Source organism: Vanellus vanellus, assembly GCF_965231255.1.
Source record: "Vanellus vanellus genome assembly, chromosome: 1".
Classification (NCBI taxonomy): domain Eukaryota; kingdom Metazoa; phylum Chordata; class Aves; order Charadriiformes; family Charadriidae; genus Vanellus; species Vanellus vanellus.
Genome location: NC_138905.1, coordinates 117,064,392 through 117,134,692, shown reverse-complemented (window position 1 = coordinate 117,134,692; position 70,301 = coordinate 117,064,392). Strand labels below are relative to the sequence as shown.

Here is a 70,301-nt window from a genome sequence, read left to right as displayed (position 1 = left end):
CCGCCCGGGGAGCCAGGGCTCCGCCGGGGCTGAAAGCCAAAACCAAAGCCGAAGCCTCAGCGCCACCCGCCGCCAGTTCTGAGGAGAAGCAGGAACCAGGCCCGCGCCTCCCCGCGCGCCTCCCCGGCTGCCTCACGGCGCCTGCGCGGCTCCTCCCTCCCGTCGTCCCCGGCGGTGGCTGGCAGGAGCGTAGGCAAGATGGCGCTGCACGTCCCCAAGGCCCCGGGCTTCGCCCAGATGCTCAAGGAGGGGGCGAAGGTGAGAATCCTGCGGGGCGGGGGTCCTCGCGCTCCCCGCCACGGCCGCCGAGGGGACCAGAGCCGGGGGGGGGGCTTCCCCCCCCCCCGGCTCTGGTCCCCTCGGCGGCCGTGGCGGGGAGCGGGGAGGGCGGCGCCTGGCGCACGCGGCCTTCGAGAAAGCTCCGTCGGGGCCGCTATCCCCGCTCGCTGCCCGGGGGGGCGCCGCCGCGGCTTCTCGCCGTCTCGGTGGGTCGCCGTTGCTTGGGCGGGGTGGTGCAGTACCCCGGGCCGTGCCGGGCCATGGCGGGCGGCGAGGCGGGCTCGGGCCTTGGCTGTGGAAGGGGCTGGCCCCGGGGGGCGTTTGGTTTGGGGAACCTTTGTAGGCGGTGGTCGGCAAAATTAGACCGGGCTTTATAGATGGAGCTGTTCAGGAGCGTCCCACTTGTGATGTACGTGTCTGGACTTTTTTTTTTTTTTTTTTTTTTTTTTTTTTCCTGCGGCTGTGCCCGTAAGAAAAGTACCTTCGCCAGTATGGCCGAGTAACGTAGTATTTTCCATATATTCCCTTTCTGTAAATCCATTTCTGTTGTATTTAACGTTAACGTAGCGTAGATTTTGATAGTAGTCAAGGACTGGCTGATAAAGTAGAAGCTTTCTTTGAAAAGGGGGACAGAAAGCAAGTAGTTTGGGGTTGTTTTTTTTTTTTATTGAAGAGGAAAATAAAAGATGAAAAAAATCTGTTTACTAGTACTTAATAGAAAGGAAAGTGAGGTTCGCAACTCGGGAAGCCCTCTGTTTTTCTTTACAGAATCTTCGTTGGAGACAAAGGTACGGCATATGTGGAGAGCAGGCAGACGAAATGGCTTAGATGCTGGTTCTCTAATAGAAAATTCAAGGCCAGAATAGCAAGAGCTGCCTTTTACAAAACAAGGAGGTGGCTGGCATTCTGCGATGTTTAGTTTGTATTTAGAGAGTACCTTTCTCCCTTCTATTACAGACCGCAGAGTACGTTCTACCCTGCTCTTTTTTAAGGCCCTTTATGGGGATCCCTCCTTTTCCTTAAGGCTTCCAAACTGAAGCCAGGCTGATTGGCTTCTCAAACACAAGTATTTTGTGAATCATTCTGCTTCTGAATTTACAAACCACGTATGTTTGAATGTAGAACTATGATTTTTTTTTTTTTTTTTTTTGTGGAATAAAGAAGTGTAAGTAGAGAGGCATGTACAAAAATGGATGCATACAAAACCCTTGCCCCTCTGCAATCTGGTATTGGTTATTTTGTGTTTCCCTTTGGCACGCAATGGACTTTTGTGGAAGACTTAAGAGATGCAAACTGTATTGAAAATTGAGTCACTGTTCAAATTTTCCGTTCAGAAACTTACTGTGCCTGCTGAACTGCCTAGTTGAGAAGGCGTACAGAGTAGTTCTTTTTTCACTGTCTTTGGGTAAGGTTTAGTTTCCATTTAAACTTTTAAGTGAAATACTAAATGTAAACTAATCCAAAACTTTCATGGGCTCAGGAGATTATTGCTGCTTTAATGAGAAATAACTAGTTCATCCCCTTCTTTTTTTGTTAGAAAGCCTAGTTCTGAGGAGAATGTTTTTCTTTTTAGCATTATTCAGGACTAGAAGAAGCTGTCTATAGGAACATCCAAGCATGCAAAGAACTTGCTCAAACCACCCGTACAGCTTATGGACCAAATGGTAAGTACATTATTAAAGTGTTTTTGAGCAAAATGTTATGTTTGAAGGCTCAACCTGTCTTGAGAAGGAAACAACTGTTTGTTTTCTGAGAAAACACATTGGGCTTGTTCTAGAACTCATAAGTACAGTCTTTATGGCTGTACAGATCAGACTTTGTTTGATTAGCTCTTAAGTTGTGCCCAATGTACCTGCCTTTGCCAGGTTTTTTAGTTGGTTATTGTGTCCTCTTTGCTGTCTTACTGCTACTGTATGGATGACCTACAAAAATTAAAGGAAAGTCAGTAATTTGGTAGATGGTCATAATGAACATAGTATATCTCCGACCAGGCATACCAGAAAGAAGGGTGTTCTTCAGTATCAATTAAGTGATGTACTAATATTTCTGAAGAGAGAACTGCTTGTTCAGAAATTATTGATTTCTCCTTAATGTAACACACTCCTGAGTGTTATTTCACAGAAATCTTAAGGTTCTTAAATTATCAATGGGGCTAATGTTTTAATGTGTGAGATATACCTGAGAGTTATGAAACAGTTATCTATGTACAAAATGATGTTTGTCTAAAGGATGGTTTATTTTTTTTCCCCATTAGGAATGAACAAAATGGTTATCAATCATCTGGAGAAGCTTTTTGTTACAAATGATGCTGCTACTATCTTAAGAGAGCTGGAGGTAAGTTTTCTTGCTTCAGAAGATGTGAGTCGTGAACTGGTGTTTCTGTTCATGGGCTGCTGTGGTTCTGAATGTTAATAAGGAAATTAATGTTATTGTGCCAGATGATAGACATACGACATTTTGTAAATCATTTACATTTTTCACTGGATTTGAGTAAAGTCAATGGGCTGTATCCACACTGAGGAATAGGACTCTCTTGTAAAGCAGCACTAAGTGGTTGCAGAAGATGCTTAATAATTGCCTACTTTTTTTTTTTTTCCTACAAAACCAGTGTAGGTTTAGAAGAGTGTATATCTAGACAATACAGTGTTTATCTAGACAATACAGTGTTCGGAAAACTCTGAATTAAATAGCTGTTATGTTAATCTCCCAGTGTTGGTGGTTGCCATGTTCTTTTGTCTGTCTGCTTAGGATAGACTAATTAGATTCAAGAAGCTGAGGATATAGCAGCATGCTCCTGTGAATACAGTATAAGTGTGGAAAGACTGACCTGTCCTAACTTTTTCTCTTACTATCAAATTCATATTTGTATTACAACACAAATAATATTTTACTGAATTCTGCACTTACTGATAGAAATAGTATAAATGTTAAGTATTTTGTTACTTAATGCATTGTGGTTCAGTGTGAGTAGAATAACTGTGGAAGTTTCAGTTCTGTTTTTAAAAAGTAATCTGCAGGCTAGTTACTTAACCTAATGAGTCTTGCATGTTGCATGAGATAAAATGACAACTGCTGCAATTATATTCAAGGGTACAGCATTTCTTAGAAACAAAGAGAAAGCAGTACAGTCTTCAAGCAGAAGAAGCACTAGAATTAAACTGTGATTTAGATATCTACTTTGCATGTTACACATTTGAATTCAACTTGAAGATTTAAACTTAAGGCTGCTTTCCTCTTGCAGAGCTTGATTGTGAAGTGACTGCATCCTGTAAAAATAGCACGGAACCAATGTCAAGAATGTCTAATTCATGTTGTAGGGGGAATGTTCAGTTGTCTGAATTTTTTTAATCTATGTTTGTACTTTGGGATATTAGGGAAGTTAGCCAGTTAAGATAATCTGTGCTGCTTTCTTTTCGTGTTTTGTGCATTCTTAGTATCTTTAGATATAATTTGAAATAAGAGACCTTATACTGGATGCACAGACAATCCTGGAGCTGTAGTAGAGGTGGGATGTTAGTAACTTTACTAAGATGTGTCACTTCTTGTAAAGGTCCAGCATCCTGCTGCAAAAATGCTTGTGATGGCTTCCCATATGCAAGAGCAAGAAGTTGGAGATGGAACAAACTTTGTCCTTGTTTTTGCTGGAGTTCTTCTAGAGTTAGCAGAAGACCTTTTGAGGATGGGGTTATCAGTCTCAGAGGCAAGTTACATTGTTATTACAATTCACATGGCTTGAATTTAGATTGCTGTAGGTCGATATACTTAGGTCATAATATTGTGAATCATCTGCTTCCTTCTGAACTGATTTTTGATAAGATGTATGAAGAACAGTATTATGTTTTGCTGCTTGTGATTGCTCACTTCCCTTGTGAGCTTTTTGCACTTGTTAATGTTTTACAGCCCTTTGAAAAGGAGATATATGCAGTATGAATGCATAGTGAAGTGGTGTAGTGAATATTTATCATTTGCTGCACAGGTGATTGAAGGATATGAAAAGGCTTGCAAGAAAGCCCTAGAAATTCTTCCGGACTTGGTGTGCTGTTCTGCAAAGAACCTTCGAGATGTTGAAGAGGTGGCATCTTTGTTGCACACTTCAGTGATGAGCAAACAATATGGCAATGAACAATTTTTGGCAAAGCTTATTGCTCAGGCCTGTGGTAAGTGGACAAGAACAGATTTGTGCATGCCTCTAAAAAACCGAGCAAGTTTGCTTATGATCATTAGTAATGCCTTCAAGTAAGATAAAAGATATTGTTAGTTTATTAAACTTAATTGAACGGAATGCTTTAGCTTCTGAAATGACTGTAACCTTCTTTCTCATGTTGAACTCTTCATTGGCATTGTGGCTCAGAGAAGGTCTTGTGTTTTCTGCTAAAACTTTATAGAAATAGCTTTTTAGACTTTTTAAAGCAGAAACCCATCTTTCTTCCTCCTTTTTTTTATTGTTAGGAAGACGTATTACACTTCAGGTAAGCTGTTACTAGTCTCAGCCACAGAACAACGGAAGCAAGACTGTAGATGTGTTGAGTTGTTGTTTTCTCCCTTTGGATTTCTAAGAAAAAACTTTCATGTCTAGTGTAGGTGTTTTCTCAAAATATTCTCAGTCAGACTTCGCTTTTGAATGTATATGTGTAAATGGATATTCAGACTTAATTTAACTGAGCAGCCTGAATAGATGTTGCTTTCTGATTACTACATAGTAAAAACAAAATTTCCGTTTCTTTTGATGTAGGTTATTAGCAGGTTATAATTGCCTTAAATTTAGGCAGGCATCTCAAAACACTGAATTTTAGTACTTCAGAAAAACTCCAGGCGTCATTTATGGTGTTATTGTTCTGCTTTACTCATTAAGCAATACAAATTAATTCTTTTTTTTTTTTTTTTTTTCTCCCCCCTTCCCCAACAGTTTCTATTCTTCCTGATTCTGGTCATTTCAACGTTGATAATATCAGAGTGTGCAAAATTGTGGTAAGTTGTAAGTAGCTAGCTTTACTGTATTATTAAGGTAAACAGTTTAATGAAAGCTAATTTTTAGATCTTTGAATATTGAAAGTGCCTTTTCTATTCTAATCTCTATTGTGTTGTAGTATACATTGTAAGTTTTGGAAATTGGTCTTTACATTCCTTGTTTCCTGCCCAGTAGCAGGTTTCAGAAACAAAAATTGTTAATATTGAAAGTTTACACTAAATCAGATACATAACAAGTTGAGTACACAGGCCTTAACCTGGACCACCAACTAATCCTAATGGGAACCTATAAGACAATGTTTGATGTTGCTGAATCAGCTTAAGTCTTATTTCTTTGTGCTGCAATGAAAACTTAGGTTGCTACATTCAAATCAATGTAAGGAATGCTTTTCATAAAGGGTAGTGCAGCTTTCTGACGATAAATGATCAATAATATGATTTTCCCCTGTTCCATTTCTTTCCTTTCAGGGTGCTGGTATCTCTGCTTCCTCGGTACTGCATGGCATGGTTTTTAAAAAAGAAACTGAAGGAGATGTTACTTCTGTCAAAGATGCAAAAATAGCTGTGTATTCCTGCCCTTTTGATGGTATGATAACTGAAACTAAGGTATGTAGAAGCTCAAAATAAGTCAAATACCTATTTATGCCCATGTGCTCTTATTTTTAGACAACTATAAATATTTTTGACACTTGGTGATTAAGATATTTTTGTTAATATTGCGTTCATTAGTTTAAAAGAGTTCATAGAAAACGTCTGAATCTAAGTTTGTTTTACAGGGTTCTTGGGGTTCAGGAGTTAGTTTTGGTTTTGTTGGGTTATTTGAGCCAAACTACGTGCTAGAATGTTTGAACGTCAAGGTTGTCTAGAAATGCTAGAATTGCCCTTTTTTGACTTGTTTTGCCGCATTGCTTGAGATGGGTGGCAGTATTATAAAGTAGGATGACTTGATTTTTATGCAGTGGTTGAGAGACAAAATGGTTTGTCAAAAACTTTCAGACATGGAGTTAACACTGAATTGATAACAGTATATGTGTCTTACTAGGGCACCGTACTTATAAAGAATGCTGAAGAACTGATGAATTTCAGTAAGGGAGAAGAAAATCTAATGGATTTGCAAGTCAAAGCTATTGCCGATAGTGGTGCAAATGTAGTAGTAACAGGTGGAAAAGTGGCAGACATGGCACTTCATTATGCCAACAAATACAATCTTATGTTAGTCAGGTAAGTGCTAGAAGAGCATAAAAACATTTGATCTACCAGGTTTATGAAATGTACTTGCTGTATTGTCTCTTCCATCTCAAACAAATTAGAAACAAAATATTGCAGACTATTTGGTTTTCTAGTGGATCAAAACCTGAGCTGCAGTTTGGTGGTGTAACTTGTATATGTGGTACTGTTGCTCTGATTGAAGTGCCTTTATAGCACAACTGAAATCAAGAATATAAAAATTAGTGGATCTTGTAAAGAGGGATGTGGCCTCAAAGGCATGTAAGACTTTACCATAATGGTTCCTCCTGGTCACAGTCCTCATCTGATGCTTCAGCAATGATGAGATCTGTGCATCACTAATGTATTCATGAATGGAAGAACTAATTCTTAATACTTTTCCGTGGGCCTTAAATATTTTTATCTATAAATAAAGCATATTTGTACATCCTTGAAATACATTCTGCACAACACAAAGTCAAATTACTAGTAGCACCTCTCACATCTCACACAAATAAGTAGTCCTTTGTTGAAAGCTTTAACTTTATTGGTGGTGTACAAAAAGTTTGAACTTCTGGAAATGGAGCATGATACTGTGATCTCTTACATAACAAAGGACTTATAGAGGTGTTCTAAAGCCCAAGTCATGTGTTATGCACTAGAAGATGAAGTTTGGCGATTTCCGTGTATTTGAACTATTGTTTTTAAATTCCTAGAAAATAGTCTTTGCATAGAATCCCTGGAAAAAGACAAATTATAACTCAAAAAAATAGAGGAGTGGATTTTATAACTTGATGCAGTAAATTTTGATAGATGTTATTAGTTTACAAAATGCTGACAAGGGAATACTTAGTTGTATGTGTTAACGCTTGCTCTGGAAACTTGTTATTAGAAAGACTGGTTTTGTTTTTAAAGGTTGAACTCAAAGTGGGATCTGAGAAGACTGTGCAAAACCGTTGGTGCAACAGCCCTACCCAGACTGGTATGAACTTTTCAAATGAGGAGCAGAAGGGAGAGTACTGATGAGCAGGTTCACCTCTTAACTCTTGGTTTTCTTTCCAGACTCCCCCTACTCTTGAAGAAATGGGCCACTGTGACAGTGTATATTTATCAGAGGTTGGGGATACGCAAGTGGTTGTGTTTAAGCATGGTATGTATGTTCTGTAGAACTAATGCCACTGTTTTAGAAGTACGATGTTTGTGTGTATTTTACATCTAACGAGCTTAATTCAGTAATGCACATGTCTGTCTTGAACAGAAAAGGAGGATGGTGCCATTTCTACTATACTCATTCGTGGATCTACAGACAATCTGATGGATGACATAGAGAGAGCAGTGGATGATGGTGTAAATACTTTCAAAGTACTCACAAGGGTAAGTAACTGGAACACTGCAGTTATCAAAACTGAGCTATGGATCAGTTTGAGGTAAGACTTGTTCTTGCTTAGTGCTCATTTGCTACAAAAGCTGTAGCAGATATTTATTCACGTTACCAGCTTAGGACCCTTCTTGAGATGTAGAGAAGGCTGAGTAGTATTGAGGTCTAGAGGGCTGTGTAGACAAGGTTGCTACCAATATCCTGGTGAATACAGTGTACATAAAAGATGGTGCTTGGCATGTACTGCACTCAGTTTTCCAGTAGTGAGTTTGTTCTTGAAGATAGATTTAGTTCTACCACTTTCTAATGGCATTCAGCTCTTTCTTGACTGTTTCCTTAAAGGTTTTGTACTGTTTCTTGGAAACCAGGCACAGAAGAAAAGGTAGATAGCTGTGTTTTGTCACTGGGGATCAGGAGGAACTGACGGTTTGCAAACTAAATTTCTAGTTCATTGGCGACAAGGAATGCTTTCTCAATGTATGACAGATACAATTTATAGATGAAAGAACTGAGTTCTTTGGAGCTTTTTCTGAGCAGCTTTTGTGGACTTGAATATTGTTCTTTCCTTTTTTTTTTTCTTCTATTTTTTTTTCTTTAATACAAAAAAACCCAGACAGAACCAACTGCATTATTTCTTGATTTTTACAAAAGAAGGTATTTTGCTTCAAAGACATTTGGAATGAATAAACTGGTAAATTTCTCTTATAATTCATGTTTGTTCTGAAGAGGATTCTTAGTAAGTCTGTGTGGCATAAAGTTCTATTGCATTCTTGATAAGAGTATATGAATTCTAAAAAGTGAAAATTAATGTGATGCTTTAAGTAAAACTTCATGTTTTGGAATGGTCTGTTCACAGGATAAACGTCTTGTTCCTGGAGGTGGTGCAACAGAGATTGAATTAGCCAAGCAGATCACATCTTACGGAGAGGTACAGCAAACGGGCTTGCACACACATATATGTACTTCAATATATATATATGACTTATATAAATAGATACATATTATTTTATACCAAAATATATGTGTGTATTAATGCATATAAATCAATGAAAAATGTCGGGGAAAATACCTCCCTATCTTACATTTTTTGAAATGCTGACATGGGTTTCAACTTCACTTTAGACTTGTCCTGGGCTTGACCAATATGCCATCAAGAAGTTTGCTGAGGCATTTGAAGCTATTCCTCGAGCGCTGGCAGAAAACTCTGGAGTAAAGGCTAATGAGGTCATCTCCAAACTTTATGCTGTCCATCAAGAAGGGAACAAAAATGTTGGATTTGATATTGAGGTAAATAGTCTTTCACATTACTTCATGCTCTGCGGTATAGGGTTATATTCAAAAATACTTGTATCAGTATGAAGTATTTATAGATTAATTTAAATCATTGAAGCTCTGTGTTGCACAGTCTAGAAGAATAACTTAAAATTGTAATACAAAAGTGTTGGTTTTTTTTACATCAGCAAGCAGTTAAATTCAATTTAGTATTGTGGTCTCATGTAGGAGGTAAAGTCAGATACTGAACTAATGTGATGGAGAAGTCTTTAGTAATTACCTATTTTGTCTTCCTGCTAAAGGATCAGGAATGAAGGTGTTCTGAAGAGAGCAGATGCGATCAGAAAAGTGCTAACTTACTCTAAACCTGTAACTTTGAAAAGCCAGTAACTTGCTAGGTAGAAGCCTGAGAAAGTTTTCAATAATGGTTTTCCCCTTGTCTTGATAGGCTGAAGCTGCTGCTGTGAAGGATATGTTGGAAGCTGGTGTATTAGACACGTACCTTGGAAAATTCTGGGGTATCAAGCTAGCTACAAATGCAGCAGTAACTGTCCTAAGGGTAGATCAGGTAAGCTTACACATAATTTAGCGGGTGAACTGAAACCTTTAATTCAAGTGTGCAGAATGCTAATACAAAATATGTGAATCTTCTGGTAGTGCAAGGCATAACAATATGATACTTGGAAATGTGGTTATTTCTGAAAGCCAGGAAAGTAGTTCATTCAAGAGCTCATAATTTGGAATGTTGTAATGTTGCTGCTTCCATAGGAGCCCTATTAATGCTTTGGATTTTTTTAAGATATGACAGTTGATATTCATATCCAGAAAGTTATCCTAACTTTAGCAGGAACAAGATTTAACACAAAAAGCCTTCTCTCATGTACTGTTTTTACATGAAAGTCCAACTTCTAGGAAAAATGGAGGTTATAATCTTAATGATAAAAATCTTAACTTTATCAATTTAGTGGAACTTCAGCAAAAATGTATTTGCATGTAAAATTTCTGTAGATTATTATGGCAAAAACAGCAGGCGGTCCAAAAGCCCCTAAGCAACAAGGACATTGGGATAAGGATGACTGGAAAGATGAGCCTGAAAAATAGTATGCAGTAAGCTGTGTTTCTCTAGCAGAGAGGTACCTGTGTGTGAGTTCATGCATGAGCGTGTTGACAAGCACATGGCAGATGGGATCTTTCTTGAGGACACATAACACTGCTGTCTTATCTGTGCTGGTTGCCACATTTTGTATTTGTGCCTTCGCAACTGAATTTTACTGCTGAAACCAAATTTTCACTGAAGGGATGACAAGCGCTGTTTTAGTTTTACCTTAACTTGTCACTTTAGCAAGTGCAGAAAATGAGCCTTTAACATGGTAGGACTAGTGGACTTCATGCTTTTAAAGTGTGATGCTTAGACTCGGTATTTCAGAACAATAGCTCTGATAATTCTTCTGGCTTCTGTAGTGTGCATCCTGTATAACAGTCACTCGTTAGCCTATTTAAGCACTCATTTTGTGTAGACTAACTGGAGTCTTAATTTGCATGCAAAAATGAGGTAAAAGCCCTCTTTTTGTACATCAGGGCTCAGCTTCTGCCATTCTCAAGAAAAAAAAATAACTACTTTGTGAATATCTCAATTAGATGGATGATAATAGTCACTGGCTTAGGTTCAGAGTGGGTAAGCTGCATGAATTTAGTGAATGTTGACAGCATCATATGGCTGTACGAAAGAGCAGGGTAAGAGTCTGATTTTAACCTTATCTTTTTTTACTTCTCCGTTATCTTCAAGATCATTATGGCAAAACCAGCTGGTGGCCCTAAACCTCCATCAGGAAAGAAGGACTGGGATGAAGACCAAAATGATTGAATGATTTAACTGTACTGCTGAAGTGACACGATTATGCGAGTTGTTTTTTAATATTCCAGTTGGAGCCTGTCACGATGTTTTTGCTCTGTTGTCTTTAAGTTATGAACGGTGGTGTCCAATGGAGTGCAGAACTTCAAACACTTCAATAAACGTACTCACTGTTAAAACGTCAACTGTTGTTTTATTTGGACTTGGCATGATACGGTTGTTCCTAGTATGTGAATATGCAGGTGTTTTTGTGGCTATGGCAGTGTGTGGGGGTGGTGGGCTGGCCTTGGCAAAGAAAGCAGAAAAAGCTCAAGGGCTGCAATATAGATGGGGAGATCACCAATTACTGTCAGAGGCAAAACAGATTCAATGTGTGGAAAATTAAAATTTATTACCAATTAAGTTGAAGGGTGAGAATCAAGAACAAAAACTAAACTACGTTCCTGTTCACCTCCCCTTCTTTAGAGGCTCCGCTCTACTCCTTCACTCCCTGCTCTTCTCTACCTCTTTCCCCCACAGTGGTGTGGGGTGCGAGGGCTGTGGTCAGTCCGTTTCAGCTCCTCTCTCCCACTCCTGCCTATGTGTACTTTCCCTCCTTCTTTCCCACAGCGTACAGTCCTTCATGAGCTGCTTCTGCATGGGGATCCTCTGTATAGGGTACAGCCCATAGGCTGCAGTTTCTGGCAGGAAAACCTGCCCCAGTCTGGGCTAGTTTCCTCCAAGGCGCACATGCATCCATGCTCTGGCCTGGGCGCCTCCACAGCTGAAGTATGGAGGCCCAGCATAGTCCTCATGAGCTGCAGGAGGACAACCTGCTCCAGCGTGGTCTCTCTAGAGGCTGCAAGGGATCCATTCCTGGAGCTCCTCCTTTCATCTCTTTGCTTGCAGGGCTGTTTCTCACACTTTTCCCCTTGCTCCTGGGCGGAGTTTTTGACCTTTCTTACACAGGCTTTCCTCAAGGTGCTTGTCATGGTTTAGGCCAAAATCCACTTCTGGGGACCTGAGTGACCCCAGATGGGACTGACAGATGCTCCCCTCTACCCCTCCTCAAAGAGAGAGGCAGAGGAGGAAAAAGAGACGTATGAGTTTAGAAGGAACTAAACTACTTTAATGAAATATTAATAATAAAATAAAAAGAAATAATGAAAAAGATATACAAAACCGTATCAAGCTCCTGAGATGACAATCATGACACCAGCTGGCACTGGGGCAGTCCCAGGCTGGACTCAGTGACGGACGGGAACTGGATTCTGGATCTGCATTCAGGATTGGGATCACAGGCAGACAAACAGAGTCCTCCTCAGACGTCGGCCATTGAAGGAAGAGCCCGTGACCCTTTGATCCCTCCGCTTTTATACTGAGCATGAGGCAGATGGGATGGAATACCCTGTTGGTCAGTTTTGGGTCACCTGTCCTGTCTGCTCCTCCCTGCAGGTGGGACCCCACTATGCTTTTCTGCTTCTGACCCTCCAATGGGGCAAATAACAAAGTTGGTTGGCCTTGGCTGTTATAGCAATAAACATAAACGTGAGCCTCTCTGCATGCCATGCCTGGGCATCAGCTGTAAACAATTGGTCTTATCACTCTGAGAGAGTGAACACTGTCTGCACAATATGCAGTTAATTTCAGTAGTTAGAAGAGGCCCAGCTAAGAAGTAAAGTTACTGAACAAAATTGGTTCTGTTTTACCTCAAACCAGGACAGTGCTACCATCTTGGATGGACGCGTGTGGTGGGTCCATTGGAGCTAGCTGTGTCCAGAATTGGGCATACCTGGCCTCTCCTCAGAGGCCACATCTGCAGCCCACCCCACCGCCTTGACACCCGCACCCAGTACAGTTTGACTGCGAGCCTGCTGCAGGGAGCGTGTAGCATCAGGAAAGCATCACGTAGAATTGGTGCGGCTCTTCATGCTCTTCATTGTGCACCTTAACTAATACGAGTGTAAAAACTCAAATGAGTATTGAAATAATTAGGTATGGCAGCAGGTCTGCCATGCATGCCTACATTCATTTTCGTTCCACGCACCCATTTCATCCCCCCCCTTTAAGAGTCTCCACACTCTCAAAGTGGCAGCCTGACAGCAGCGAACTGCATCTCATTCTAATGGCCTTAAAAATAAATGCTGAGCAGCAATAGCTGGCATGATACCGAGTGCTGGAATCTTTCTTCTGAAGCCCCCCGTTAAGATTCTTCTTGGAAAGTAAGCCGCTTGTGTCTCTCAGAGTAGCTTGAAAGAACCGCACTTGAAATTCAAGCCACTTCAATAATTAATTCTTTTATTACTCTTGTCAGTCCCCTCTTTCACAGCCAGAAGGGAGTGGAAGGCTAAATCAAGTCTGGAACTATCTTATGCCTAAAGAAGGCTGCCATACAACAGCTACACCAGTACTCGCTTTATAGTCAGTTGCTGGTGTGGCTGAAAAATAAACTCAGCAAGTTTTCAGAAGGATTGGCATACTGATCCAGTCAGCTGCACAAGTGCTACTGCTGATGACCATAAGGGTAACAAGAATACATAAGACTGCTGGTTTTCTTAGTAAGGTGGTTGTGAAAAACGCACTGAATGTAAGCAGCTGCTGCTCTAGCACAGAGGAGCCAAGATTTTATTTATGTGGCACCCAATGTGAAGCCTACCCTGTGAAGAGAACTTTAAAGTTACAAGTCAATGTGGGACTAGTTTTCTTACCTCCCCAGTGCAAAAAGAAGAGAGATCTGAGCTCTCAGCCTTGGCAAAATACCAGCATAAGGTTCCCATGCAAAAGAATTTCTAGAGTTTGCAAACTGAGGGCTCCTCTATTGGACATAAACCGACAGTGGAAAGAGAGCTGATGCTGAATTTGTCTCAGCTCTACGATGTGTAGGAGGAAACAGCTCCTTATGCTTGGAACCCAGTCCTAAAATACACATGGAACAGATGATAGCTGAGATAACTATAGTTCAAAATTATAGCCGGTCCCTTTAAAGCGAAAGAGTTGCTGACTAAGATGTATAGCACTTGCAGGAAACTAAAAGCAGCAGTTGCATGTCTGTGCCAACGCGCAAATTACTCAATAGAAGCTCAAAGCTGTAGTTGTGAAAAAACTTTTATTTAAAAGTAGTGAAAACATTGAAAAAAGTATAAGTTAACCATTCGTCAGTGTGCTTAAGAAGCATAAAGTATATTCCTGCAGTTGTATACAGTAGCTCCAACATTTAACAACATGATTTGCAAGTCTCTGCCTTCTTTCAGACCACCTGAAGATGGCCACACACCGAAGAAGGCTTCTCAGATGAGTTACAGCAGTCGCTCGTAGAACAGGAGATAAGCTTGCGAGCTCAGCACTTTCGATGCAGACACGGCTTGTACATGGGTGTCACTGATGTGGAACCACTGCCCTTTTAATGGTTCAGTTTCTGAAGCTGCGAAAGCAAGAATTTAGGAGTAAAAGTTATTACAAAGAATTGAAGCAATCAGTCCTGTCACTGTTCTGCAGTAAGAAATAATTTGTAAAATATTTCCAAATTATTTACCTTGAGGAGACTGTCCTCGAAGGACAAGATCGGAGAGATGGTTGTTCATACTTCTCATTTTAGCATAAGCAGTGTAGTGCCCAAACCTCATTGTTCCACTATGTTCCACAACTCCATAGAGAGAGTACAGTACTTTTGTACTCCCTTCAGCCACATTCTATAAAAGCAAGAGCTCAGGTATGTCAGTCAGGCACTGGGTTTTAAAAAAAGGCTAGAACATAAACTCTTCACTTTGCTTTGATCTGTTTGCTGATGAAAGGGAAGCTGGTCATTACAGATTCACGCAAGCACTACAACTGTGATCAGCAGGAGTACACCGACTCAAGTGCACTCCAGTTGCACTTGAAGGTTATCCTGTATTATCACACAAAATAACTGCAGCTTGACAAGTGTTCTAGCAAGATTCTGCTAAACAGCTTAATTGCAAAAGCACATTAGAACATGAGAAAGGAGAATCTGATTGTTTTCCCACTTACTTTACATTTCGCTGTACAGAAAGGGGCCAAGTCTATCACTTCTGGAAACTTGATATGCCTGTTAACCTTCCGTAGACTAAATCCAGCCTTAAACAAAGTAGAGGAAAACCACATAATGTTAAAATGCAACAGATTAAAACCATGCTTAGTTACTAAATGTTTCAGGTTAAAGTCTCAACAATACAAAAATAGTTTTACATTATACAAAATTTGGAAAAAGCAATGTTGTGAGTTTTGGTTTTGTTTTGGGTGTTTTTTTTTTTTTTTTTTTTTTTTTTTTTTTCCCTCTTCAATGCCCAAGGTTTTCCAGCATTACCTCCTTGTCCCCCACGCTGCACTGGAGCACAAGACAACTCTTCAACTCACTCTTACGGTAACATAATGGTAGCAAAAGTGGAAAAGGAATCAGCTCTAACGTACTTATGTAACTACGAGGACATCTCTTGCTTCTTAGACACCATAGTATGCCTGAGGATCTAATTTTAAATTGTCAAAACTGATGTAACTTCTATTCCCACCTTATTCAAGTAATCTTCCAGTATCAAACTGGAAAAACAAAAGGAGAAGATGACAAATGTTATTTCCTTAACCGTGTTACAGTCTCTTGTAATAGGCTACAAATTTCTATTTCCTCTGTGGATTTGCTTTTCATCTACCTAAAGTCACCTCCCTTATTGTTCAAGTATTTTGACCAAAATACTGAACAGTTTTAAATTCAGAAGAGGCAACACTGTCTCCCATCCCCAAGCCCTAAATTAAAAATTTTCCTACAACTTGGAAAAAAGGTAAGCCACTTTACTTTGGTGTCTATAAATAAGACTTCAGTTTCATTGCTTTCCATTTATCCTCCCCTTTTTTTGTCTTCCCTCAGTAAGGCTGGGAATCCTCTCTTTTCCAATCCTACTGACCCATTTGGTACCTTCATTAAGGGATCCTATTCTATCTACACTGAAATGTAAGAGACCATGAACTACCGTAGTAGCAGGAAACAATGCTAAGACACTGTTTAATACAGTGATCAATAACAGTAGCAAGGGAAATATATTGCAAATAAGCTCACAAAACAGTGTTTTCCAGGTAACTAATGGAATATTCTTTCAGGCAAACACACCCCAACTCCTCAAAGACCACAAAAACCAATGCTGCACACCAATGCCTTCCCAACCTTGGGAAAAAAAAAAAAAAACACGAACAAAAACAGTCTTATAGGAAATGAAAATATGCTAACATTAGTTTTAAGTTAAGCTAGTACTACATGCATATATATGTATTAAACTGATACTATACTCATACACATTTTTGCAATATCAGCCTGCTAGTTACCTGTTGAAACCTCTTTAAGTGAAGAGTTAAAACTGGAGGTGCAAGAGAGATTAGCATCTGCTTTTTGGCATCAGTATAAATGTAATTCTCACCTGCAGAAAAGAAAAGCCACCAATGATTAACATCTAAACAAATGTTACAGCAATAAATTTCTTTGTTTTCACTATTTAGACTGTTACGTCATCTGCTACAACTGAGAAACTTAACATTCCCCTTTAACACGACAGGCTGTACAACACCTGCCATCTTGCAGATCCCATAAAACGAAAGTAACCGCTCCCACCATGTCTGAGCAGTGTCAGCACAAGCAGAATGAATTCTTGCTCATTCCCTACAACTCTCATAATCAGAAATTGAGTGTGGCTTTTATTGGCCTTTTGAGCAAACACCAACATGATTTCCCCATGACCGTCACAGCAGAATTTCCTGTTTTTTCCTCAAATGTGAAACATCACCTGCTAAATAGCCCCTACAGTCATCCACATAATTTTTTAGATGGAAATGCCCTTTCCCTCCCCCGAAACCCAAACCCACTCTGCTGCTCACTCTTCTTTTTCAGTCCTGCAGTATTCTGTACCTAAGCTTGTGAGCCTATTCTGCTCAATTAGGAAGTTATTTGTTTTAATCTTTGTGAAAGAGGTTCTCACAACCTACCCACTGAACACTAGTTCAACTGATGTGAGTTAAAGTTATACAAATACCACTTTAGGGACAGTCCCCTCCTTACCCACCCAAGCACAAGACAGGGACATATTTAAAGTTTATCTGAAAAGATAATTTGTCATACTTTTTATGATCTTCTTTGGTCCATAATGTCTTTGTGTACATACATCACAGAGTAGTTTATTGGTCTCAGTAAGTTTTTCATTACGGGTAAATTGATACAAACAGTGATAGATTGAACCTTCTTCCGGGTTCAGATCTTCCCTGTTCGCAAGTGTACAAAAGGCTGTTTCTGGATCTTCAGTCGATACTTCACATGTTTTGACGGGAACACTTTGAAGGTCCTCTAAGGTACACTTATCAGATTCATCATTGGCACCCAAATGTAATTTTGAAAAGTCAGTAGCAAGCTCTTCCTCATCTTCATTTTCAACATCCTCATCTTTCAAAGATAGGTCATCAAGGCCATTGACAAACGTTATAGCAGAATCTAAGCCTTCCCTAGGGCAATCCACGAGAGACTCCTTTTCCACACACTCCCGTTCTGGTTTTCCTGTATTTTCATGCATGCTCTGAACTTCTGTACTATTTCCCTCTATGCCCAGGTCTTTCAGAGTTAAGCACTGATCTTTGCAATCATTTGATGATTCCACTTCTTGCTTCATATCAGGAGTTTCAGAGTTAATTTCCACCTCTGACTCTTGGTTATACTCGACATCTTTTTCTGATGGTTCAGTTGCACAGATATCTGTCAAGTGAAGCACTTTCCCTTGAAGTTTTTGCTGGCGGCGCTGGCTCTGCAAATTGGAATACATAATATATAAGAATACAAAAGCCAGAGCAAGTTTAAATGATATTTAGCGTTTCTTACTATTTCTTTATCAAAATTTTTTTAGCGTGCCATAGATGCAAAGGACAGGATGCAGGATAACAATCTATGATTTAATGATCAGAGGTGATCAGTTCAACCAATACTGAGTTTATCCTCACTCAGTTATAGTTCCCCCTGCTCCTTGTTACACAGTATCTTCAAAATGCAACTAATGATACCTTTTATATCTTCCCTATCCTTTCCTGTGTCTGTATTCTAAAGTATTGTGAATATTCTTGCTATCAGTGGCTGGAGAACAGCTCTCCGATACAAACTAATGATACTTCAGACAGGCAACATAAATTCCACATTCCACTGGATATTAGCTTATTCCTAGCACAGCAGCTCTTAATACAACATGTAACTTCTTAATAGCAAAGGCATAGGTACAGTTGGTCTTTTCCCTTGTGCATTTGAGTGCAGAGAAAACCTAAGCTGTCTCCTTCTCCATCTAAACTGAGGAAGCAAAACCAGTTTGTTTTACCAGAAGTTGCAAGCACTTCATTAACAAAAGTGAAATACTTATCAAAACCAACCTTGGCTTGTTTTTTGGCCTGTTTCTTTGCTTTTTTCTGAAGGTGCTTACTTGTACCAGGGGGCTCATCTCTCTGCTTAAGGTAACTGTCATCGTTTTTATCCTCTTCATCTTCAGATTCCTTTTCTTTGTTTTTTTTAACATTTCTCTCACTTGTAATTTTTACTTTCTACAAAAAACAAAAAGCCACAAACCAACCACAGAAGTAGTGATGTTACTGTCCTGAGTAACAAAATAGCGTTCCAAAGAAAACTGTAGGAATAAGATGTTATCTGAGTTTTCAGATCAAAATATAACATTTTAGTGACTGTAACATACAACTAACTCATTTATGCCACTCTAGTGTTTACAAAAGAGGTGTCTCGCTCCAGAGGGAGTCCCTGTGAAGCAATGACTTGCAGAATGAAACAGTATGAAAAATAAAGGCTATCAAGAGCCACATTATATAAACCTGTACAGGGGCAACATTACTTTAGGCTATAACAGATGTAAATCTCATTAAATGCAGTGAAGAGTAATATTTTACACAAGTGACGACATTTTCAGTTGAACTGCCTGCCACAGAATTTGCTTCTGCTAAAATGAAATTTGTTCATGCAGAAGACATACGATCCCTTTGGCTGACAGGGCTTAATTTTAATATTTACTCATTGGCTTTTGTGTACGCAGTGTTACATAACAAATCTGAAATATTACATATACAGATTATCAATATGAAACACAAAGCAAGCCAAGTATTTTGAGTGTCTAGAGTTCGATCAAATGAAGATCGATCAAATAAGTATTTACATAATATCCTACCAATGTTTCTTAACTTTATTCAATAACCTGAATATTACAAGAAGTATCCTTGCATTCAGTGCAGAAAATGGATGAAAAAAGTAAAATAAATGAATAAATAAAAGATTCAAGCAACCACTAGGCACCCATCACTGTCAAGCAATTTAGTTTGGTTTTACAGCAGTGAAGATGAATTAGCGAACATTGGCCTTTGCAACTCAGTCTTCTACAATAGTAAGACAACATTTGAACATACTAGATTATTCCAAATGTCTCCATTAGAAACTAACTGACAAAGCAGCAAGATCACCAACAGACTATCAGTGATTTTCCAGAGTCAATTTATGACCTACAACTTACAGGAATGACTCTCCTGAAAATCTTACTCTCTTTCTGGGCAAATATGTAATTTTAAATTTCAAAAGAGACATTTAGAAAGATGCATAAATTCATTCCCTAATGATTACATAATAAAGGTGCTTTCATAGGAGCAAGCAAAAACTAAGCTAAAAAGCAAGCACGTACAATTTCTTACCTGATCTAGTATAGGAAGCGACAAATCAAGGAAAGACTCATGGACCAAGGATACCTGTAAATGAATATTTAAGAGTCCAATTTACTTTTGTCTGGAAGTGGCTGTCTTGCTGTCAATAGGCTTATTTGTATGTAGCCTTGTTTGCATTCAGTGCAGGCTTTCCCTTGTGCATACAAACGTAAAACACACCTAATCCACCTTCACAAACAGTCATCCATGACCAAAATCTTGCAGTCATATTGCCACAGAAATAAGCAAGAAATAGTTTTTACAAATTTGTTTTCTAGTGGCCTAGAATGTGAGAACCCAACTTAGGGCCTATGAGATTGAGATCTGCAATCTGTCATGACATTCTTGTAGCCCACTCACTAATACCCTTAATTACTTCATTCACAGGATGCATTATCCCAATCTTGCCTTCTTGCTTAACTATTTTCTCCTGGCAACCCCATGGTCATTCCAGTGTGTGTGAAAGAGAAAGACCTAATCATCTGATGATAGCCCCTGACAGATACTGCTGGTAGCAGAACAATTGACCCACTCTATAATTTATACCACTGGAAGGTGTTTACAGGAATCTGAGAGTAAAATCTTCTGGCAGAAGCATCTTACTGTTGCTGACATCTTTCTGGAAGCCTTTTGAAAGGGACCGAAAGCGTAGCGTTATAACATAAGGGAAGAAAGATTCCAGGCAAACCATGCCGCTCTTTGAAAAGCATGCAGCTAGTAAACTCTTAGAAGTGTATTATCTGAAGCAAATCTCTCCAATTTAATTTATTTCTACATAGAGTTACTTTGAGGTTCTCCTGCAGATTACATAAAATTATACTCTAGGCTATTATACTCTAGGCTATTCAAAGCAGGAAGTTTACTTACGGTTCTGCATTCCTCACACATAATTGTACTGGTTAACTCTCCACCAAAGATTCGATCTACAAAACTTTGTATTCCCTTTTTCTTTTCATATTCTGAGAATTGACAAGTATATAGTAAAGTTAATAATACTACACATAATATACTGGCAACCAATTTAGTTATGGCAAATAAATAACAATAAAAAAGAGAACATAGTATGCAAGATATATGATGGAATGTTCTATTTTCCTCAGGAAGTACAGCAAGATTCTTAAATTAAGATTCTTTCATCTATCACAGGAACAAAGGCAAAAACATGTTTGCAGAAGACAGTTTGACCGAACCAGTGGACTACTAGGACTGAATAAGCCATTACATTCATGTGCTAATATTTTAATTTCTTACATAATATTTGAATGATTAAACACTACCCAAAATTTTTAATGTATAATGGCTATAGAATCAACTTTCTCTTACACTGTTAAGAAGGAAATGTCACCAAGTTCAATAAGACAGATAAAGAAAGACTAACACTATTGAGCCCTGTATTCTAGATACACACATATTCAAGAGATGGCATAAAGTTGTACAACTAAACATATATCTTTTAGTTGATACTATTAGTGTTACTTTGTGTACTTCAGTGAAACACAAGTTTTTAAATTATCATCACTAACATGTATTTTACCTTTAATTTTCTTTTTAAGTTCTTCTTCATTTTGTTTGTTAGAGTCAGTCAGCGCCTTCAGTATTCCAACACTTATTTGCTGAAATTTCAAAACAAATACACACTGCAAAGTTTCCTAAACTAATTCAGTTAACTGGTTAATTTTACAAAATGTTTCATATGGAGGGAAAAGTTTAATCTTCACCAATTAAGAGAATCAATACAAACAACAACCATGCCTGTCGAGACACAAAATAGTTCCTGCATCTATTAACAAAATAACTAACAGAGAAAAAAGCTTGCAACCATAATGTTGCAATTGGTATACAAGAAAATCAATCTAAGGATTACATACTTTCCCAAATTAAAACTGGCAAAAAACCTTATGGAATTTCCACAAGTGACATTCTTTAGGGTGACTACACATACTGCAAACCCACTTTTTCTACAGAAGATTTGGACAAGTCAAACTATTTCTGAAGGACAACAGACGCTTATATTAAAAGTGTTGAATTAACCAAAGACCTTTAGAGCAAGCAAAACTGAACCTCTCTACATAATTTTCTTAGAAGAGCACAGAGAATAACCAGTACACTGCTTTTGCAAAAGGTAGAAAATATCATTACCCTAGAAACCTAAACAACGTGTGTAATATATGTAAGAGATACAGGCCACAAAGTTCTTTCTTTGAATAGTTTTGCTAAATGAAAATAGTAATTCCGTGTGGTTGCTCCTTCACAGCCGCACTGCTTAGAGGCTGCCTGGTTCTACAGCTCTGTCGCTAATCTGCTTCAAGGAAGTGCTATGGGGCAGCACCAACAACTCTACAGAGGCTGACATCTCAGAAACAACGTTCTTTCTCCCCTCAGCACAAGGGAACATCTTGGTCTGGGGTATGAGGAAAGGTATGCACAATTATGAAATTTGCACTCACTTGGATTTCTTCTGCTCTCATTCCATCAAGTAAGTAACGAAGCAATTCATGACTGTCTTGCTGCTGATAACCTTTAAATCGTATGGCTCTGTTAAATTAAACAATAATTATATAGCATAACTGAACTTAGAGAAAGACAAAGTAAAAACAATTCATACCAGACACAAAAGGACAAAATCTCAAGCATGTATGTATATGAAAGCAACAACTGTCTACATATGTTATTTTCTAAAAATATGAAGCTAGCTAATCAGAATATGTCACTTCTTTACTTCTATTAATTTTTATTTTGCTCTTGATCCTCTTCTTTCAAAACCTGTTAAGTATTACACAAATTTTATATGCTGTGATGTGAGCTCAAGAAAAAAAAAATAAAGGGAGAAAACTGACCTTTTTTAAACAACTAAAATTATTTTCATACTCACTATGACATGCAATTGTACAGATACTCACTTTTTACAAACCTGAGCAAAAAGTTCCTTAGGAGTAACTACCCCTTTTTTTGTCTCTTGCATTTCTGTCAGGAACTGATACATGGCTAACGTCAAAGGACCTGGCTGATCTAGCTTTATCAGCTGAGGTTCCTGTTTTAAACAAAAGCAACAAAATTGTTTTGCCTTAATTTGGTGACAGATCCTTCTGGAGTAAGTTTTTCCCTATCTAAACACTTCAGTTCTTGAAAACATTATTATACAACAGAATACACAAAATCCCCAAATGGCAGTAAGTTAACCTGACAAAAAACAATCAACACATGGTTTCTCATGAGATGATACCAAAACACTGGGCTAAGAATCATTAATTATTCATTGCTTAGTTGCAATTCTGGATTTCTTGTTTTTATTAGGAAAAAAAAATACGATTTGTTAAAGCTCACAACCCTTCTTTCCCATCCAAATCCCTAACTGTAATAACAGATGTTTTATTTGAGTTAGTACTGAAGACATCCTCTAGTTTCCTATTTTGCATTTAGACAAGTGACACTATAGCAGAAGTTACACATTTTCATCCTTTAAATGACTTAATCATAACATAAGTACTCCTTTGATGACAACTAATACTCAGAGTTTTGAATCACTGCTCTTTCACTTTGAATGAAAGACCTCCGCTGACTTCAGAAGCGGCTCTATGGAAGTGAATGGTGAAGTTCCCACTGATTTTACATCTTAATCTTGTTAGGATTTAGCTGAAACAGCTTTAAAATCCAGAGAAGAGTATTGCTTGCTTCTTTAACAGATTGGAAGGGTGGGGAGAAACACTATGGAGGTCGAAGCATATATACCATGGATAACTCAGGTGACTCTATTTTAACTGTTGTGCCAGGCATTTTAGCTTCTTTAAGCAGCTCCCTCAGGACTGGAGTTTGTGACAAATTCTGTAGAAGATACAAGAAAGAAGTTTGTGTCAACCAGATTAGCAGCAATTTATTTTTCCCAAACACAGAAAAAGAGTAGTAACTAACGCTATGGAAATTCTAATGCTGTTTAACTGTTAAAAGTACATTCCATACTGCTAATGGGCCTTATAAATGTCCTCTATATCTATGATTTTAGATTGCAGAAACCCTAAATGTACTAGTCTTCTACTTCTTCTACACTGATCTTTTGACCATTTACTAGTGTTTGTTTCTAAAATCAGAAGGTGAGATGCAGAGTGCGCGTTTGCTTGGTTTAAAATATGAATACAAATAAAACTAAAACAGCTTACTAAAACCTGCAAGTATAGTGGGAATTTTGTTTGAGTAAAGCTTCAGTATCAAGAGCCAAAGAGCACAAGATTACATGCGAGTTCTAATACACATGAAAGAGCAAGTTTATTCTATCCAAACACTTCTTAGCTGAGCAAGACAAACAAGATGGCAATGCAATATGCTCATCCTGTTAATATTTACTTTTATTTGATTTCCAGTTGCCAAGAGAGGCATTTTTCTTTCAGTACACACCCACAGTCTTTGGGTATTAATGTCTTATACTCTAAGAGGTCAGCAAGGGTGATGTGCCAGACTATTTTTTTTTTTACTAAACTAGGAAATTGGCATGCTTAATCTATATCAGTGAAAGATGCTGCCCCTGAAAGACAGAGCAGTTTGTTATATCTTCCCTTACAGCAAGTCTGAACATGCAGCTACCTTTTTTTCATATTTCCCCAGGCCAACACATTATTTTTAGAATGAAACCATCATTCTTGGCAGACAAAAATCACATTCTAATTGTGTCATTTTACAACACTGGGGGTGGGGTTGTTGTGGGCTTGTTTTTTTTCTTTTGCAATTCAAAATTTTTTTATGAGCAGCAATAACTACCATACTGTACCTGCATTACTGCATTAAAGAAACATGTATTCCCCAAGTTACTAAGTCCTTTCACAGTCACTTCTGATTTAGCACTTGAGTGAGAATCCTCTTCTTTAAGTGAGACTTCTTTTTCTTGCTCATTTTTGCTGTCTTTTTCTACTTTTTTATTTTCAAATTCTTTGTTCTCTTGTTGTTTTTCTACTGAAATAATAAAAAAAAAAAACATACCACATATTAACCCAGTAGCAGGAAATCGGCTAGGAAAAAGTTATAGGCAGCAGCAATCTACAGTGTTTAAAACTTAAACATCTGATAATTAATTCTGAAATTGTATAAATTTAACACTACTGGTTTAGGTTACTAAATTGTCTAGGTAACAGGAGTCAAAAAGGAAACAAAATAAACCAAAACCAAACAAACAAATATTAAAAAAAAATAAAAATCAAGAAACCCCTGAAATGCCATTTCAGATCAGCATAGATTTTAAACATGACACTTGGTCCATGAGCCATTCATGCCAACAATCTCTGAAACTCTGCACGTGTTATCTGAAGTTTCCTGCTGCAGGTGACCCTGCTCTGGCGGGGGGGTTGGACTAGAGGAGCTCCAGAAGTCCCTTCCAACCCTGACCATTCTGTGGTTCTGTGAAATTTCATTCCTGTTGCAAAATCACCCATGTTATGGCTTTATACAACATCCAACAAGATGGCACCTGAGATAATATCCCTTCTGACATAGCACTACTGTCTGACGTGAAATGCACAGGCCTCCCACTGTCAAAGCTTTCTTATGTTCATTTCATGAACCTGAACAGAGGAAACTGGAAGGTTTATATTCTTTGAGACGTGTTAAATGTATTTTCCCCAAAATTACTTCCATGTATAGCTCAACATTTCAATGACCTGTTTAATAAAATCATACAGGAATTCCAGGTAATTTTCAGAATAACACCCACACTGGTTCTGCCAGTTTGGCGGTCTATTGATAAGGTTTCTGATAAATAGGGCTGTAAACCAAGATTAACTTTAAAATAAAGTAATGCCCGCTCAGAGAAAGCAAGGAAAACAGACAAGACAATCTTTACAGATGGACAAGAACAGATGGATGGACAACAACAGATGGAACACCTAAAACAGACAACAGCTGCACCCAGATATTAATTTATTTTTCAGTTCAAACCTGAGAAGAAGACTCTGGCAATCAATATGAAGTTCAAATATTAGATGTAGAGAAACTACGTATTCTGGGAAATACTGACTAAAACCACTCAAAGATTCTGGTCCCTGGGGGAAAACCTCAGCTGCTTCCTGAACAAATATTCAGAGACAGCCACTTGGCATTGCTGGATGGTTGTGACGTTTTTCCCAAGGGCCTATGATTTCAACCAAGTGTAGGATGGCGTTGGAATTTTTGATAGCCATGAGTTACAGCATTTATGTTGATATGCAAATTCTTCCAAATTTTCCAGTCGAAAAACCTTGAACAAAAACAGTTTGGCCATTGTGGAAACTGTTGTTTTGTTTGGGTTTTTTTTGTTTGTTTTTTTTTTTTTCCTGGGTTCATCTCCTTTTAAACAACTGCGTTTTGCACATAGACTGCAGGATGAACACGTTATTTTAGAGCGTTCTGAATGCACTACAGCTACCTATACTAAATTTACAGACCCAGCAGACAAATCCTCTTGTATACTCCGTCATTAGGAGCTGGAGACTTAGTCATTCCAGCTGATACAATCACAGATACCTACAAAAATACTTTTAAAAAAAATCAAATCAAGTTATCCTTAAACAATGACATTTTTTCTTCAGATCTCAAGACAGACTGAGCAACACTGATGGATAAAGACAGCCCTTCTAAGTACTGAAAGTCAATTACTCACAGAACAACAGAACATCACATTTAAAAAAAGTCACAGTAAAATTCTATTTTTTTCCTTCTATTCCTGCATTTCTAATCTGTAGAAGTTTAGGGGACACTAAGCAAAATCTTCGTCCAATTAGGCCCATGGGCTAGAATGTTACTTATGCTATCATAATTCTGACAAAGTAAAACAAAAAATAAGGGAATTAGCTTATTAATTTACCATACAGTGCTTCAAAACTTAAATCTAATTTAGTGTGCATTTTTGATTTACAGTACTGTCTCATACATTCAAGGGACTTTCTGATTTACTGTAAGTATACTATAGTTACTTACCTGTATGCGATGAATCAGTACAAACTTGTTTTCTAACATAATCCACAGTCTGACCCAATCGGGTTGAAGTATTATATGGGACTTCATTATCACATATGTAGCACCTGTCTCCGCCCCCCCAAAGAAAAACAATTAATCTTTTTTTTTTTCCCCTATTTTTTAAAAAACTAATCTATTTGCTTGTTTGATGCAATTAATTACAAAAAGTTATAAAATTACAAGATTTATTTTAAGATCTAGAAGTCTTAGAGAAGAATTCAATCTATTTCTGATCATGAAAATAAGAAGTTTAAAAGTTATCTTTACTAAATGATTTCAGTGACTGAAGGTTGCAATTTACAAATATAAATTAGACCCTTAAAAGATGGAATTAGAAACCTAGTCTGCAAGAAAAATAAATGCAGGGAAAGTTTTGCCAAAGTCAAGAAACTAAGATATCATGCCCTACAGGAAATGACTTATGAATGTTATGGCAAGGAAAAATATTCTGAGTATTCTAGCCAAACAAATACTTCATTATGTTTAAATCAGATAAGAAACAAATCAGTGTCCTCCATTAGTCCTGAACACTTTTATTTGCTTTTCTGCTGCTATTTGTCTATTTATGAGGAAAGAACTGTGTGGTTAGACCACTAATCTGTTTTGAACAAAATTGAGAGAAGCTGCAGTGACAAAGGCTCAATAAGAGTAAAATTCTGCCAAAACATATACAGCAGAAGGAGAGTTGTATGTATAGATTTTGTAGCTCTGCCCAATCAACTCTTTGGAGAGGTGACAAAAGGTATTTAAGGGAATGCAAATACTTCTACACTTTGAAACATACCAGTTACGCTTCTTAGGCACAAATGCATTTAGCAGATTTCAGGATCACCTTAAGTTAGACTGTTTATGATAGTAAAAGCAACAGAATTCTGCAGCAAAGTGCTTCCTGGAATTAGAAGCAATTTTCCCATTTCTTCATGTCTCATTGAAAAAACCGTCTCAACCTTTGGATCCCCAAGTACGTATTTATTGTCTGTCTGGTTAATGACAAAAATAGGTATTCTTACTCCTGGAATAACAAATGATAGCTATTTCCATGGGCAATGTTTAACATCATAACCTTTCATTCAACAAAAGTTTTTATAGAAAGCCTTGAAAGAATCAAGGGATTGGAAAGAAGTTTTTTCAATGATGGCTGTTTGACCAGTAGGGGAAAAACATTAAGTAGATCCAACTGGTAAGCAGCACCAAAAATACATACAATAGCACTTGTTGTTACCCCAGAACAGCAGAATTTAATGAATTACTAGAACTCTCCTCTTTCTCTCCATGTTCAAAACCTTTTCTTTTAACCATTTACAGGTACTATTCCAGTCCAATTTCAACCACATATGCACACACACTATAGACAGATTTGTTCATAGATTCATAGCATTAATAAATCCTGATAAAAATAAAGCTTTTGGCTTTTGCTTTTAGCTACTAAGTCCCCTGTGAAATACAGTTATTGATCACAGGTTTGATTTATAACAATAATTTATACCCAATATATCAATCACTGAATAATTTCTTGTGCAGGCTTGTACAACCAAGAAATTCTAGAAGGAAGAAAAAGATCCTGCTTAGACAACTTCCTCTCATTTGCAAGTACTTTGATTTAAAAACTGTGTAAGTTTTAGAACACAGAAAATAAAGCCCTTTAAAATAAAAAATTTAAAACTTATTTAAATTCACAAAAATAACTTTACTAGTTCATTAGTAATATATGTTATTAACGTCCATTTCTATGGTAGAGTTCAATAAAAATACTGACCATTGCATATAAGAGTAAATATGATCAAGTAAAGAGACAATGCTATATACAATTAACATAATGGCAAATAATAAGTTTAAAAAAGGTTACAAAGCAAAATGAAAACTCTTTATGTAAGGCACAGTATTTCTGTATGGCACAGTTTGGAAAATTAAAGTTCCCCCTTATATAGTAACATGCTATTCCTTTTCAGAATATTCCTTTCAGAAGAATTCCTTTTAAGAGAAGGAAACACTAACAGGGAGATGGAATTTGTATTGATTGATCCAGTAGCATCTAGTAATTCTACAGTTGCACTTCTTAACTATAAATATGGTATTAATAAGTCATATTTATTGGGAAAATAAAAGTAATTAAGTTTGTCACTGTGCATCAGAAAAGAGCTTCTACCAAGGCTGAAAGTTAAGATTTAGAGGTATGTAATGACATATGTTTCTACACGCCAGTATTCTGACCAAGCAAAAGCAGTAAAATATGAAGTCAACAGCATTTACTAGGTTGTCAATTTCAATTATGAAAATTTTCTAGTTACAAATTTTACAAGTAATATTTCTTCAGCAAATCTCAGCAAAGACCGCTGGGAATTCTGTCTGTGGAAACGCTTTACAAATTTCTAGAGTTAAGTCCTAGACATCACAAAGAAAACACAGATTACATCCCAGCCTCTGTTGCCCTCTAGGTACATCTTGTAACTGTTGCCTGATAAACTCACCACACACTCCAGTTGTCCAAACTGAGAACCAAACAATGGGGATCTGATCTCGGCGTTGTATAATGCTTTAAAGCATGCTGTTCTTGAGAATTTCTGCCACAGCCCTAGAATGTTGATAACCAGAAGCGTCACAAAATCCAGTTGACTATCAATGAAACAAAGTTAGAGTATAAACAAAGTATTAAAATGAAAACTGATTACACTAAACTAATTAGGATGAACAGATGGGTCTCTGATGGGACTGAACATCTAATTTACAGATTCCAGTTTGAAGAACAAAATAGATAAACCCCAAAACCCGTTCAGCATGCAGAGTTCGAAGTTTAGTAAACTAATGTTAGCACAAGATCTTATTGTAAAAAGCACAAATTAGGAGCACTGACAGAAATTTTTCTTTTCTTAGCAAAATAATTTGGATTTTCTAGGAAAGTAAGTCCTCAAGATGGTGTTTTAGCCTTAAGTCTGCTAAATGCTTTTGTGCCAAGCTTCTAAGCACTTTATTTGCAATCCAGAGCAGACATTTTTTAATCACAATGAAGTATATCGAATAATTTACGTAGCACCAGCTTTAAAAAAAAAAAAAAAAAAAAAAAGAGAACATGAGTTGAATTAGAAGCTCTCTTGTTCCACTATATTACAAGGCACTGAGAGATATTAAGACAATTAATAGCAAAACAAGAAATACCCTATGGCCACATTTTAGACATAACCATATCGAAGGGCTTTCATCAGTCTCCTCCTCAGATTTCTCTTGTGTCTTATTGTCTGCCTTGCAGTCCTGACAAACATGCCATTCCACATTCAGCAGTGCCTTTTTCAGATGACCTTGTTCCAGTCCTTTACGAATATGCTTGCACAGAGGTTCTACAAAAATAAAAAGCACAAGAAGGATGTAGGTATCATAACAAATGCAAATATCTCTATGCTTCAAAGACACAGGCAACAATCCAGAAGCTAGGATAGTCTTTCTAGAGCCAAATAAACATTAACAATTTAGCAGACGTATCAGAAAAACCCTTTGTTACCCCCATTCACAAGCCGGGGATATTGTTGCTGCATCCTGAAGTACTGCATTACTGGAAAAAAAAAAATAAAAATGCATCACTCAAATCTACATCTAGTCAGAGGAGTTGACAAAACCTTTGGATATAAAACTACCTACTGTGCCAGGCTGTGGGCTTCTACTATTGCGGCATTACGATTCCCACACCTCCCAGGGAGCTGCCACAGCCCACTGCCACGGTTCCCAGTCACCAAGGCAGCACCTGGCTGGCCTATAAAAGTGGAGATTATGGAGGTTACGCTTCCAGCTGAGCTGCCTCAGTGAAATTATGCAGCGGACTATGGTAAAAAAGAACAGCAGAGTCATCCTACCCATACTATTACCACTTTGCACTACAATGCTACACCATACTTAGAGCTGCATCTTCTGGGCCTGATGTGAACTTCATTCAACCTACCTCTGCTAAGAATGGTTACACCAAGAACAGGTACCTGTTGCTAAGAGCTGCTATCAGGAATTTAATTATCTTATTTATTTTTTGTTTAATTTCTAAGGTTGTTGGTTATACTGTCACTTGAGCAAAGAGAAGCTGCCTGTAAGCTTAAGTCGTGTACAGAGAAATGGCGACTGACAAACAATGCATATGCGAATTGATTTAAGTTCTTCCAAATAAAAAATGGGGAACATAATTATTTTCCTTTGGCTTTTGGTCATTTTTTTGGGGGGGCAGAGGGGTGGGGTTGCTTTGTTTTTTTTTTTGTTTTGTTTTTACAGAACATAGGTTTTTAAGACATTTAGCATCATGAGCCTACAAATCTTCACTATTTGTGGGTACACATGACTAAATTTGCAAATACAGGGTCAAATATCTGACAGTACAAATGGTTAGCTCAGAAGTCAAAAAGCCCAGAGTAAACAAACAAATGCTGTATGTATTTAATATGTTAAAAAACCCCACATTTTTGTGAAACTATTATCGAGAAGAATTACATAGCTGTTTACATAATTCAGCTGTCTTAAATCTTTTGCTACAGAGGTATTTTTTTTGCTCAGGTAGATTCAGAGCTGTTATGCTATCTCTGTTGAGGACCATACACAAGATTACAGCCTCAAGACATAAAACTTTTCTCGGCATGAGCTGAAAAGTTTTGTACCCACAGTTCCGTTTCTGTCCAACATTATAGGATTTTACCGCAGTACAAATGCTAGCCAGTAAGAGCCAAATGCAGATATTTAGGCGCATTCTTTAAGCCTTTTTAAAAAACACAAGTTTCACCTACAACTTCAAAATTGCCTTTTTTTTAAACAAACCTTTTGTATATTGGCCACTACTATACAGTGGGATTATTCACAATGATCACTCTTAGTTTACATTTGCAGCTTTACAGGACTTTATCAGGGTAAGATAGCCTATTTTTAGCCAAAGAAGTGAGATGCCATCAGCAATTGCATCATAACTGATTTTTTTGCTGGAGAAAGATGAGGAACAATCATAGTAGACATTGCTCTTGACTCCGGGGGTGGTGGTGGGGAAGCTAAAAAGCCTTAGGAAAGAGAAACTACCACAAGACCAGGACAACCAGAGTAGAGTTGAATTTAAATAAACAGGCCATCACAACGAGCATCTTGGCTAAAACTGTAAGTGCTCTCTCTCCCAGCTAAATTAGCATGGCTCAACTCATTTCCCCAGTCAGAATCAACCAGAAAGGTGAGCAAGACACAATCTCTGAACTGGTAAGCAAGGTGGTAGAAGAGAATGCTACACAGCGCAAGCAAAAACAAGAGCTAGAACAAGCAGGGTAAACAAGATAACAAATAAAACTGCGACACAGGGGTGAGACTCAGTACAGCTAGAAGGATAACAGTAACAATTTGGGATTTTCTCTAAAGGAACAGAAGGTGAGGAAGAGAAAGAAGTTTAAACCGAAAAGCACTATGACTTGACAGCTGAAGTGCCCAGGGCCAGTACTAACATAGTTGCAAGTGTAAAGACAAACGATTTCACAGAAATCTTTTAATTGCAATCTTTTTTGCTGAAGTGAGAACCTTCTGCAACAAAATTTATCAGGAAAATACTACTTAAATCTATCATGACAAGTTTAGCAGCTGACTACACAAACCTTTTATGGTCTGAGAAATTTTACATGATTCAATTCAATCTGTGTATTAGTAAAGAAAGGAGCATCTGAGTTTCTTGAAAACCAGAAAATAATCCTGGTTTTCTAGACAGGATTATTATTTTGCAGCATACTTGGAAAAGTAGCAACACTAATGTTCCTTGGTAGACTTCAGTTTCAATTATACAAATCCACGCTTTGTAAATGAGACTTCAAAGCCAGTGACTAGTGTAAAGGCCTTCTAATATTAATGAGTTTTCAAGCCGTCTTTGAGGTTAAAGCAAACATTAGGACCACAGACTTCTCCGAGGAAACATACCCAGCGTATCCAGAGACTCAGACTGTGCAGCTTTGCCTTTGATGCGTTTCTTCCCCATATTTGTAGCCTGCAATTTTTCTTACATGAACCAGTGACCTAGCAAAGAAAAACAGTCAATTAAAAAACAGGTTTTGGTTTTACTTGTTCGTTGCTAAACAATAAGTCATTTTTATGGCTGAGAAGTCCCTTGAGGTGAATTAACTTGTTTTAGTTTGACATTTTCAAAAGAAAATAAATTAGTTATACTTTAAGATGAAACAACTGTAACTGTTGTGGAGGCAACATCACAGTGTGTATTATAAAAAACAAATGATTTAAAACCTTAAATCAAAAGCACTGCACAAAAGAAGATGGGAAACTTAAGTATCAGAAATCTTATAAAACCTTAGGACTTGTACTTTAACTAACTAATAACACCGGGGTTTTATGAAAAAGAATTGGGTTTGTCCCAATTAAATCTTCAGGTTTTTTGCAATTACAATCTTTCAGTTTTCTTTACAGTAAATTCCTTGTATCTTTGATGAAGTCTGATTCAGGAAAATACTCTAACATATTTGAAAATATACAGACAACAGGAATTCGAATTTTTCAGGTTCTTCAGTGGGCGAGATTTATCATTGCTTTCTGAACATATCAAACATATCGTTCAAACAGGGCCTGTTATTTAATATGCCTGTAAACCCTTCTAGACAAGGGTGTTCTACCACTACAGAGTTCTAAGCCAAGTGCTTGCCTTCAAAAATTTGGCTACTGCACATAGGGTTGGACGTTTTTAGCTTCTAGTTTGTAGCCCCTGTAGGGCCCCATGCCTTATCTCACAAAAGATCATTCAAAAAGCTCAGGAAAACTTAAAAATCGACATGTGCTATACAACGAACACATGCACGATGAAAGGGTTCGGAATCAAGTCTCTGCAGTCTTACCCAGCCTTTGCAGGCTAGCCTGACCCTGCTGTATACCCTTCACGTAAACACGTTAGCACAGCACTCCATCTGACTTGAAACATCCATCCTTTCAAAACCGTTTCTTAGCTTGCTCTCAGCAGCACACCAGCCACAGAGAACAGCTGCCTGCTGGGAGCTGTCACAGCCGAAAAATGAAGCCAGCCCAAGAGAACCAGAGAGAAACTAAGCTGGGAAGAGTTTAGGCATGACACCCACTGGGGATGTTTTTGCATGAAAAACCTTTTTGAAGCATGATTTTAGTAGGGCAGTTGTTAAATGACAGGTAGGCAGCCACTTCATCAAGAGCAGAATTATCAACTTTTGCAACTTCGCATGCAATTTGTTCAGAAAAAAAGAGATGACAGTTCATCCAACATATTCCTTCTACAGCACATTTTTTCGGGGGCGGGGGGGGGGGGAACAACAAACCAAAACCAAACTACACGTGATCTTACAGGAACAACCCTAAGCCGTTAAAATCCTTTCAAATTGACTTTACTCCTGCCGGGACGGCAGGAACACGGGCAGCTGTTACCTCAGCCCTCGCTGGCTCTGGCCAGACTTGCCCGACAGGCTCTTCACCAGCCTCTTCCACGGAACAGCCCACACCAGGCAAAGCGCTGCGCAGCTAAAGCAATAAAACGACGGTGTGCTTGATTTACTTACCTATTTATCTATTTGTTTATTTATTAATTAACAAGAGCGGTCTGCAAACGACCAGCAGTACACCTGCCTCTGATGGAAACCCAGGAAAATACACCCCCCCACCCCTCAGCCCGCCCCCCCCGAGGCACGCCTGGGACACCAGCGGGGCGGGGCGCGGCGGGCCGGGCCCCGGAGGCTCCAGCAGACACCGGTCGCCAGCGGGGAACCCACACTCCCTGTCCCGAGGGTAGCGGCGGGGAGCAGGTGCGACCCGGGATATTCCGGCTGGGCGCTCGGCTCAGCCGCGCTCGGCTCGGCTCGGCCCTCCCCCCCCGGCGCCGGGCCGCCCCACTCACCCCGTCCCGCGGGCCGGGCCGCACCGCCCGCGTGCTCCCCAGCCCCGCCGCCGCGCACTCCGCCGCGCTGCACTGCACTGCACCGCCCCGCCTGCTTTCTATTGGCCCGCGCCCGCCTCCCACGCCTTCGCTGACAAGCGCTGCAGCCAATAGGGAAAGCTGAATATCCCGACCAGAGCGGTGGCTGCGGAGCGCCGGCGGAGGAAGGGAGTGAGTGCCGGGGCGGGGAAGGAGGGCGGCCGCGGTGGTAGGAGCGCGGCGGCAGGATCGGGGGGGCTTCCGTCCCTCACCTGCCGGTGCCGCGGGGCGAACAGCTTGGCGGCGCATAGCTCCGTCCGCGGGACAGCCCGACAACTTCACCTCACCCCCGGGCGACGGTCACCGGCTGCCATGCGCGCTTCCGGCGCGTTGCATTGTGGGGCCGTGAGGACGCGGAGGGGTAGGGAAGGCGGAGGGGGACGTGTCAGCGCATGCGCTGACACCTCCCGCCCTCCCCCTTGACCCGAGAGGGCGGCGGTGACCGCCCGGTGTGGGGAGCTGCCAGCGGCTGGGGACGGGCTTGCTCGGCGGGGGAGTGGAGGCTCCCCGGGTGCGCTGCCGTCCACCTCCGCGGCCGCGCCCCCGCCCCCGCCCCAGGTGTGCGGCCCTGCGAGAGAGAAAGCCGTTTGGGTGACGCACCACCGCCTCCCGGCCCACCTCAGGTCAATGGAGACCTCCTGGGCTGTCACAGGAGTGTCTTCAGGCTGCTAACTGCCCAGCGCACAGGAGCTGGTGTTGATGGGGCTTGGTTATAATGATTGATAAGGTCTGTGTGGGGGTAGTTAATGAACTTTGCCCCGCATTCGAACCCTGTTTTTCTTCCCCAGTTTCTTCTTCCTTTAGGAAACAACAGAAATGACTCACCGAGAAGAAGCCGAGATACAAATTTCGGAATTAGATTTGCTCTCCAGCATGTTTCCTTATGAGGAAGAGTTCATTGTGACAGACCAGGTGGCTCTAGCAGAATTAAAGCACTATGTTGAAAATGAGTCTGCGGAGATGCCATCTTCCAAAGTTCAGTTTATACTGAATGTAAAGCCAGAGGTCTCTAATGCCTCTATGGTATCGTAAACGCTTTTTTTTTTTTAATTTTTGTTTTTATTTTCTATTATTTTAGGGCTTTCTTGAACTAAACACTTACTGATTTGTTTTTAGGTGGAATTCTCTATGGCTTGTGCCTTACCATTTAAATATCCAGCTGTTCTACCAGAAATTACTGTGAGGTATGGCATTAAAAGTACAGCTAATAAAAACATTTAGAAGCTCTGGTACACTACATAAATACAGTTATAAGAGGGAAAAGCAGTCCTTTTTTGATAGCTTACTGTCAAATTAAGGCAGATGGACATCAATGTTGAAGAAAAACAAATCTCCACAGTTATGATGAAGTCTCCAAAGTGTCCTCAGCAAATAATTGAGGGAAATGGGAGAAGCGTGGAGGAGTGCCATCTTCTGTACAGAGGGGTTACATGCACAATACTCTTCAAAAGTCTGATGCTCAAGGAGGCTGTTGTCCATTTTGACAAGGCTTGACACTTAGCTAAAGGAGTGAAAAGTTAGTCAATGGTCTTATTCTTCCCTTGCCAAAGTGCTGTTACTCCCAGGCTTCTTGTATTTTTTCGTTGGAACATTTCTGTTTAAAGAAACAGCCTTGCATGTTACAGGAAATTAGTTCAGCCACCGTACTTACTTTTCAAGTATCTTTTTCTTGATTTTGATTTACAGATCTACTATAGTACTATATGTGAACTCAAGAGTTAGCACATCAATTAAATACCGATTAAGATGTTTTCATAGCTAATATGACTTAAGTATCAATAGCAAGTGCATACTATCTAAATATGGCCTGGTTTTTTGGCAGCTTGAAGTAAAACTTTGAAAAACATGCTAAATTGTAAGCATATTGCAACTGCATTTATATTTATATTTTAATTTTTATTTAGGTCATCATTATTAAGCCGCTCTCAGCAGATTCACCTGAACTCTGACCTAAAAACATATTTGATGCAGAACTGCAGCGGTGAGCCCTGTATGTTGAGTGCAAGGGAATGGGTTAAAGACCATGCAGCTGCTTACATTGACAAAGAGCTTTCGTCTTCCTCAGTGACAACATCACATGCCGTGCAGTCAGAAGACACCACGTTCACTCGATTGTGGATCTATAGTCATCACATTTACAACAAGCAAAAAAGAAAGAATATTATTGACTGGGCCAAGGAGCTCTCTCTGTCAGGGTTTTGCATGCCGGGGAAACCAGGTGTTGTTTGTGTAGAAGGTCTACAAAGTAGTTGTGAAGAGTTCTGGTCAAGGTTAGCTTTTCTTTATACTCAAATGCTGTTAGTAGTTAGACTATTACATGTTTCATGTTGTGTATGTGGCCAGAAGGTGGGAAATACAACCACCTTCCAACCTATACAAGTCTGCAAAGTATTTGTGTTTATCATAATGTAGTTACAACTCTGAATATCCACTGTACTGTTGGTTACAGCGATCAAAGCTACTAGTAACGCACGGTGCACATTTATTTCAGTTTTACCTTGCTCTGTATTTCAGTTATATAGCGATGGACTGCAGTACCTCAGTCGTGTTAGATACGTATGCTGTTATATCACCTGACATTCGTGTTTTATTCTGTTCCCATCATTTATACTTCTGGGTGGTGCAGACTAAATGAACATTGCCGTTTGATTATAACAGCTAAGAGAGTATGAGAATTCTTAGGACACACAAGGCTGAAGCGAGCACTGAAATCGAAACCACACCTTCATCAATTATTTTGTGAGGGATAACATTAAGGTTTTTGAATCCTGGGGAGGTAGAAAGAAACCAGCTCCTGCTTATGGGAGTGTTTGCCTGTGAGTAGTATTTCTATGACCAGCTAGGGAACCTTTATCGCTGTCAACATATATGTACAAATGGAATTTATTGACTTCTATGATAATAGCTATTTCATAGTATTTTCAAAAACAGTCTTTATTTTATAGATTCATATTTCTCCAATTGCTTTCAGAGTAAGAAAATTAACGTGGAAAAGAATTCTCATTCGGCACCGAGAAGATGTTTCTTTGGAAGGTGGTGGGCATGGCGAGATTCAGAAACAAAGAAAGTTCTCCACTTTGGAAGAAAAATGTTTTGATGCTCATGGTGCCAGAGGAAATCATATGGATTTGGGGCAGCTATATCGCTTTTTAGAAGAAAAAGGATGCGCTGACATTTTTCAAATGTACTTTGGGGTTGAAGGGCATTGAAAGGGTTGAAGATCATCACAGGTCCAAGTGCCTACGTTTGTAAGCTGATCCTTGTAACAGATTCCTTAGCTGTTCTGCAACAGTTGATCAGAGAGGGGATTAATAATTCACGGCTTATATGATGAATCCAGTTTTCAATTTGAAAACAAGTATCCAGTGAAATTCTGACTAATGAAAATGACTGAATGAATGCTCCATTACACTTCCTGGTTTTAAGGGCATTTAGCATTTGGTAATCTGCTGGGCAGTTACAGAATTATTGATTAATGAATAGATGGATTTATAGTGAACAAATGTATGAATAAGAAGAGACAAAAATTAAGTGTGGATCTCAGGAGAGGAAACCTGGTGCTTACGTTATTTGTTGCTGTTTACATGCACTACATGAAGACCTTTTTGTAACAATCTTTTCTTCTACTTTCTACCTGAAAGTATATTAAGCCGGGAGACTAACGTTTTATTTAAAAAAAAAAAAATAAAAAGGAGGGAGCAAGTTGACTCCTCCACTACACCTGTAGCTGAGGGCTGCGGTCTGTTTACTGGCGTAAGAGCAGAAGCTTACCAAGGCCTGGGCTGCCTGACAGCGCACGCCAAACCGGGGGAGCGATCCTTACCCGGCTGACTTCACGCGTTTGCAGGCCACCGATTTAACGTGCTTTACTCTGCACGTGGGTCTGAGTCGGGTTTTAAATTGTATCAACGGGGGCCCGTTTGTTTCTGCGCTTGCGGATTCTGCATCGCGCCCGGGGCGCGGCGTGGGCGCCGCGCGCCTGGCTCCGCCCTCCGGAAGCGCCGCGCTTCCCCCGCCCCGCCCGCGCGCTTCCTCACTCCCTCCTTCTCTCCTCCCCTCCTGCCCTCCCGGCCGGTGCCCAGCGCCGCCGCCGCCGCCGCCATGGGGGGCAAGAACAAACAGCGAACCAAGGGCAACCTGCGGGTGAGCGCGCCCCGCGGGGGGGGGAGGGGGCGGGGCGCCGCGCCCGTGGGCCCCGGGTACCGCCTCAGTGGGGGCGGCGGGGCCCGGGCCTCGGGGCTGGGGCTTCCGGCGCCGGCGGGAGGGTTAAGGCCGACCCTCCCCTCCCGGTGCCTTGGGAAAGGGGGGGGGGAGGGAGGCAGGCCGGCCGCCGAAGCCCATCCCCAGGGGGAACGGCCCTGCGTTGGGGCCCGGTTGGAGTAGCCGGGGCCGGGGCCGGGGCCGCCGCCGGGCTTCAGGGGGAGGCTCTTGGCCTGGGCCTGTGCTTGGGGGGAGTGTGATTGCGGCTGCCCGCCGCGTCTGTACGGGCTTTCCGGAGAGGGGCAAGGGTAGGACAGTGTGACTGCAAAATCCCCACGGGTGTTAAGTGCAGCAAGGTACCGGTGGGAACGTTTAGTGTATTTTTCTGTGGAGAGTCTTAAGAGTGAGCCTGTCCCGGTGTGCCTGAAGCGGTGCGTGACGTCGTTTGGGGCACCCGCTTGGGATGGGAGAACTGCGGGTGAAGCGTTGTGTTCAGGTTGTGTAACTCCTGCAAATCTTCTCCCTCTCATGTGTTTAGAGAAGACTAGGGAACACAAAGAAGCAAGTCCGTATAGTTGAGATTTCACACGCAGAAAAAAAAATACTTAATCTGTGGGTATAGTAGTCAGGTAAAATGTGGTTTGTGTACCTCGAGAAAAATCAGAAAAATATGATGAACTTCAGCAAATTGTTGTTACTTTGAAAAAAATCAAACCAACTCTCAGAACTGCAGCTGTCATTAGGAATAACAAGTATTTGGACCATAAGGTGTCATGGAGAACATTAAAGCATCAGTCGGTTTTGAGGCAGTCTGTTCAAGTGTGTAGTTGACATAAACATGAGCTACTGATGCAATGAGCAATGTGTTGACTTAACTGGGGCAAACTAGAAGAGATGCTGAACTCCAAAACACTCACTGCAATACTAACGGGATAGTATTATACTGTGTTACATATGTACCCTTTTGCTCCATTCCTCTAAATCCTTCTTGGCCCCTTTGTTGCTGGTGGCATCCTTTGTTTCATGAGTGTTCTTACTTTTCCCAATGATGTGAAGAACATGCCTTGGGAACCATATTGGTCCATACGCAATGACATGAGAAGAACTAGTAAGCACAGAAGTAGTGAAGGAAGGTACATGGTTTCTTAATAAATCATTCACTTAAAGAAGGACTTTTCTGTTTTTTTTGTATGTGTATATAAACAATATAATTTTCCATAAGTATTCGCGGATTAAAATCACTGTGAGAGAAGGGAATGCTGATTCTAAAAAGAAGAATAATTTTGTAGGTCAAACTTTTATGTTTAAAGCATAGGTGGCCTTTTTTTGAGAGAGACTTTGTTTTAAATAGAAGGTTAATTTATGCAATATAAATAGGATCATTATTCCAAATACATGATGAGTGCAAAATAAAATAAAATAAAATTATTGTAATAGATAACTGACTTCTGTCCCTGTTTTTTGTCAGCCTTCTAGCAGTGGCCGAGCTGCAGAGCTCCTTGCCAAAGAACGTGGAACAGTGCCTGGGTTTATTGGCTTTGGAACATCTCAGAGTGATCTAGGATATGTTCCTGCCATTCAAGGAGCAGAGGAAATAGACAGCCTTGTGGATGCTGATTTTCGAATGGTGTTGCGAAAACTTTCAAAACGGGATATCACAACAAAATTAAAAGTAGGTGTATCCTTTGTCCCCCCTAACTTTTTTTTTTTTTCATCGGAAAAAAATACATTTTTTCTTAAGGATGGGAGAGGAATATATCAAGGTAGCTAATACTAATTTCATATCGGTGAGTTTGCTGAAACTATAATCTTAGAGGACTTAGAAAAAGGTCCATCGCGCAATGCTGATAGAGCATTCATAAAATAAACTCTATAAATGCTCAGTTCCAAGAAATGAACTGATTTTTGAAAAGGAGATTTGAAATGTCTGGTAGAAGCTGGTAAATTACAGAACATGTCTATGTGACTTTTTTAATCATGCTCTTGATATGTTGATTTTAGGCTATGCAAGAGTTTGGGACAATGTGCAAGGAAAGAGAAGCAGAAGTTGTTAAAGGTGTTCTTCCTTACTGGCCAAGAATTTATTGTAAAATCTCACTAGTAAGTATTAAAGTATCTAAATTAAAAACTTCTCTGGATGCTTCCTGTGAAAACCTCTAAGGCAGTCTTTATTGATATCTTTAACTTTGCTTTTGGCTGGGATAGTGTTAATTTTCTTCATAGTTGCTAGTGTGGGGCTATGTTTTGGATTTGTGTTAGAAACAGTGGTGATAAGACAGGGATGGTTTAGTTACTGCTGAGCAGTGCTCACACAGAGTCAAGACCTTTTTTGCTCCTTACTCTGCCCTGCCAGTGAGCAGGCTGGGGGTGCACAAGAAATTTGGAGGGGACACAGCTGGGACAGCTGACCCCAGTGACCAAAGGGATATTCCATACCATGTAATTTCATGCTCAGCAACATAAAGCTGGGGGAAGAAGGAAGGGGAGGACGTTCGGAGTTACAGCGTTTGTCTTCCCAAGTAACTGTTATGTGTGATGGAAACCTGCTTTCCTGGAGATGGCTGAACACCTGCCTGCCCATGGGAAGCAGTGAATGAATTCCTTGTTTTGCTTTGCTTGTGTGCACAGCATTTGTTTTACCTATTAAACTGTCTTTATCTCAACCCACGAGTCTTCTCACTTTTACTCTTCTGATTCTCTTCCCCATCCCACCAGGGGGGAGTGAACGAGCAGCTGTGTGGTGCTTAGTTGCTGGCTGGGGTTAAACCACGACAGTTGGAATTGCTGACTTGAAAAATAGGAAGTTGAAGGAAAGTAGCGTTCTTTATTTGGGAGACTTTTCAGTATTGGCAGTGGGTGGAATCTTAAACTGTTGATGCCTGGGCTGTACTTGCTGGATGGAGATAGGTGTTATGTTTATGTTAAAAAGATGACAAGATATTTAAAGTTCTTTTATGTAGATTCCAGAATGGCTAAAGGTAATATACTGTTCAATTAACATAATTATAAATCTTTTTGATTGAGGACTAATATCTGACCAGACTAAAAAAAAAACCCCAAAACTGAACCCTCCCCCCCCCCCCAAAAAAAAAAAAAAACCCAAACCAAAAAATCCCCAGCTCCCCTGCCCTTGAAACATGAAAAGACCACGCATAGCCAGATAAACCATAATTTTCTGATTTAATACATATCCAAACTATCTGGACTTGCTACTGTTGGAAATATGGTACGGGACAAAAAGAATGACTATTGTGTTCTGTTAGAGCAATTCCTAGTATTTCAGGAGCCAAGAGCGTAGAAAGTCATGATGTTGTAAATTCATGACCAAATAATGGATAATGATGCACAGTTTGTGTAGGCTTATAGTCATTTTAATCCAAAAAGTGTCTTCAAGGCTTCCTGTTTCTCTTGGCTCCTGTCTTTCTGTTAAGTGTTTGTATGAAATGGAAATAGAAACCGTAGTTAGGGATATCAGGAAAAGGTTATGATTTTGAATGTACAACATACCGGGAATATGATGCTGCTAAGACTCTCCCCTTATCCAGGGATATCAAGATTTTTTTGTTGTTGTTGCATATTTTCAAATCTGCATAGCCCAATTCTTGTGAAAATGACTGAACTGAGAGACAGCTTTTTTTCCTGTCATCACTTCTGCTTTGAAGTACCCGTCATCTGAAGTACCTGTATTTCTTAAAACAATGAGCCTTTCTCCTATGTTTCCTTGTTTTTTTTTCTTTAACAGGATCATGACCGCCGTGTTCGAGAAGCAACTCAGCAATCTTTTGAGCAACTGATTCTTAAAGTAAAGAAACACTTAGCTCCTTACTTAAAAAGTATCATGGGATACTGGCTGATTGCTCAATGTGACACTTACTCCCCTGCTGCTTCTGCTGCAAAAGCAGCTTTTGAAACAGCTTTTCCTTCAAGCAAACAACCTGAAGCTTTAGCATTCTGTAAAGATGAAATTCTTACTGTAAGTTTATACTTAAGTATTTCTTTAAGGCTTTGTGTTGAGTGTATGTCAACTTTTATTAAAAATTTAAAACTCGTCCTGCCCCCATCTATTCTTTATGGTTAAATTTTTTTTTCACATGAAGCTTTTCTCCTGCTAATGTGAAGAGTAGACTGAGACAGTGATACCTCCTCTCTTTTTCTGACTTACAGTTAGAATAACTGGAACCAGAGCAATGAATATGAAGTGAATTTTCTTATATGCATTTTCATATAATGATGCTCAGTAATCACATGATGTTGCTGACAGATGGAATAATGATGCTGGAGTAGTTTTGCTGCAGTGGTAGAGGATTAAAGAATGCAGAGCAGTGTTTCAGAGAACCTCTACAAATTTAGTTCTGACCACAGTTAATGCTCTTCTGCCAGTCATATATGAAACTGAATTGACTGAATTTAAGAAGGTGAAAGGTTGCATTGCTGGCCCATCCTCTGCAAACTTAACCACTTTTTTTTGTCTCAGTTTGGCTTCTTTTTATCAGAAGCCTGTTGTCATAGGACTGCAACTTACAAAGTATTCTGAAGTCTTGATTCAAACAGTATCACAGCTGCTATGTTCAGCAGGAGTCACTTAAATTATGTTCTTGTTCAATAGCACGTCTAAAATGCCTTTAAAAGACTTGACTCAGAGGTGGTGAAGTTTTATTGTAGAACTGTTTCTGAATAATGTATAGACTATATTGTTCACATAAATATTAGTCTCTTTTTTTTTTTTCCCTCTAGGTACTTCAAGATCACCTTCTGAAAGAAACACCTGATACGCTCAGTGACCCCCAGTATGTTAGCTTGCTTTAATGTATATGGTATAAATCTTGGTCTGTATTGCGTTCTCTGTCCCTGGAGGTAGTGGATTGAGTTTTGTTTCAAGAGACAGAATAGTTATTTGAGTCCAGATCCCAGCAACTTTCTTTGGGACCGAAGTATAAATGCTTTTGAAAGTATTACCAGTTGCCTAATTCTTGTTTCAGCTCTTTTAGGAGTAGAGTTTTTGAAGAGCTGGAAGATGAGATGGCTTGAAACTCTCTCTTTTTCTAACAATAATGTAATATGGTAACATTAGAACCTATGGAAAGTTTACGTATTTACATTGCTGGCATCTGGAATCAAAAGAACACAGAAAACTGAAGACAACTTAGTTTAGACAGTTGAGAAGAACTTGAGGAGCCTACTGATTTATTTATGGTTCACTTTAATTTTTTTTGTTTTGTTTTGTTTTCTGAGAACTGTACCAGAGGAAGAAAGGGAAGCCAAATTTTTCCGGATTCTGACCTGTTCCTTGTTAGCTTTAAAAAAGTTGCTTAGCATGCTGCCAAAGAAAGAGATGCATTCATTGGAGGAAAAGTTAATGTCACTTCTGTCCCAAAACAAATTTTGGAAATACAGCAAACACAGCGTACCACAGGTGACTTTTTTTATTTCTCCTTTATTCTCATTGTTTTTAGTTAAAGATTATACACTGAACCTAAGCAAGTATTAATTGCTTGTATTGTACAAGAATGAACTTTGTACTTTGCTGAATTATGTGAAACAGCCTTCAAATTTCTAGGCCTTATATAGACAATATTGGTCTAAAATTTGCCCAATAGGCTAATTTGTTATTTCCATGTCACCATCATCTACTATGCGGCAATCTGCTGTCATTTCAAATTCATGTAAAAGATACAAACTGTGTCAGCTTACTGCATGTGTTCTTTTGGATTTTCATTTTTTTAAACCATTTTATTGCTCTTTGGTCTGCTAAGATCAATAGTGAATAATGATGAATTGATTCTGGTAGTATTTTGTTTAAAAGTTTTAAGGTGCTTTTAGGAGAATGTGCCTTTTGGAGAAGTATATTAAATTTCTTCTATAAGCATTTTATCACTAACCAAATTAAAATATTAAACAAGCTTATCAAAGAATTTATTTTTCTTTGCTGATGTGATAAAATACAGGGACCGTATGTTGTAAGTTACGATGACTTTAAAAAGAATGTTATAAATGGTGTGTAGAGACAAAGTGTTGTCATTTGATTAAAATTTTGTTTTTCTGTGACCTATGTCAGGTTCGCTCAGCTTTCTTTGAGCTGGCTTCTGCTTTTTGCCAGTATTTGCCTGAGCTGGTGAAAACTGAAGCACCAAGAATTTGTCCTGCTGTTCTTCTCAGCATTGATGACAGTGATGCAGTGGTGTGTCCTGCTCTTTGGGAAGCTGTACTTTATGCTATCACCACTGTTGAGGTAACGTAGGAAACCTAAGGGGCAGATATTTTACTCAAATTTAACTTTTCACCAAGTGCCTTTGTTTCTGTGTAGAATTAGGAAAAACAGCTTGACTGGGTTTTCTTTATGATTAATGACATGAAATTATCAATACTACATGCTCCTTCTTCCTTCTTAGGGTTATAGTGTAACTTTCAAATATATTGTATCCAGCTTGTTTGAAAATCAGAGTTGTTTTATAAGTTTAATTAAATTACCTTGATTCCCTTTGATTAAAAACAGTTACTAATAAATAAAATAATACTTAAAACCTTTTTCTTGGTTAAAGACAGTTACAAAAGTGACTTGCAGTGCATTTTTGGTTTGTTTGTTTCCCCTTCTAATGTAATGCTTGGTTCTATAACTTTTTTTTTTCTTTTTAATTTTAAGTGAAAATACCAGCTTTAAATTTATTAGCAGGATGAGTGCAGTTGCCATAGACTGGGATGCTTTGAGGCTTTAATGCTGCAGATGTCTTTTGTAACTGCTGGTATAAACTGTAAAAACTTATAGGGGAAGAAAAATCTTTGTTTAGTTTGCTATAAATATAGGTATCTGGAACTATGATAAATCAGATTAGGTGACAAAAAAATTTGGGATTTGGGGGGAAAGTGCCAAGGTATTTTGTAACAATCAGAAGATTGGGGGGGGGGGGGAGTTTTGAAGTTAGTGACGCTTCTAAAGATGGGATTTTGAAATCATTGCTTATTCTTGATAAAAAGAACTCAGAATTAAATACATGATGAGTTACAATAATGATTTTTATGAAGCAACCTTAAAGCATTATTAAAGAGAAGCCTTTAAGTGCAGTTTGCTAACAAGGAAGGTCCATTGATTTTAAACAATACAGAAACAGTTTTATCACATTGGCTTCTTAAATTCACAAGCTGAAATAGGGAGGAAGTGATTTTTAAAAATACTAGCAAGTTAATTTAAATTTTACAGTAGCTTACTTCAACTACAACATATGGAGGTAGATTAAATGTCTAGCTTGGGAGTTCTTTCTAGGCAACATGTTCTCATTTAATTTACATTAAGTATATTTCTTTCTGTAGGACTGTTGGAGTCATGTAAATGCCAGAAAGGGAGTTCTACCAAAGCTATGGACAGTGCTTCGAGAAGGTGGACGAGGACTAGCTACCATTATATACCCAAATCTCTTGCCATTCATTAGCAAGGTACCTCCTGGCATTGCAGAACCAAAGCTGGAATATTTCAGAACTTTTTTCAGCTCTATAATTCAAGGGTATGAACCAAAAATTTATTTATTTGAAGTCAGTCTCTGTTACATTTGGGAATAGGAGAACTAATCTTCTTTAAGCATTTGAAGATAAGTAATGTATCATTTGGCTTGAGGATATTAAACATGCATTAATTGTTTATTTGAGAAAAGACAATTTTCACTATGAGATTTGAAAACCATATTTTTGAAATACTTTTAAATCTCCAAAACTAGAGTCAGTCCTTTGTGGCTGTCCCTGTCTTCTTAAACCTTCTTTTTGATTTTTATAACATCTTCCTTACCTAAAGCATTCTTATCTTTCCTTGTCAAAGCTTCGTGTTTATTCCATGATAAGTTTTATAATGGGAAAATAGTTTAAAATTAAGAATGGCTTTGAAGATATCAGATTCTTCTCACCAGTGTGTAATTATTACAGAGGTTTTTGGGGATTAGCATTGTGATTGTGAAATTTCCTATATGCAGGTTAATTCTTATGATACTGATTTTTAAAGGGTCGAAACTATAATTTTTTGCCTTTAAAATACATCAAACCAAACTTTCTGTCAACTGATTTAAATAGATGCATGTGCATTGTGTATGCAAGAACATATAAGTTATTTTTTTGAAATACTAAAATGTAACTTATTTAAACAAAAATCAATTTTTGATTGATGTTGGCATGGCCATTAGCAGAGCTCTTGGAGAAAAGAACTATCTATAGGTTGGATTTGAAAACTGTAGAATTTTATTACAAGTAGTAAAATGGTTGTAATATTTGTATGGTAATTTGTCTGGTCTAATTTTCATTTAAAAGCAAACAAGTCAGTTGTTCAGACTCAAACTGGCTATAGTGCAACTGTCTTTTGGTGGCTTTTTTTTTTTTTTTGTTGTCTGTAGTGACAGAAAGTGACACCTTCTCAACCTTTGTGGTGTGTTTGTCAAAATTCCTTTGCAATTTTCTAGACAGCTGAAACAATAACCAGTCAAGCACAGTGTCTGTTTCCTCTATTTACACAGATAATTTTTTAATCTATGCTAAAACTAGATGAAAAAGTTATTTTAATGTATGCTATATCAAATGCCTGGATTTATTGTTTTGACTTTTTAAAATACGTCCTGTTGAATTTGTTTTAATCTGACTCCTATCAATGGTTCTATGGTTCTGTATTCTCATATTGGTGTTGTCTGGGTAAGAACAATGTAAGCAAGGTTATATTCACTACATACGTACTGGATTTCTCAGAAGCACAGATGACTGAGTGTGCCCTCCCTCTGATGTTGCCTTTCAACAGGTTGTCAAGTGAGCGAGCCATAGCCAGCCCTTCAGAAAGTTCAGCAATTATAATTGCATTTATGGAATGTCTGCGCTTTGCCATACTACAGAAAATAGACGAAAAAGATGACCAAAGACAAATTCATCAAATGCTTATATATGACCAGGTATTTATTAGTAATAGTTAATATTGGTGTGTAGACATTTAATAATTCAAAGTTAAAGAAAAACAAAAATTTCTGTGAGGACTTACTTCTCTGTTGAAAGTTTTACTAGATTTTATGGAAGAAGTAATCTTACTGAATTCAATTTTTTCCTTCCTATAAAATCATCCCTTTTACTGTGCATTTTAAATTACATTTAAAAAACCACAGCATCCCTCCTTGTATATTTTTATTAAGTGTTCAAGCATGAGTAATTCTGATGTTTTCAGAATTGCTTCTGGAATGTTTTTCAAAATTATAGAATTTACTGGTATTATAAAGAATAAAACGATCATCTAGTTGGATCACTGTTCTTTAATGATTGTTTTTGTCTTTATAGCTAATTCCTCTTACTGATGCTGTACTTAAGGAGCCCAGGTTACAAAATGGACCGTTATTTTATCAAATAGCAGAAACACTGAGCTCCTGGGAAGCTAAAGCAGAACTCTCCAATGATGACAGCACAGATGAAGTTTTCCAGAAACTGTTGTCAAATTTTTGGGACCATCTTTTAAAAAAGTGTGTGCTTCATGTTGATACGTTGGATGCTGATGAGAAGTTGTTATTTGCCATATCTGGTATGCTAGAAATTCTTCAGAATCCAAAGAGTGCTACAAAACCAAACAACAGAAAATCTCTAAAAATCAGATTTACAGATGAGGATCAGTCTGAAAGAAACACAGAGAATGGAAAGCTCACAGAAGTGAGGAATGGTGACTTTGAAATACAGGCTGACTTGCAGCACAGTTCAATTCTAAGGAAAGAACCTTTAGAAAATTTAATCTGCAATCTTGCTGAACTGAGTATTGTGTATATCAATGAACAGAAGTCAGAACAGCATTTGAAATTTCTCTCTGCCCTGCTCAACTCTTTTTCTTCAAACAGAGTTTTTCAAGTACTTTTAGAGCAGGGAAATGATGCAAGCTCTGCTCAAGCTGAATCCCAAAATGAAATTAAAACTCATCATGAAAGTCCATCTGTACAGTTTCTGTATATGAATTTAATAACTTGGCTGAAAGAAGACTGGAGGAAGGACACCCATTTTCTGGTTGATATTTTGTACAGTGTGCTCAATTGTTGCAACAGTAATGATGAAAGGAAAATAATTCTTGATGATTTAACAAAGGTATGACTCTTGTACATTTTGTTACTAATTTTTAACAAAGTGACTACTCTTTTTGTGCACTGTGGTTGGCTAGTCATTTTATTTTGGGCCTGTGGAATGGAAGATACTCTACATGAGCTTGGATCAGTTCATTGTTAAGGAAGGTAGATTTAGGAAAGGTTGACATGACCTATGTTGGGGTGAAAGGTTATAACATATATACCTTTCTATGTGGTATAAATCATTAAAAGAAAAGTAACATTAGAATTTCTCCGTTCTTGCTTCTTTATACAGCCTGCTTTTATACTAATCGTCAATGGCCTTTTGTATAAATACGGTCCCTTATTGATCTATGCAGTAGAAAAAGACTTGGAAGCCAAAAAACCATAATAAATAACTTTGTTACTGAAACTTAGCAACTTCTGCTTATCCCCTGCAGAAAGCAAAGTTGTAAAACAGACAGTGAAAACAGTATTAAATGCTTCCTATTCAGCAAAGTAATTGTTAAATATTGCTGAATATTTTTTTTTCTTTTCAGATGGATCTGAAATGGATTATTTTTCTCCAGATAATTCAAAAGGTACCTCTTAAGATTTTTGTCTTCTTGTCTTGCATGGTTTTGAATATTTCCCTGGTTTTAGCTGTGAGAGTTAATGTGTTTGATTGACTTTTTATTTAAGAAGTGATATTTTCCACAGTTTGAAAATCTTGTAGTGGTACCTTCAGAGCGTTGTTTATTTTAACTGCATTTAAAACTGGGGACGGTCTTAGAAATGAAATGATGACACCAAAACAAAAGCATCTTTGTCCCTTCTGTTCTTGGTCAGTTTGCTCTTTGAGCCAGGGGGATTCCTGCTTTGTTTCTGGTTATCCTTTCTGAGCTAGAGAGAGTGGAGTTGGGTATCAGGCCAATAATTTAAATGATTATTTGTATCATCACACTTACATCATGCTTACAAGGAAAAGATAGTATACCATTTTTTTCACACGGGACATTGTGAGACTGACATTTAAATGTTTGCCTGGGATGAAATATGAAGTGTATTACAATAACTCACAGCACTTGATTTACAATCCAGTGTGTTAACCATAATATCTTTCTTCACAGATAATGTGTATTTTGGGAATCCTCAGTTTTTATGATTTTGTAACTTACAATCGCTTATCACCAAAATAATGTTTTTCTGACTTGTGACCTTCCATTTCTTTTTAGAGAAATTCAGATGCTGTAAATAGATTTTATGTTGTAAATAGATTTTATTTCAGCCAGCCTGGTCATCCAAAATTTATCTTTCTAACTCCAGTGTAGGTAATCCCTTGACTCTATAGTTGGAGAAAAGAAAGAAGAGGAGCTTTCAGGAGGTGACTTGTTTCACTGTAGAGATCTGGCCTAGCTATAAGTTGCTGTCCCTGACCAAAAAGAAAGTTGGGGGATTGCTGTAGACATAAACACCTAGAGACTTACTGTTTATGACAGATTATATGATTCCCACTGTGTGTGTGCAGGGCTGACATATTAATCTTATGCTTAGTTAGTAATAAAAATTAATACCCTCAAAAGATTATTAGAATTATTTTCTTGTGATTCAGGCATGCTCAAGCACAACAAAACTTTCCTTAGTGTCTGACTGGCTGAAAGGAGATACACTTGGAGAAAGACTTGTAATGCTGGCAGATGATCTGTGTCACCTGGGTTTAAAACCTATAGCGGCTTCATCGGAATCATCCTCTTCAGAAAGGTGGACCCTCCTGAGCTTAGTGTTGTCACAACACATTAAAAATGGTAAGCATATTTATTCCTTGGAGTTTGTGAAGTGTAAATACTGCACTTATGCTTTGTAGAAGGTTGAAAGGAATCTGAGATCTTACAGAATATTTAATTTCTAACATCTAGGCATTTTTCTGGTTGTTGTTGGGGTTTGGTTTTATTGTTGTTGTTGGGGTTTGGTTTTGTTGCTTTTTTATTTCTGAGGTGGTGGTTTTGTTTGTGTTTTTTTTTTTGTTGTTGTTGTTTTTCATTTAAACCTGGCCAATTAACCATGTCCAGTTTAGTTTTGTAAACACTAACTTGCAGCAGCGACATTGCAATTTTTTGGGTCTGAGTTGCTAAACAAAAGTCACTGTTTAAAGAACGGATTCAGATTTGCAAGTCTGGAAAACTTGAGGAAAATTTAAGTAAGTTTGGTTTATTAGCTGGTGTGCTGTAAAATAATACTGTTTTTTAAACCATACCATCTGAAATTTATCTTCAAAACTAGAATACCAAAACCCAATGGTTATGGACCCATGCATGCGTTGGTAATGTCTTGTTTACACTACCTGTGAACTGCTTTGAGCCATTTCCACCTAGATTCCTGTGTTTTAAAAAACTGTATGCTTATGCTGTATATGTAATCTATTTCTTATTAATAACATCCGATTTCATTTCTTCCTTGCATTTTACGGTGTCTGTGATATAGACTTCTAGTGGAGTTCAATTTTCTTGATGTTTTCCATGTAAATGTGTCATTTGCATTTTGTTAAACTCAGCATTTGCTTTGATCCTTGATACTTTAGTTTATCTGAACGCTGGACACATTTGTGGTGCTTTCCAGTTTCAAAGATGCACACGACAAGTTGACTGCAGTAAATGTTCATAGACAGTGCATCTTGAACATGTTGTAAGATTGTTATTTCTGTTACTGGAACTTTTCATGTAGAGGAGCATTCTCTCTCTCCAGAGAGAGTTTGACAATCTTGCTCAGTGGTGTCCTAGGGCTGATTGTCCAGTGACTTCGCTTTTTGGCTCTAGAGCTGGAGGTATTGCTGAAGTCGGGTATTATGCTGAGTACTGTGTGACCTGTTTTTAATGCATGTTGGATGAAGTCTAGGAGATGTTCAGGAGCTATGTTTTTTCTGGACGTGGTGATTACAGCCCACTGTAGAAAATGAGGTTCACTACCATCTGTGGAACCTGAAGATGCTCAAGTCCATGGGACCTGATGAGATTCATCCACAGGTCCTGAGGGAACTGGTGGATGAACCTTCCAAGTCCCTATCTGTCTCATATGAGAAGTTGTGGCAGTCCGGTGAAGTTCCTGCTGACTGGAAACTCCCCATTTTTAAAAAGGGAAAAAGGAAGATGTGGGGAACTATGGGCCAGTCAGTCTCACCCTTGTGCTCGGCAAGATCATGGAGCAAATCCTCCTGGAAACTCTGCTAAGGGACATGGAAAATAAAGAGGTGATTGGTGACAGCCAACATGGCTTCATTAAGGGCAAATCATGCCTGACAAATTTGGTGGCCTTCTATGATGAGGTTACAGCATTGATGGGTAAGGGAAGAGCAACAGACATCATCTACTTGGACTTTTGCAAGGCATTTGACACTGTCCTGCATGACATCTTTGTCTCTAAATTGGAGAGACATGGATTTGACAGATGCACTGCTCAGTGGATAAGGAATTGGCTGGATGGCCGCACTCAAAGAGTTGTGGTCAACTGCTTGATGTCCAAATGGCCACCAGTGACAAGCGGCATTCCTCAGGGGTCAGCAGAAAAGGGGGGGGGAAAGTGTAAATGCCGAAAGAATGATAATTGTTTCTGATATATTATTCAGAGTAATCAAAACTGAAACTCAGGGAGCTGTAGTAGTGTGTTGTGATACTGAATGATTAAATGATACAGTTACAAGTTAATTTCAAAACCAATAAATATTAAAACTATACATGGGAAGAACACGATTGTAACTGTATCTATTCAATGGTAGGCTCTGTGCTGTTAAAACTCGGAAGAGGTCTTCAGTTATTGTGATGGTTCCCTGTAAGTGGCAGGTTGGTGCTCAGCCATAAAAAGGGAATACAGGTTATTAGGAGCTGCTGTGAAAAGAACAGAGGAGAAATGAAAATTATTATAGCATTGGTTTATCAGTATCTTGAATACTGCCTGTATTTTTGGTCACCGCAATATTCTTGTTCACCTATATGCTTTTGAAAAAAGTGTGATAGAATTAGAATATGCCCAAAGAAAGATGGGAGGGATGGTTAGGCAAGTGCAGTAGCTTCTGGTTGTAGGGGCAATAAAACAGACTAGAATTTTTCAGCTTGCAATGAAAGTGATTGGGGATGAGGTTATGGTAAAGAGCCATACAATCATAATTTGTATGGAAAAAGAAAATAGGAAGAAATTTTTCATTGCTTCTTTAAATGGAAGAGCCTGAGCTTGCTTACAGATGTTTAGATAGCGGGCTTGAGGAAAGAGGAAAGTATACTTCTTCATACAGTTCATAATTAAATAATGCAACTCATTGCCACAGGATGCTGTGGACTTGAGGATAAATGGGATTGGCCTATTTCAATCCAGTGGGAAAGGGACTAAGTATATTCTTGGTAGATTTATCTGATTTAGTTAATTATATGCAGAGGTCCAGGTGTAATCTCTGGTTTTCGGTTGATTACCAAAAGCTAGGGAGGCATAAAAGGGAAAGGGATCCCTCTGCACTTGCTCTATTTTGTATACCTTTCGTCTAAGTTTCTTCGGCTGTTTTAGAGAGAGGATACTTGACAACGTGAAACTTTGGCCAGGTGATCCTAGCTGACTGGAATAAGAAAGAAAGTTTAGGTATACATTAGACTGCAAATTCTTTGCACTTTATTTTGCATTCAAAATTAGTAAATAAAAACCAAATCAGTACATATTAATACAATGCCTTTGAATGATCACATTTATCAAGTAATCAAAGCATGTGGTCTTTTTTTCTCTCCCCAACAGAATCTTTGATTGGTGAAACTTTTGTTGAAAGGATTATTGATAAACTTCAAGCCGCTCTGTCTAAAGCTAAGGATCTTTCTGAAGCTGGAAATACTGAACCATCAGTATCTTTCATCTGTGATGTAGCCTCAAGCTTTTTCAGCTCAGTTAAAGGGTGTTTACTGATGCCATCCTCAGAAGACTTACTGCTTACTATCTTCCAGTTGTGTGCTCAGAGGCAGGATGTTACGCACTTAACAGGTAATTTGGAAAAAGAGCTTCAAACTTTTTTGTAGATGATGTTTACATCTAAATTCTTCTTTTTCGTGAAACAGATTCAAGTATATAATAGAATCTTAAGTTCACAGACATTGAGCACTGGCAGCTGTAACTGACATGAAAATTTGTGCTTTAATTTACAATGCCAGTATTTACTACTGAACATCAAGTCCTGCATATCTTTACAAGGATTTTAAACTTTTTTGATGTTAGTATCCCTGTGCTTCAGCTGTCTTTGAGGCTGTGATATTCCACACTTTCTGGAGTGTTACATAAATTATTTAAGGTCCATGAAGAACAAAGAATGAACTTTTTTTTTTTCATTCTACAATGTGAGGTTCCTATGAAAAAATGTGTGTAATCACTTCATTAAAGATACATACACTTATTCTGAAACCCTTTGTATTGGTCATGTTGCTCTGGCAAATTGTCACCCATTTCTCTCTTCACCAGCACTTATTTTCAGACTGAGATCCTCATTTATGTTCTTTGAATGCAGAATTTGAGTGATAAATTGGTATATTAATTTACTGGTGTAAATACAAAGGAGGAAATGTTGCAGTGTTGTCATAGAAATGAAGTAGGACAACACAAACCTGAAAACCACTGCTGTTTTGCAAATAAGTATTGATGTTGTGAATGTTCAGTATTTCAGTATTTTAAAAAGATCTGTCGTTTTGAACACCATGTGAGTATGATGTAGCAGACAACAGGAACATCACTCTTATTCTCAAATAAAACATTACGTGTGTCAGAGTTAATTTAAAATTGCTCTACAACAAGAAACCTGTATATTTGCCCTTGATAGTTGTTGCATGTAACCACATAGAAAAGAGGATTCTTTTCCTGTTCTAGGACCTTTAGACATGTGATTGTTGCTGTATGCTGTAGGTTGTAATTTGAGTTTACCTGTTAGTGACAGGTTTGCTTGTCTGTTGTTTGTTTTTCTTTTCCCTACAATAGATTTACTTGTATGTAAATTAAAACATACTTGGATGTCTGGTGTAAATTCACTTGTGCATCAGCTTTGGAGTATGCAGAAACAAAGTACCTTTTTTCATAAATCTGCACTGTGGGTCAAGAATCAAATTCAGTCTTCCTCTTTGGATGTTAAAAGGTAATTGTGAAGTACACGTCCATTTCATAATATGTTGGTCTCCAAAGTGCACTAAGATCAGTGCTATACTATTATTTATTTAATTGGCATCTGTGTTACTGAGAGTTTTTTTTAGCCTGAGTTGAGAACTGTGGTGTAGAGCATAACTTAAAACGCCATTGGTATAGCATGTATATAGCACCGATACAATGTATATAGCATTGTATCAGTGTAAAATGAAACTACTTGCTTTTACTGGATAGTGTTTTCAGTGTTTTCTCCTTTTCTCAGCCTTCAGGTTTTGATCTCTTCAGTTAGTGATTTGTTGTCTAAGCTTATGGAAGCTGACAGACAGTCCATGTATCTTGTGGGAGCTTATGTTGAGCATGTCACACCAAACAAAACTGAGTGGAGGAAATTGCGTGAGTCTCTGTCCACTGAGGTATGAAAGTGATAATGGACGTGCACGTGGTAGTCAATCTTACCTCAAGTCTCTGCCCTTTAGGGTGATAAGCATTCTTTATTTTGGCATGGCACTGCAGTTATGAATATGCATATGTCTGCATAAAGGTTCTCTTCAGCCTCTTTCCATGACAGAGGACAAAATCTGTGTGTTTATGGCCCCATCCAGTAGTACTGGAGAAAATAAAAATCTATGAAATTACCCTTTTCTGCATGGAACACCAGCAACTTACTTTACAATTCAGGAATTTTGTCTGACAGAATATACATCATGAAGATGTTCTTATCTTTAAGTTAATTCTTCTAGAAGATTAATTTTGTGAAAGACATCTGCAGAGGAACATGATGCGCTATCAACAAAATGCTGACATACGTAGAGTGGGGAAGGACATAAATTTCCTGTCCAACCACCAATCTTCAGTAACCCTGGTATTTCTTTTAAAATATATAGAGTTCTAAAGATACATATTTATTTCTGAGGCAGCAATGCAGTTTCAAGTTATTGTTGTGAATTGTGGTTTTTTAATACACTGGAGTCGGTTATCCCCACCATTGTGCTTTTGGTGTTAATTTGTGTCTTTCATGGTTACCTTTTAATAATTCTGAATTTTCAAGGTTAAACAGAACATAGCTCTTCCATGCATCATTAAAATGTCAATTATTTGTTCATACTCTTCTATGTGCATATTACAGTGGATGCACAAACCTCTTCTGGAAGGAAGGCTTAGTATGAATTGCGAACCTTTGGGATTGTGTGTCAAGCTGTGTGGCACAACTAAACTTCCAGGACATCTGTGTACTTCAGCCTTATTAAGTAAAATGGTGCTACTTGTATTGGAAAATGGTCTAGTCCGTGGAAATGATGATGCTGAAAGAAAGAAAATTGATAACATAAGTAAGTTACAATGGTAAAACTTAAATTAATTTGATTTTATAGTAGTTGCAAATTAACTTGAATTGATAATTAGAAATGAATAGTTAAAGTTTGGCATATAGGTATGAGAAATCATCCTTTTACCTTTTGTTGTTATTTTAGTTTTTTTTCCCTTCGGTTCTCCTTTAAAAGTATAACTATGCACAAGAATAGTGTTTATATTTCTAGGGTCTTTTGTGATTATATATATGCCATCTCAACAGAACTTTGAATTTGGAGAAGTTTGAATTTGCAATGAACTTCAAAGTTGTTCATTGCCAAAACATGCATTGGCATGACTGGGCAATAGGAACTGTATCCATGCTGTCAAATAAATGCCCTGAGTGTTTAGCCATAATTTAAAGATATTTTGAGGCAGCAATTTTTCTTAATTCAACCAGGTGGAATCTGTTTCTTTTTATTTATTGAATGCTCAAATTAGAGCCATGTCTGTGTAATTGTTCAGTGTGGGTCTTTGCAAGCTAATGAAGAAACCACATGCTAACTATTAGCATCAAATTTAATTGTTTTTTTTCTCTGGATTTAGATCTTGATTACCTTATCTGCAAGAGATATTTATATTTAAAAAACAACAAAAAAAGAGTTCTTGTCATGCTTGATTTGCTTTAAAATTTCCTGAACATCTAGAATAGATTATTGTAGCCTTTTCTTCTCTTGTATTTTATGAAGCAATGGCAAGTATCCAGTTTATGCTCTGAAGCACCTGAGATGCTTTGTCATCTTTTTAATGCATTAAAACCATATTTAAAAAACTCAACAGAAACTTGACCTGAAACTTCTTGCTTATGCACTGAATATATTCAGCAGTTGTAAACAACAACCTTTGTTTAATTAGTTTCAGAGCTGTTGTACTCATTACAATGGATTGAAGAATTAGAGAATCCTCCTCATCTGCTTCTGGAATATCTTCAAATGTTGGAAGAAATGCACATCACATACGAGAAGTTCAGTATGCTTAGTAATACAACTAGCCTTCAGCAAACAATATTTGATAGGTATGTAAGAACAAGTAAAACAATCCTTAAATCTGTCTTCATATTTTGCGTTGTATTAAGTGCCACCATATTGCCTTATGTGTATGTATTCAAACTTCATCCAAATGCTTTTGTTGTGATCTGTGCATCTGTATATATTAACCAGGGTTTTTCTTCTTCTTTGAAGATCAGAGGAACATGGAAGACTCTGGTCCTTAACCATGGCTAAAGTGATTCGTGCGGAAAACACTGTATCCTGTGAGATGAAACAACTTTTTAAGACAACAGAAGGGTATCTTAATACTGCTGCCTATAATCTTTTAGTTTACATTGCAAATGTTGATAATGTTAAATGATACTGATTCAGATGAATGACATTTGAAGACTGAAAATTTGGTAGTTTATGTATGTGGTATGTAAGAGTGAAATTTGGTTTAGTATGTGGGATTAGTTACATCATAGGATGTTAGATCATTATGAACCAATGGACATTTTGGTTTCCAGTTAAAGTTTTGGGTTTGTTTCATACTTGATGTTTTGCTTGTATGAATAGGTTTCTGCCATTAACAGAGGGCAAATTGCATACGCTTCAGTGTCTATCACCTTTTTTAATTGAGGAAGAAAAGAAAGAACTTGTCTTCCATTGTGTGGCCAAACTTATGACATGCACGCAGTCAGAGCTTTCCAGTACTGATGGTGAGTATGTTCTTACCTCAGTCCACTTCATTGGAACTGAAGAACATTATTTTGCAATAATGTTTGCTTTTAAATAAAATGTTTTAACTATAATAATATCACTTTTTCCAGAAAAAAAAGTCTTCTCAGTTTGCATATTTCTTCTAAACTGTTTGGTGTAGCAGTTTTCTGCTTTATTAAGGAAGTACAAGCTATACTGCCTGGTCCAAAATCAGAATAAAGGATTTAGCCTGATATTGTTAAAAGAATTTTGAAATTGCTCTACTTCCTGTTTGGTCTACCTGATTTAAACACATCTGTAAACATCAAAGTTTTCAATTAATTATTTAGGCTTTACACAGCATGCAAAGTATTACTATTGTCAACTGTTGGTGTCACGATTGTCTTTAGATACTTTAGCAAGAAGTCTTTTGCAGTTCATGTGTAATTTTTGAATAGTTCTTCCAGTGCATGGGATATAGTGTGCTGAGTCAGAACTACTGTATATACGCTTTTTTAGAGGTGATTGAGATGTGTTATAATGTTGCTTTGAATATCCATTAGAAGACCTTTTTCTTGAAAAGGAACAAGTTTGTGAAAACAAAACTTTTTGTTTTGTTTTTGTACTCACGCACAGTCCTTCCACATGTTTGAATTAGAAATTGTTTAAAAAAAAGAACTTTCTCTTTTTCTCTTGTGCTTTCTTGCACATGCTCTTATTGATCAGTCTATATAAAAACTTGAAAGTTTACTTTGTATTTTTTAACAGGACAGTGCATACTTAAATTGAAAAAACTATCTTTGGTGATTTTTAAACTGTGGACTTCCATCCTTTGGCAGTGTCCAGGTTTTCAGATGAGTTCTTCAAATGAATGTCCTCAAAGTCTGAAAATTTTCAGTGTTAATGTCATGCAGCAATTGAGAGGAATCTTGACTCTTTCTACTGTCATAGTTTCCCTAACACTCTTTGGACTTAGTTAAGCCTTCCTGGCTTTCTGAGTGAACCAGTGAACTAACTGAATGTGTGTGAAACTTTAAACAGAACATGAGAAAAAGAATCCTCACTCCTCCCCTGCTGTGGAGTGCTTTTGTTTGTAACTCTGGTCTGCACTTTCCTTTCTGCTGCTTCTCATTTTCCTGGGGATTCCTGAGCAGAAAATATATACCCAAATTTTCCCATTAAGTGTGGTGTAGGTTGTGGGCTTACCATTCGGGTTTTATCTTTTTTTTTTTTTCCTAGAGCAGGAAAGTGCTGGTAAAGTTCTTGTAAATCATTGCACTGCTGCTTAAGTGCAGTGGGGTTTTTGTTGCTATGCATGAATAGTACTTTAACTCAGTTCTTTGTCGTCATGTTTGGAAGAAATTTTCTTGTTCTCCTAGAAATCTAGATACATGAAGTTTTCCTTGAAAATGGAAAACAGTACTAATGCAACAGTAATACTTCTCTGTGAATGTAAAAGTTAACGCTTACAACAATATTGGAATTCACAACTTGCAGTTACATTTACTTAATTATATGTCTAAATTATAGTATTTTTGATTTAACAATGGCATCTCTGGATTAAGTGTTCAAAGAAAAAAGCTTAGGTATTATTCAGACTATCTTATGATATTAATGTGAAGTTCAAATGAAATAATCCAGTCAATTGACACTTGTTATAATGTTTGTTTTGTCTTCATAATTAAGACCTATTGGGTATGATATTATTATTATGTTATAGGAGCATTTGGGTGTCTTTCCATTTTGAACTCCTGCTTGAATGATAGAAGTATTGATTGTGATCATCTACTACCTGGAATACTAAAAATCATCATATCTTGGAAAAACGATAATGAGGACAGCTTTCTCTTTAGCTGGTGGGTGCAACTTTGAGATAATTTGACTTTTTTAATTTCTAAAACAAAAGTTTAAAAATACAGAGTGGTTATTAAATCAAACAAAATCAATTTGTAAATTACAACCACCATCCACTGCTCTAATATTACATTCTGAAGCCTTTGTAGAACTGTATCCATCAGTTTAATATACCTGTCTTTAAGTATCTAATAATTCATACTGAATAAAATGACCTGGGTGGTTGAAGGCTGGGAAACTAGGAGCTTTTTTAATGCACCTAGATGTCAACTGTGGTCAAGAGCATTCAGAACTGACCAACTTTTGTAGCTGTTGCTGGATATTCAGTTCCAAACTCTGATTGCTTATTTAGGTAGCAGAAAGAATACTTGGATACCATACTTAGGTGTCTGTTTTTTAAAATTCTGGACCTGAAAATGTAACTTGGAAAGCTTCCATCAAGGAGTCAAAATATACTGAGGTTCATTTGTATTGAGTATAGTGAGGAAAATCCAGACAACAGAGTCTCGAAATAATGTACAGTATTTGGACACTTGAGGACTTATATTTTAATTTACTAACTTTAAAAATAAGTGATTGTTTTTCTTGCATTGATTTACTTAAAATTGCTGAATTTTGTAGTTTATGTAAATATATTACTTGAGTGAATATGTAAATTGTACAGTTTTAGGTAACATGCAAATGAGCAAGTAGCTCTGATAGTCTTATTTTGTACCTGTTGACTGACATATTTAGACTTGGCAGGTAATGTAGTATTCTAACTCTGAAAGACAGTGTCCAAAGCACATAGGGCAGAGCCTTGTGCAAGACTAATTTGTCCTAAGAAGAGGAGTGAAGGTAAGAATATAAATATTCGTGTCTACAGCATGAAGATATGTAAGCTTTAGTTGTATTTTTATTGCAGCAATCTGAAAGAAACCAGTGCTCAGTTGCTTGGTTTCAACATAGAGATGATCCGTTACCTTCCCTTGCTGCTGAAGTATTCCACAGCTCCTTTGGCCGATAATGAATGGGACTTTATCATGTGCTCCATGCTGGCTTGGTTAGAGGTAATATGAAAGAAACTACGACTAATCATTGCATTGCAGCTTTTAATAGGATCCTCCTGATGCTCTCTCAACCTACTGGACTGATGCAGGGGAGGAAGATTTAAAACAATAGGCTACGGAATAACTCAATATTTATAACTTTACTGGGCTGTCTGATCGATATTTCATACTCAATCATTGAAAGCTGTATGCTTAAAAGTTCACCTGTCTATTTACAAAGTGGGAAGTTGGGTATCGGGATGATACAGTAAAACATTGTAGAAGCTATGCCACATAGCAATTAAGTTTAAACAAAGATGCATGAGGGTTGCCAAGAGGAATGGAAATCAGAGTGCTCCTAATGGTTCTTACTTAGAGTTTAGAACACAACGGTCTTAACTTTGTTTCATCTAATGTGCGTGCTAACTTTCTAGTGCTTTAGAATAATGATCAATATTAATAATTGGGTACTCAGCATTTCAAAGATAACTTATTTTATAAAGCATCCCGATAGAAATATGGAACTAAGGAAACAAACTTTACCTACCGCATGAGTGCTAATGTTGCATCTCTGGTTTTGATGTACTTGCCTTCTTACATTGTTTGCTGCATATGACAGGGATGTAATTTAGCGAATGTTTGACACAGTGTTAAAAAGAATTGCACAAAATCCTTTTTTCGTTGAACTCTTGACAAAGGTCATGTGTGGCTTGAAAGCACAAGCAATACTGTATCTTCTGTTTCTTTTTGTACACGAAGATGAAATTACCTCCTGCTTGAATTAATGCGATGTTTAGTAATGGCATTGGTAATTGGAGAATAATTTTGAAATGTGTCTGCTGTAGACCTCTGTTGAAAAATAATACTCCTGTAAGACAAAGTCTAACATGACATAAAAATTAACTGAATGAAAAGCAGTACCTGCATTTCAATATCTAAATGATCACATGAAACATCCGAATTATATTCTAAAGCTGTCAAAAAACAAGTCAGAGGGAACAGCTGACTGCTTCTTTATTAATCAATTAAAAAAAACCCAGAATTTCTCACTGTCTAGAGCTTTTTTCTTTTTAAATAATTATAGCACCCTCTGTCGCTACACACTTATAAGGTCAGGCTGGAAACTTCCATTTCAGGTTGAATCTTCTTACCTTTGCTGTATGTGTCTCAAAACTGTATTTAATTTTTTTTTAAATTTAAAAAAATCCAAACAACAAACTTATATGAAAAACTTGTTGCATAGATTAAGTGCTTGGGAATATTTTTAATACTTAAAGATATTCCTTTTTGGTGGAAACTAGTAAGAATGAAAATAAGAAGGAGCTATACCTGGAGAGAGGAAGTATTCTCCTGAGGGCCACTTCAGTTAATTTCCAGTGTACAGTAGTGTATTGCCAATTTCCTTCTGCAATTTGGAAATACAAGCATCATGTAGGTACAGCTTTTATGTTTGGGAAAGAAAAGTGAGAGCCCTTCACATATCAGTTTTGGCTTGCTTGGCTGCACGAGTGCTCCGGATAAGCTACAGTCATGTACATTTCTGTTTGAATCCACTTGGTGGCAGTTTATTTCTGTCATTATAAAGAAAGTCCTATAAGCGTAGTAGTTCCGGATTCTAAATGTTCATGAGACTTGGAAATAATTTTCAGCAAGTCTTACTAAAATACAGATTGTGTTTTTTAACTTTTTTCTTGTTTCCCCCAAATAATTTTAAAATGGTTTTTGTAATTGAGCCTTCTTTGAAATTACATTTTCTGGTATAGACAGGGAATGTGAAACAGGTATTTTAATGCAAATTGATAATTAAGAAATCTTCCTTTTATTTTTTCCTCCTAGACAACAAGTGAAAACCGTTCGCTTTATCATGTCCCACTTGTGCAGATTTTTGCTTGTGTCAGTTGTGACTTGGCATCTGCTCTTAGTGCTTACTTTGAAGCTGCATCTCCTGAAACTATTGAAAACCTTCCTGTGAACTTGATCAGTGAATGGAAAGAATTCTTTTCTGAAGGAATTCACAATTTGCTGTTACCTTTGTTGGTGAAAGTCACAGGCAAGTATATGGCAAAGAGGGTAACAGTAGTACCTGTCAGGCTATTCTGAAATAAAATTTGACAAGCTGTATTATTAATTTATAGGAATATTATGTCAACATAGCTTATAAAAACTCACTCTTATGGACACTTATGTGCCAATTAGTAAAGTAATTGCACTTAACATTGTGACTTTTTAAGATTCGATGGATTCTGATAAGCAGAGTTTGAGTTGTTTCTAGTAACGCTTGTTTGTGATATCATCCATACAGTCTGTATCACAGCTGGCTTTTTCTGTTTTAAACAGGAGAAACCAAAAATGCATCTGAAGGCTCCTTTCAGAACTCTGTGTTAACATCTTTGGGTGAAGCTCTAACATACATCTCAAAGGACCAGTTGTTAAACCATAAATTGCCAGCGAAGTTTGTTGCAGGCCAGAAGACAAATCTTCCAGATAAACTCCAGACTCTGCTAAATACGTTATCTCCATTGTTGCTTTTCCGAGCTAGACCTGTACAGATTTCAGTCTACCATATGTTGTATAAGTAAGAATCAACAAATTTCTCACTTCCCTCACCTTTCCCTGACCCCACCCCCCTTTAAAAAAAAATAAAAATGCTGTAGAACATGCACTTATAGATGTGTTTAGCAAAGTCATGTTCCATTATGGGAGAAGAGCCTTAAGTGGGCAGTTTGTGTTCTGTATTGGAGAACATTATGTAAAGCTGCGAATGGTAGATTTAAATGTAAAAGTAGAGTAAATATATACTGAAATATTTTACTGCAGTACATGAAGATACAATTTTATTTTCTGTACCACAGTTACATAGATATCAGTATCATAACTATAAAGCTATTTATTTTTAGCCCCTATTTTAACACGTGAACTGAAATATTTCAGGTTTGATCTGTGTCTGACAGTATCATTAAATAGTATAACCTTTTTCATTTTCACTAGATTAGATAAGAAAATGAAAAAAGTCGATAAAAATAGTATTCTTGTGAACTTTTTAGATATCTCTAATACCAAAAGAGAGAGTACAGAATTTGAAAAATAGTATGTGCATTTATTTGACTGCTCGAAGTGCAGATTGCCAAGCGGATGACTTAAGCATAAGAAGCTACCATTATCTTTCACTTACACTGAGGAACAGAATTGCAATAGCTTTATTCTGAGATAGAGAAGTTTATTTTAGCATGACTCACGAAGTGTAAAAGGTCTGGAAAAGAACCGAGCAAGGCTACATGCTTGTTGGCTACTGTCATTCAGGAACCAAATTTGCAGTGGTGACATGTCTCTTAAAGATTCTGTGTTGTTATTAAGGATTAATTGCTGTTATTTTATTGCATATTGTTAATGTTGACACTCATAAGCAAAGAACTATGCATCACGTGTATTAAAAGTAGCAAAAATTAAATCTGATTTCCTTTCCATGTTTCTATAGATTAATGCCCGAGTTGCCAAAATTTGATGACGAAGATCTCAAATCTTATGGTGATGAAGAGGAGGAATTGGCATTGTGTGTATTTTTTCCTTGTGTTTTTTTTCTGACTGTTTTCCATATTTGTAAAATGTGTTACAAGAGTTAAGATTTGCAGCAGAGTAGTCATCTGTCAAGAGTTGTTAAAGAAAAAAAAATTACATGGCTATGACAATAGAGTCATAAGTATTGAAAATATTAAATATAATTGGTTAAGTCTGCCTTTGTGCTAAAACTGGTAACAATATTTGCAATTGTTTTCAATTGTTACCAGAGCAAGTGCAACGTATATGCTCTATGTTGTAAAATCATGACAGATTTTTACCAGACTGCTGTATTTGGAACGTGTCCAGCTGGACAGGTAACTTCAGTTTCTTGAACCTCCAAAATTGATCTGAGTGTTTTATACAGCTTCAATCTGATAAAGTCAGCAGTTTGAAGAGGGAATAGGGTAAATGATTGAGGGGGGGGGGGAAGAGAAAAAAGTGGTGTGTGGTTTTTTTAACCTCAGCCCAATGATTAATAGCGTTCCTTACTACGGAGCTGCAAAAGGCTTTTTAATCCAAAGCCCAAACCCAACACATTCAGTGATTAGGAGATCAGTTGTTCAGTTGCTCCTTTGTTGGTGTGACTTTACAAACAAAGAAAAAAGCCAACCAGCTGTCCGTGATGTAGGTTAAATCAGGTGAGCTGTAAACCACTTTCAGATTAAAGTGATCAGCATTCAGTTTATATTTATCTTGCAAGAGGTATACCAAGTCCATTTCAGAGGAAAAAAAATTATCTTAAAATCTAGCACTGTGTGAATCTGAAAGTAAATTTTCCTGTAATAAAAGGCTCCTTTTATCTTCTACATACAAGGCTTAACTAACAGGTTTCTAGGAATGCTGTGAATATAAATGCAGTGAGTGCTTTGCTCAATACTTGAGTTTACTATGCCAGATAACATTTTTCCATAGATCACCTCCAGCGGCTCTTATGTCTGTCCTGGCCACTCAAGAACTCTTGCTGGAAAACATCCTGGAATGCATTCCAGTTGGAGAATTTGCAGTTATTCAGCCTCTGAGCGATGAGTTCTGCCTTGTTTTAGGTTATCTTCTCACTTGGAAGTTAACATTAGCTTTCTTCAAAGCAGCTTCTTCTCAGGTATATTTCCTTTTAGTTGAATTTTTTAACATACTTATTTGGTCTGAATCTTGAAGTTTCATCTGGCATTTTTATTCTTTAAATTTACATATCTTCCTACCTCCTGTTTTTGTGGAATTAGTGGAATTCTGAAAGCATCAGCAGACTTAGGCTTCTCCAGTGCAATAGTTAAGGATGGTAATACTAGAGTAATGAAGAATTAAGATTCATTGAAAATGCCAGAAAATCATCCATTAAACAAGCTTGCTACATTTTATGATCTTACAATCATTCAAAATGGTGCAGAGAACTAAATCACTCTTCTTAACACCAGTTCTGAATCAGTGTCTTCGTGTTCTTTCCTACAGAAACATACTTGTGTTATTTACGGAGTTAGCTATATTTGTTAAGTCTCATCTGTATTTTGTGGTTTGTTTGTTTGTTTTGTTTTTATTTAAACACTATCAGCTGCGAGTTCTCTACTCTCAATACCTTAGAAGAACTAAAAGCTTGAATAAACTGCTTTATCACTTGTTCAGGCTTATGCCTGAAAACCCTGTCCTTTCTGGGCCAACTTCAGAAGTTCCAAATAAGGACACAAAAACCTTCTTTACTGAAGAGCTTCATTTAGATGTTAAAGGTTAGTAAAAATTGTATTTGTGCATTTGAGAGAGTTTTGATATTGCTGAAGTTTAAATGTTCTTTTCTGCTTAAAAATACATATTTAGAAAATCTTACCTGTAAAACAGATACACGTGCAGACAAATATATTTAAAAATCTTTGGCTAACATGCCCCATTTTAACCTTAACCAAAATGGAAATGTTTATCAGAAAAATCAAGAAAAAACCCCAAACCAACCATGAAATGCTTAGATTATTCACTTAGGGCAGAAATAATACATTGCTACTATCTGAATCCTGAAAGTATCCAAAGATTCCAAAATACTAAAAATGTGTGTTGTATTCTGGAACTTTTCCATTTCTTCTAGATATTTTTTAATGCTGAATGGAATTTCTATTTTTTTTATTCTATTTAAATACATAGATAAAAACAGACATGTATTTTAATATATTTTTTAAATGTTTGAGATGTTAAATTATGTGTTGTTTTTGTCATGCTGTGGAGAAGATCGAGTTAATCAACCATAATGAGAGAAGATACACTGTTTTTTTTTAGCTGAGAAACATGAAAAAGAGAGTTTGTTTTGAAAGTTACCTCATTGAGATCATTATTTTATGTACCTGTACAGATATAAGGAAAGATACTGAGTTTTCATTTCTTAATTTTTTGCTTGAACATCACTCTATGTTGCCAAACAATTTATCCGGATAACAGTAAGAAAGAATTACTAACATGACATCCCAAGAGAAAGATTTCCCTTTTCTCTTCATGCACTTCTGTGGAACACTGCAAACCTCACATGTGCTCCAGACATCTTATTGTTCACTCCAAAGTGAGCATTTTGTCATTTCTAGAATATAAAATTATTCTTGATTTCTGGTAGTCCGCCTAGAGTTCATCTCTAAATGAGAAGATGAATTTCCAGTTGTGAAGTGTTAGCCTAAGAAACAAAGAAACCAGACTGATGGAGGAAGGCAGAGTCAAACAAGCAGTGATTGTAGCAAATATAGAAGGAGCATGTACGTGAAATTCCAGTTACCACAGTTATGTTGGTATCAAAATTCTTGTATGTGGTTTGGCGGAACCAGCATTTGTGACTAATGTGTTAGAGTATTCCAACATCCTTTCTTTCCCTCCCAGGGACAGGCGTCCTGTCATCCCAGATTCCGCACTTGGCCTGCTCTGTGTACCATATAACGCTGAAAGACTTGCCAGCCATGGTCAGGCTTTGGTGGAATAGCTGTGAGAAACGTGTCTTCAATGTCGTAGATAAATTTACAAGCAAATATGTCAGCAGCGTGCTTTCCTCACAGGAAATATTTGCTGTTCAGACTAGCACACAGTTATTTAATGGCATAACGGTTAGTAAGACTTTTTGTCCTTTTTTTGATTTACTTCAGTTTTTTGCAGAAGTTTTTAAGCAATGTTACTTCTCAGAACCAGACTGTGTTACATGATATATATGATTGCCTTTTTGTTGTTCTAAATGACTGATGAAAACACAATGTAGCTTGGTATTGATATATTAAGTTGATGTTTATTAATATTCTGTTTGGAAAAAAAATAGAAAAGAATGGGTTGTGTGATGTTGGAGAAGTTGAGGAGGTAAGTGGAAGATACTGCTATCGATATACTTCTTTTTGGTTTCTTAAAAAATGTTATCAGTAGAGAGAAACCACCAGCCATTTTTCATTTTTGTTTGCCAAGACATGAAGGGATTTTTATTTTCTTTGAGAAACGTGCTTTCCTGGCCTAAGAAAAATTATTTAATGTGTGTAGTAAATTATTTATGGTATGTATATATGTATAAAAAGACTAGAGGTGGTGCGTATCTTTGTGGAGTTTTTTAGTATGTGCATTATTTTCATAGGTAAAAGCTCGGTCTGCTGCACGGGAAGTCATAGCTACCTATTCAGTTGATGATATATTTATTGAACTAATAATACAGCTTCCATCAAATTACCCACTGGGATCCATAACAGTTGAGAGTGGAAAGAGGGTTGGCGTGGCTGTACAGCAATGGCGCAATTGGATGCTACAGTTAAGCACATACCTTACACATCAGGTGAGTTTTGAGGAAGCCCATCATTTTGAAAACTTAGAGTCCCAATAATAGAAAAACATTCCTAGCAATGTAATATTAGTTAGATCTGTGTAATGGATCAGTAGATCTCAAAGGACTTCATAGAATTGGTTACTCTTATCATCTGCTTTTCTCCAGATGCTGAAACAGAGAGGTAAAATTATTGGCCATCTCAACTGTGATTTGGAAAAAAACAAAAACAAAACCAAACCAAAAAACCAACAAAAAAACTGAAACAAAACAAACAAACAAACAAAAATCAAACAAAAAACCCAGTACATGAAATTCTCTAAAAGATTGGTGGTTGCTGATGTTGCATGATCTATTGTAAGAACAAAACAAAACAGTGACTGAAAAATTTAAAATTCCCCTGTAAGTGCTCCTAAGTGCACTTTTGTTGTGATGAATGCTTGCATTGCTATAGATCAGACTATGATTTGTATTTCATGTGTTGGCTTTGTAAATTGCTCATGGCATATATTGCATATAATTTCAAATTATAAAGCCTTCAGACTTTATTTCCTTCATGTTCTTAGGAATAACAGTTAAGAATATTCTGAAGGTATTCTACAATATTAACAGCTCTTTTCCTTCTGATAGAATGGAAGTATCATGGAAGGCTTATCTTTGTGGAAAAATAATGTGGATAAACGTTTTGAGGGCATTGAAGATTGCATGATCTGTTTTTCAGTCATTCATGGTTCCAACTATTCTCTTCCTAAAAAAGCTTGCAGAACATGCAAGAAAAAGTTTCATTCAGCTTGCTTGGTAAGTACCTAGACTAAATAGTTTTAAACAGGGAAAATATTCATTCATAGTTTGAACCAGGAACTTCTGTCATAATACCATCAATTCTCCATTATGTTGTTGGAGTATCTGGGATTAACTGAACTTAAATTATTTGTATGGATGTTGTAGTAAGCTGTAAGGGCATGTAGTAAGAGATGGGGTGCTACACTTCACAGATCATTATCTGTTTCGTGTTCACTAAAACATAACCCATTCCATACACATAGGGTGTAGCAACATCATCTTGTTGTATCAGCTCAGGTATGGAAATAGAAAAGGTTAAATTTATGCAACATGCTCTTTAGTAAACCATGCTGATCTGGATAATTAACATATAGCTACATCCAAGTTGTCATAGCCATTGGTTGCATGTTTACAGAGTCTGCTGGAACAGGTTGGCATCTGTATAGCTATACAATGGAGGAGTTATTGCTGCTTTAACAACACTAGTATTTTATTCTAAAATAAGACTGGATGAGAATTCCTTTGCGTCAGATTTTTAGAATAAAATTTTAGCATTGTGTGTACAAATACATATTATATATATACGTGCATACATACAAGTGGAAAGGGTTGGGGTTTTTTTACTGTTTCTTCTTTTTTTTTTAAAGTGTAGTTGATGTTTTGATAGTTATATTCATTGGCAAATAATGGTTCTTATTGGTGATAAACTATTGTTCTTGATATTCAGTTTGCATTCGTATATTAAACAGTTATATTTCTCTTTCAGTACAAATGGTTCACATCCAGCAACAAATCCACCTGTCCACTCTGTCGAGAGACGTTTTTCTGAAATAAAATGGTCTGTCTTCTTTCTGTGAACTAAGTAATAAATGAAGAGGAGGCAATAAGCTGTATGTTGAAAGAAGCTAACTACTTGGAAATAATGTCAGTTACTTTAAATTCTTGACTAGTGGGATATGACACATATTTACCTCTGGACTGTTTTTTGTAAGTTTGAAGATTCTTCTTTGATATAAAGAAATATATAAGAGTAATTTATTTTAATTTGTATATTTTCAAGGTCTTGAGATATGTTAAAATTTCAGAAATAATGTAGACTTAAGTCTGAAAAGTGGTGTTTAAGCCACAGCATAGTTAATTAAAACCTCTTATTTTAGATATATTCTAACATGGTGTTATGCACTTAACCCAGATCACACCTCTTAATATAACAGGTGAATTTAACATAGGTGGTATAAAGACTTGATTTTTGATTATAGTACATTCATAATAGTTCCTCTTATGGGTGGTAAAAAAAGGAATGTTGTTGCTGTTAGACATTAAGGTATGGAACTAGTGTGATAAATCTCTACTAACACAC

At 37.7% G+C, this 70,301-nt stretch overlaps 4 protein-coding genes across 8 annotated transcripts; 3 read left to right on the top strand and 1 right to left on the bottom strand.

The window, feature by feature from the left end:
* Positions 1–172: 172 nt before the first annotated feature.
* CCT8 (chaperonin containing TCP1 subunit 8) lies at positions 173–11,140 on the top strand. 4 transcript variants are annotated; one of them, XM_082491901.1, is made up of 16 exons: positions 173–258; positions 1,853–1,943; positions 2,534–2,613; positions 3,830–3,979; positions 4,256–4,436; positions 5,186–5,247; positions 5,716–5,853; positions 6,290–6,468; positions 7,369–7,435; positions 7,516–7,603; positions 7,712–7,827; positions 8,688–8,759; positions 8,954–9,118; positions 9,552–9,671; positions 10,112–10,210; positions 10,890–11,140. In XM_082491901.1, the coding sequence occupies exons 1-15, from the start codon at positions 199–201 to the stop codon at positions 10,202–10,204; spliced, it is 1,662 nt and encodes a 553-aa protein (XP_082348027.1). In that variant the 5' UTR covers positions 173–198; the 3' UTR covers positions 10,205–10,210; positions 10,890–11,140. The 4 variants fall into 4 exon arrangements, with proteins under 4 accessions (XP_082348027.1, XP_082348028.1, XP_082348029.1 ...); XM_082491902.1 differs by having other exon boundaries at positions 10,112–10,236; XM_082491903.1 differs by having other exon boundaries at positions 10,112–10,203; positions 10,890–10,997.
* Positions 11,141–14,036: 2,896 nt separating this feature from the next.
* On the bottom strand, positions 14,037–35,104 carry USP16 (ubiquitin specific peptidase 16). Of its 2 annotated transcripts, none has more exons than XM_082498189.1 (18): positions 34,776–35,104; positions 32,541–32,636; positions 29,787–29,965; positions 29,102–29,205; positions 26,595–26,698; positions 24,418–24,596; positions 23,388–23,480; positions 22,559–22,689; positions 22,106–22,193; positions 21,193–21,271; positions 20,526–20,617; positions 19,650–19,703; positions 18,336–18,503; positions 17,053–17,725; positions 16,266–16,357; positions 14,943–15,029; positions 14,467–14,623; positions 14,037–14,355 (listed from the first exon to the last, which is right to left on the bottom strand). In XM_082498189.1, exons 2-18 carry the CDS (start codon positions 32,596–32,598, stop codon positions 14,231–14,233), a joined length of 2,463 nt encoding a protein of 820 aa, XP_082354315.1. In that variant the 5' UTR covers positions 32,599–32,636; positions 34,776–35,104; the 3' UTR covers positions 14,037–14,230. The 2 variants fall into 2 exon arrangements, with proteins under 2 accessions (XP_082354315.1, XP_082354314.1); XM_082498188.1 differs by having other exon boundaries at positions 24,418–24,599; positions 34,776–35,103.
* Positions 35,105–35,287: 183 nt separating this feature from the next.
* Positions 35,288–38,281, top strand: RWDD2B (RWD domain containing 2B). The gene is made up of 4 exons (XM_082482663.1): positions 35,288–35,586; positions 35,680–35,747; positions 36,468–36,833; positions 37,535–38,281. Exons 1-4 carry the CDS (start codon positions 35,380–35,382, stop codon positions 37,770–37,772), a joined length of 879 nt encoding a protein of 292 aa, XP_082338789.1. The 5' UTR covers positions 35,288–35,379; the 3' UTR covers positions 37,773–38,281.
* Positions 38,282–38,629: 348 nt separating this feature from the next.
* On the top strand, positions 38,630–69,828 carry LTN1 (listerin E3 ubiquitin protein ligase 1). The gene is made up of 30 exons (XM_082491701.1): positions 38,630–38,706; positions 40,232–40,435; positions 40,765–40,863; positions 42,506–42,736; positions 43,498–43,550; positions 43,996–44,176; positions 44,819–44,992; positions 46,069–46,259; positions 47,528–47,675; positions 48,052–48,837; positions 49,355–49,396; positions 50,407–50,599; positions 53,565–53,804; positions 54,786–54,939; positions 55,210–55,360; positions 56,074–56,275; positions 57,150–57,309; positions 57,476–57,580; positions 57,842–57,984; positions 59,685–59,820; positions 60,723–60,867; positions 62,683–62,896; positions 63,184–63,421; positions 64,322–64,396; positions 65,317–65,503; positions 65,951–66,122; positions 67,246–67,466; positions 67,976–68,170; positions 68,789–68,956; positions 69,708–69,828. Exons 1-30 carry the CDS (start codon positions 38,665–38,667, stop codon positions 69,768–69,770), a joined length of 5,313 nt encoding a protein of 1,770 aa, XP_082347827.1. The 5' UTR covers positions 38,630–38,664; the 3' UTR covers positions 69,771–69,828.
* Positions 69,829–70,301: the final 473 nt, after the last annotated feature.

Bases quoted from the DNA above. Each gene is read 5' to 3' on its own strand.
- LTN1 (XM_082491701.1), top strand. From the start codon at position 38,665: ATGGGGGGCAAGAACAAACAGCGAACCAAGGGCAACCTGCGG. The intron at 44,993-46,068 runs GTAACGTAGGAA...TTCTTTCTGTAG, and splicing joins ATGCTATCACCACTGTTGAG to GACTGTTGGAGTCATGTAAA. The intron at 46,260-47,527 runs GTATGAACCAAA...GCCTTTCAACAG, and splicing joins TTCAGCTCTATAATTCAAGG to GTTGTCAAGTGAGCGAGCCA.
- RWDD2B (XM_082482663.1), top strand. From the start codon at position 35,380: ATGACTCACCGAGAAGAAGCCGAGATACAAATTTCGGAATTAGATTTG. The intron at 35,748-36,467 runs GTATGGCATTAA...ATTTTTATTTAG, and splicing joins CTACCAGAAATTACTGTGAG to GTCATCATTATTAAGCCGCT. The intron at 36,834-37,534 runs GTTAGCTTTTCT...AATTGCTTTCAG, and splicing joins TGTGAAGAGTTCTGGTCAAG to AGTAAGAAAATTAACGTGGA.
- USP16 (XM_082498188.1), bottom strand. From the start codon at position 32,598: ATGGGGAAGAAACGCATCAAAGGCAAAGCTGCACAGTCTGAGTCTCTG. The intron at 17,726-18,335 runs GTTGGTTTTGAT...TCCAATTTGCAG, and splicing joins AGGCCAAAAAACAAGCCAAG to AGCCAGCGCCGCCAGCAAAA. The intron at 14,356-14,466 runs GTAAATAATTTG...TTGCTTTCGCAG, and splicing joins TCGAGGACAGTCTCCTCAAG to CTTCAGAAACTGAACCATTA.
- CCT8 (XM_082491901.1), top strand. From the start codon at position 199: ATGGCGCTGCACGTCCCCAAGGCCCCGGGCTTCGCCCAGATGCTCAAG. The intron at 7,436-7,515 runs GTATGAACTTTT...TTTTCTTTCCAG, and splicing joins CAACAGCCCTACCCAGACTG to ACTCCCCCTACTCTTGAAGA. The intron at 9,672-10,111 runs GTAAGCTTACAC...AAATTTCTGTAG, and splicing joins CTGTCCTAAGGGTAGATCAG to ATTATTATGGCAAAAACAGC.